Raw genomic sequence first — 72,089 nt, 5'->3', positions numbered from 1 at the left:
GATAAATTCGTGGTATATTGCATATTGACAGGATTCAACAATTTATAATTTCTCATAATTATACACTAAAAGTGAAGATTCGTTTTAATAATTCTATGAAATCTTCGGCAGTTTTAAAGAATTTCCTGCCTCAAATCCTTTAATAAAGTCATCCATTTTTTTTGCAGTATGGAAAGTTAATTCTAGCCTATTTTTTAAATTCGATTAAGATTTTTATTGTATTCCTAATTTTGACAATTAGAAATTGTGGTGAACTATGAATCAACGTGGTTGTATTTGCTTTAACATTAATTTTATTTGTTTTAACACTAGCGCATAACAATATTTTATGAATTTTACGAATAAATTACCTTAGAAAACAAAATTTTTGGAACAAACTGCAACATTGACAGCATACAAATTGCATTTTCAATTATTTTGGGTTTTAATCAAAATTTATTTTGTTAAACACATAGGTCTATGATAAACTTGACTTCAAAAATTTCATATACATTATTTCGTTATAACAATCGCATTCGAATATTTTATTTATTCTTATATCTGAATAAAATTCTATTGTATATATAATTTCTATAAATTTGACTGCAGAATATGTTATTAATGCTTAAGGTACATATACACACATAGTGTTATATCGAAAGTCAAAAAGGCTCAAAATCAAATTAACTTACTTGAAAATTATGTGTAAGTGAACCAAAACAAGAATTTCTTTTCCATATCCTTTATCCCTTATCACTCTATCTTCCTTTCTCTATATTTCTCTATATTTATGTATTTTACTATCCTGTCTGTATATTTATGAAATTTTCAGTAAATTTAAGTTGGAAAAAAAAATTTTTTTTTTCTTTTCACTTTCATCCATAATATTAAACTAATTCTATTTCATAAAAATTAGTATAAGAAATATAAGAAAACATTCATATAACTAAATCACAAATACATGCATACAAACACATTGATAACTATAAATTTCTAATGAAAAAACCAATGACTGCGAAAAATCTTATATATAATATAGTAAAAAAAATCTCCGTGTTCGTCTTCTCTATATTTTTGTTTTGTCTAGCAAATGTTATTAGTATATTGTGCTCCACAGAAATAACTATACAATTATAATACAAAATCGAGAAAAATACAAGTTCTTTTCATCTCATATCATCTCATCTCATATTTTGGAGAACAGACCCATTATATGTACATATATTATTATGTAAATGTAATTTTTTACACACCAGAAGAGCAAATTTAATAAAAGCCAGTATGCATTCTATAAAATACCTTATCTACTTAGAAATCGTAAATTTAATTTTGGATAAGATGCGATGTTGTATGGATAAGAAATACATTGGGAGTACGGGGACTATTTGTATATAGTGGGAAATTTGGAAATATGAATAATTGGGAGAGGGGGGAAATAACGAACCATATTTATATATGAAAACAAAGAAAATTTTCTATATCAAATATAAAAAGGACCCAAATTCAAAAAAAATAAAAATGTGAAAACTTTTATGTAAAAATAATTTAAGATTTTTATGTAATCAAATTATAGAAAATAATAAGAACAAGAATGAAAATTGGGGAGAAAGTTAAAGTTTTAATCTATTCCGAAAATTTTTGGAAAAAAAAATTTTTTTCTGTTTAAATAATTTTAAACTTAAATTCTATAATGACTTTAGTTTATTTAAAATTGAAGACAATAAATTATTTGAGATTAAGGTGAAAAATTTAAATAAAACTTTTGTTATATTAAAGAAAAAACTTATAATAAAATTAGCATTCAATTAAATTTTAAGCAAATCATGTAATTGACAAAAAAATTAAATAAATTTAAAATTTTACAAAAAGTCTGTATACTAAATCCGAAAATATATTATGGTTATTAGGTTTAGATTTAGGTTGAAGCGGCTAACCAAGGATGCACTTGGGCAAATTAGGCCCGTTGTGATACAAATGGATCTCCATATCCCCACCCTAACATAAACTAGCTCGAGTCTTTTCTAAACCTGTTTAAATCTCTGCCATTAACATTCGCCAGGTTATTAACTTGTAAAAAGAAATGCGGCCCAAGAAAACTCCCCCTTCCCCGTACCAAAGCTGTGCATTAGCAAAGAAAATGAGACACCACCTCCTCTACACCTTTTTGTCACAGCAGCTCCTGCAGAGATCGTTAGTGGGGCTTGTCGTGGTTTGTTCGCCAATCAGACAGCGCCCAGTTATAACTCCGAAAATAGTTCCGAGATCAGATTTGGCATAGCCGAAATTCCCAGGCTTAAATTGTCTTGTCGTCGGGTATGTCGTTCCATTTTCTCACCTGCTGTTGACTCCAGATTTATTGAGTTGAGATGCCTTGAAATAAGAGTTGAGATGCCAAATTTCATAGAATAATATTAGATTGAATTTTATGAAATTCGCATTAACAATACGATAAGGAACTATGTATACAAATTTAACAAAGCTTTTAGTCATGTACGAGATGAAAATAGGAAAAACAAAAGTTCCATTATTTAATAGTCTTCCGTTACTTGAAGAATTAAGATTTTTTAAAAATTTTAAGTTTCATAGTAAAAAATTTTCAAATGTGTGCTCAATAGTAAAAATCTAATTTTATTGTTAAATTAGAATATCAAATTTAATAAAGGTATTATTAAAAGAATAATAAAACAAGTGAGGTAAAGTTACACGATTCCGAATTTGATGACCGAATCTAATTGTTATTCTTATTTAGAAACTTCAAATCTGAAAAGGGAAATTTAGCTTTTGTTGTGAATTTCCCAATTCAACTTTAATATTGAAATTGAACACGACAGGAAACTCCAGAAATGGAAAATTTCCTATTGCTTATATCAAACACAGTTTTACTCAGTACGCTCATATTACAATAGTACTACTTTTCATAAAACTAATTTGATAACAATATTCTTGAATTGTTTGGAAAATTATGTATATATATAGAAATTTCTTGAACATTGTTATGCTGAGCAATCATAATCATATTAACTTTTCATTTTAGCAAAATTTCTTATTTATTAATATTATAAAATTAATTATTAACAATATTTATAAACAATTTTTTTAATATATAAATTAAAAGTACCTATAAAAAATTTTCTATCAAAATTTCTATATAAAAATAATTTGAAAACTCTTGAAAACAAATAAGTAAATAATTGATATTAGAAAACATTTTAAAAGTAAAAAGTAAATAAAAGAAATTTTTTAGAGTATAATAAGCAAAATTTTTGCCTTAATAATTTTATAATTTCCAAATTAAATGAAATTAATATGAATTCTTAATAAAGATAATGGGGGAAAAATCTATTCTTTTTTTAAGGATAATAAGAAAAAAAACTGATGATAATAGGAAAAATCTAATATTTACTCTTCAAATTCATTATAATTGGCAATAATGTTAAAATAAAAAATTCGATTCAATTTATTATTATTAAAATATTTATTAAACTTAATCAACTATGTAAGTAATTAATTTATAAAATATGATGAAATTGTTAAAGAAAATGGTTTATTACCATTTTAAATAAATAAGGAAAAAAAAATTTAGAAAATGTAAAGAAAATCTTTTGGTTAAAAATTTTCATATTTTGTAAACAAGAATTGTACGCAATATTGAAAAATATTTAATGAAGCGTTTTGTGTTTGATTAAAAATAGAGAAAGGGGTTTTCCTACAATAAGAAATTGCTGACTTTTTTTTAATAAGGTAAAATTTATTGACTTTATTGATTATAGGTCATTAAAACGCATATTTCAAAATGTAAATGAAATTTTCATACATCCATTCTCTTCTAGTTAATAAAATACAGGCAAATCTCGTTATATACATAATAAAATCTTCATGGAACGAAAATGTGTATTTAGAGAATAATTTTATTTTATTTAGAGATTATTGTGTTTTAAGCTTTCATTGATTATATTATGAAATCTCTAGGTATATTAATTATAGAAATTTTTTATGCATTCATTATACAGAGATTTCACTGTATGTATTTCAAATTTTTTGAAAACAATTTAATATATTACTGACGCACCAATAGAATAAAAATCAAACGACATAATATATTGCGATAAATACATTCATTATATTGCATAAATTCTAAAATTAAATATTAAAAATATATTTTTAACATACTTTGAGGAGTGCGATGGAAAAAACACCTTTTTATGAAGGCACCCGTTCGTGTTCCGCCAGTGAATGTCGTATTCCATCCCAAGCAGGCAAGCAAGCTTAACCCCCACAGCAGAAGATAGCAGTACACAGAAAGGCAGTGGCTGCTCAAAGGCAGCCCATTGGCAAGCTTGAGGCTACGGACTAATACTGCTTTAGTAAAATCTGTCACAATCATTTGCCACCAAATGTATGCTTGAATCAAGTTTTAGCTGCTATATATATTCTTAAAAAAAACTCGTACATTAAACTATTGTGATCGGAAACTCAATATAAAATTTTTAATATAAAAGCAACAATAATTTGCACTCAAAATTATATAGTAATTTTGCACTTAAATCATTAATGAATAAAAGAAATAATTCAATTTATCAAATTAACTTCTTAACTATTTAATCTTACAAAAAAAAATTATTTTAATTCAAATTTCTCTCAATTAAATTAAAAATTTCTTTTGTCACTTTATCATATTTAAAAAAAAATTCAACATAATTTTAAAGTACACACGGACATTATGTGATTAACTTAAAATTAATTATTGAATAATGATGAAAAAGTTACAAACTTTAACTTTATTTTTTTAAATGAATTCATTAATTATTTCAAGTCAATTAAAATTCTTTTTATAAAATTTTACTGAAATCTTATTAATTTTAAAACGATTAATTAAAAAGGTTTTCAATAAAAATATTGTCATATTAAAATAAAAAAATAATTTTTTTAATCCTGAATTCCTTTTACCTTGTATATAATTGTGACATGACACAGTTTGAGAGATTTACAAAAAAAGAGAAAAAACACAACATGCCAATAACAAAGCCTAAATTGAAAAATTATTATAAAAATTCGAGAAAAATCCTTTAAAAATGTCCTTGCTTTTTGCTGTGAATTCTTTGTCCTTTAATCCATTATTACTTTATGTAATCTCATGTTAAAATAAAAAAAAACATATTCAAAAATTTTCATTATTTTTACTCTCGTTTTGCCTTTTATACCATAATAAAAGTAACGTGACAGCAATATTCTTTGTATACAAATTGCGCTGTCGCATCAGTGTACAATCAAATGTCAAAATATTAATTAGGTTATAGTGGTGTTGGATATGATGCTGAAATATGGTGCTATATTTCATGTTATGCATACAACCATATGAATATTTTATTAATAATATATACATTATATATAAGATTCGGTTATATATAATATTTTTTAATAATATATATATTATATACGCATCGTATTCGAAAATTTAAATTTATATTCCTGGATAAAATAAATTTTTAATTTGGAAATTTTCAATATAAAATATATGAAAATTCCTACATTCACATTATTAATCTTTAAAATCAGGTAGGTAATAAACAAAAATTATATATACTATCTTGACAGTAAAGAGCACTTTAATGCCAATTATATTTGATTAATTGACGTGAAAGTATTATTCTTCTACCTTTTACTCTTATATTCAATTATTATCCTTTCATTTTATTGAAATTATATTAGTGTATGTGTTAAAATTATAAATACATATGCAAATTCATTATTTTGTGATATAAATTGTGTCAAATTATTTACATAATTATTAACATTTTTGTTATATAATATATCGATCACTTTCCAACTATATTTAAATTTTAATAAAATTTTAGTTAAAAAAATCAATGGCAAAACTTTTTACGTTAAAATTTAACAATTATGGCAATATTTCTTTTAACTGTTATACATGAAACTGTTATACTGAAACTGTTATACATGTAAGCAAACAATTAATAAATATTTACCTTCAGTTTATAAATATTTTTCTTCAGTTAAATTTTTATCCCTACGTATGTATTTAATATAGCATTTTGTCTACCGCAATATCTTAAGCATAAATGAAATTTTCATTGCAAATATTGCACCTTTACGGTGAATTAGCATAAAAATGCAGAGTAATTATTACGATTCTCAATTCAGGATTTTTCGTAATCTAAAAGCATTTTCAAAAACAATCTTTGTTATAATAGGAAATATAATAAATAAGCTGATCGTATACTATTTTCTAAATTAATTTAAAATAATTCTAAGAAATTATGACAATAAAATTTGAAATAAGTGGTTAACAATGAGTAGGAGCATTAAAAATTACTACACTTCATAACAGTTTTCATTTTACATCATTTCACCTCTCCAAAAAATCTCAGAATTGGTATAATAATTAAATGTGAAAAAGGAAGAAAAAACGAATAAAATTTCTTTACAATTTAAAAGTTTTATTGCCTGCAAATGGGTGGGTTTCTGTTTTTCATGCTTGAATTAAGTAAAAATAATTATTTGTATATCAATATAGAAGAAATTGCAAATTAAAATTGAAAGGTCTACAAAAATTTTTTAAGTTTTAAACACTCTTAATAATATACATAAATATTTACGAAATAAAAATATCATTTCGTGTCAAAATGAAAATATTATATTATAGAGTAACTAATGTATTCAAATCTATGTATGTGTGCATGTAAAAAAGAGCTATAAATTTCTGTGATGTATAAAGTGCCGGATCTATTATACATGCAATGTAAACATACACATATGCATAGAGGTATGGGAAACATGGGCGCCATTATTGTGCGCAATGTGCAATGTTTATTGCATATTTCTATTGCTTTGAAAGTGTAGTGCCGAACAAGTCAGAACTATTGGTCTGGACGTATATTCAAAAGTACTATGCTATGGTACGTGAAGTACTTAAAAGTTATTAAGCCGCTGTTTATACCATGAAAATTATTTAAATTTCACCGACCATATTGTTTTTTGTAAATTTTACCTATCGTTCAGATTTCTAAAAGATTAAGTTATATATTTAAACCTTGGCTGCCGGAACGCGACTATTTTCAATATTGTATGCGTTGAGCATAAAAATTGAATTTATTCTTCTCACACCATGTCTCCTCCAAATAAATTTTTGCTTTTGTAAAAGAGAGGGTGTGAATAGCATAAAAGAAGGGCTGCACATACGCTCAATGCATACGCAATAGAAATAGACTCAATATTTTGAATTTTTTAGGGGCTTATTGTCACTAAGGTAGTTGAAGAGTTAAAACGTGCACCTATTGAAATTAAATAGCGTAAAATATGGAATATTTGCACGAAAAAGCAGTTTAAAAATGTTCCACTACTTCCAGGTGAGGGCGTGGGGAAGCTACAACAAGTCGAGAATGGCTGCGGTGGCCCGTGAGTTACTCCTGCCCCACTCGGTTCCCTTAGAAATCTACAAATCTACAATCGAGCTATTAAAAATTAATAAACGGATGGTCACTCTATCGCATGAGAATGTTTTACACTGCTTTTTGCAAGATTTTATTGATTGTTTATTAAAATATATGCAATTTTGCTAAAAAATCTCAGAGTATTAAGAAAAAATATCAAATTTAATATTTTTTTTTATTTATTTATGGTTAACTTGGTTTTTTATTACAATTTTTAATTATTTTATTTAGGTAGGTAGCTAGGTATTTAATATGCTTAAAAAAAGCATTCATTTTTAATAAACAGATTTTTATATTCTCATGAATTCAATCTGGTGTGCTTTATGTGTATTTTTTGCATATTTAGCTTAAATTACAGACTTTTTTTTTTGTTTTAAAAGTTAAACAAGGGTGTTTACTGATAACAGACGACGATATACTGTATTGAACTTTAAATTCCCTTTAAACCATATTAAATATTTTAATGTTCTGCCCAAAACATATTTAAATATTGTGATTGGTCATTTAAAAAATCTTGAAAAAATAATTTATGGTACATAAACAAAACAACAATAACAATAATAATTAAAAAAAAAATAAACTTATATAAGTTATAATGCAAAAATTGTTCACTATTAAGTCATTCAGTAATTAGAAAATATTCAACAACGAAGCAGTTCTGACTCTTCTTAATATTTTAAATATTAAATTTTCTTAAACAAAAAAAAAAACTGAATTTGAAATTAATTTACAAATTACAAAAGAACAATTTAAAAAATTTAAAAATTTGCAAATTTGATATTTAATAGTCAGCAATAATAATAAATTGTTAAAAATAAAATAGAACAAAATTTTAGTGATGAAAAAGTGATAAATTATAGAGAAGCTTGCCAACGCATCACAAAAATTCGCTAAACATTTTTTAATTGATATACGAAGTAGCAAAATTTTGTATATTCAGAAAATTAATTAATACAAGTGTGTGTGAAATTTTCAGTTGTAAAACTTCAAAACTCATTTTGTATGATTAAAATTTTGAAAAAAATTTTTGATTTGAGAGTTCCTGAATAGGTATGATATAAAACATTTTTTTATAATATTTTAAAACTTACCATTTTCATAGAAATTCTTTTGCATTTTCATTTCATTGTGAATAAAATATTCTTAAATTTTAAACATTAAATAACAATTATTTCAAATCATTTTATAGAATTTTCTAAAAAACTACAAAACATGTCAGATATCAAACAATTCTCAACAGTTCTCAATTCAGACAGTAATCAATTCGATAACAATTCGACAAGATGTGAAATTATTTTCCGTCCAATACGATTACATCAAAATTGTTCTGAACAGCGAATAAGAATGATTAAACTAGTTTATCATCATCCACTGCATTCATCACGTTCGAATGAGGCAAAACACAAATTATAAACTGCACTTTAATATTTTATAAATTTTTTTACAATAAAATCAAAATTATTGGTAAATTTAACAGCAACTTTTCATAATTACCATTTTAAGCAATATTACAATGTAGCAGCAAATTTAAAAAAAAAAGAAAACAAATTTAAATAAAGATGAAAAAATAAATATTTTAAAAAATGTTGGGTATGATATCAAACCAATAAATTTAATAATATATTATAACAAGAAGATAACAATATTATTACAATTACCATTTCAATGCTTTTATAATCAATATCATGAAAATTATTGGTATCAAAACGTATTATGAATTAAATTATAATGATTTTAATAAGTATTTACAATAATTTTTCACATTATCATCATACAATTTCATATCAAAAGTATTACAACAATTTGTATTACATACAATGATTGCAACTAATAATAACAACAATAATATGTTTGAAAATCAAATTATACAAAATCAAAATAATGATATTGAATGTATGGCTGTTAATAATCAAATTAACAATAGAAATATTTTTAAAATTAATTCCAAAATATTGAATAGTACAAATAATCAATATTTTCATAATTATAATAGCAGTAATAATGATAATAATTTCATTGAAATGCTTGGTAATGATCCAACATTAGAAAATCTAATTTTATTATTAACACCATTTGATTGTACTTTATCAATATTAAATTTACCATTTACAAAATATTATAATATGATAAAAAAACGAAATTTTCCAGTTAAATTAAATAAAATTGATTTTAATAATTATTACGATAATCATAATTATTTTGAATTCGTACCATATAATTTGAATGATATTTTACCACTTTTAAAAAACAATAATTTTGTTAATAAGCAAATTCAGAATTCAAATTCATATTCATGTGTTAATAATTATGAATTTGTATTAGATTTAAGTAAATTATTAAAATTTCTAGATAAAACATTACATTCAAAAGAAATCAATATAAATGAATTAAAATGGGAAAAAATTAATAAAAATATTAAAATGAAAAATATAAAAAATTGTAAATTTTCACATATACAAATTGAAAATAAAAAAATATATCCATATTATGAAAATCATATAACAAATTCAATATTAATATATTTAAGAAATTATTTAAATCAACAATATAATGAAATTAATTCAATACCAGAATATATATTAAATTATCCATTACAAATATATTCTAAAATAAGAAAAAAATCAATAATATCATTAAATAATTATGAAAATTTTGAAAAATTTTCAAATGATATTGATTTTGATGATATTGATCGTAATAAATTCGCTTTTATATATGGTCTATTTAAAATAAATGAAAATGAAAATATACTTGGTATAATTGAAAAAGCATTTTCAATTGCAAATATTAATATTGAAACATGTATTAAAATTCGTCGATTTCCAATAAATAATATTAATCCAAATCGATCACAAATAATATCAATAGAATTTAAAAAACGTGAATATCGTACAAATTTTGTATATTCATTTAATTGTAAAAAAGTTACAATTAATGATTTTAAAAATGTTTTAAATTTAAATGAAAATATTTGTAATAATTTTATTAATAATAAAAATTATAATGATTTATTAAATGAACTTGTATATGCTAGAGAAAGTTTAACAATTAAAAATCGTGAATTATTTAATAAAGCAAAAACATTAAAACATTTAAAATTAATTGAAAATGCATATACATATGATGGTATCGTAAATATATATATGAAATATTCAATATCATTAAAAATAATTAATTTAATTGATTTAGAAAATGCTGTTATTAAACAACAAGAAAATATTTTATTATATAATAATAATAAAAATAATTATTATGAAAGAAATAATGAAAATATTGAATATTGGAAAAAATCTAAATTAACAAAAAATGAATTTGATAATTGGGTGAAAATACGTGATCAAATATATTTAGATATAATGTTATATTAAATTTCATATAACATTATATTTAAATATATTCAGATATAATGTATTAGTATATATAACTATGATAATTATATCTAAGTATATGTATGATTTTATTGCAATAATATTAAGTTACATTCCACATTTTAAAATATATTGTTATACTGTTAAACAATTTTATTATAATAATATTTTGTATGTCATTTAATAATAATATAATATTATAGTATATCAATTGTTATAATAGTATATTTTTCCGTCAGAACATATTCTGACAATATATTATTATATTTAAGAAAAACCCTATAATATAGAAGACATACTGTGTCTTATATAATATGTAAATTTAAAAATGCTTGTTCAAAAATTGTGATTATTTTTAAGATATATAAGAGAATAAAGGAGCTGAATAAAAAATATAATGTATTAATATGTTATATAACTGGAATAATAATTTTACGATTCTACAAAATATAATAAATGAAACTAGCTTGGTGTTACTAATTACATATTATATTATATTGTTTAAAAAAATATATATTTTTAACTTTCCACTAAATTGTTTAAATTTAAGTTTATTATAATAAAAAAATATTAATGATGTATAACATATTAACACTTCAACAATGAATGATATAGTTACACACGTGTAAATCAATCATTAATTAAATGTATAATAATGAATATGGTATAACAGCTTTAACTGTAATATAATATAGATTTTAAGTATGATCAACCAATAAGTTATTACTGGTACATATAAATTTTAATTTTAAACCGGCATAGTAATTTTTGTAATTTTCAACACTAATGAAAAATTAATTTTAAATATTTTATAATATATTTTTTTTGCACACATTATTAATTTTGTAATTACTGCACTTTTTTTAATAAAACTTAATTAATCAATTATAATAAAATTTTCTTCTTTTATTTAAAATAGTCAAAAAAAAATAAAAATTAATCCATTGCTTCTTTTATATTATAAATATTATTGTTCGCCTAAATATAGGCAATAATTATTTGATAAATTTTTTAATTTTTATTGTAGTTAACTACAATCAAATACAATTAATGTTTCCTATACAGGTTTTAGTATTTAATTTAAATGAGAAAAATTGTAAGGATTATCGAAATGAAGGTATGGCCAGGTATGGTATTGAAAGTGTAAGCACGTATTTTTTTTCAATTCCTGATATAGCAATATATAGATAATTCATGTCTATTTTTGTTGATATATTAACTCCGGAACGCAACAAGACTAACACCCAAATTTTCTTAGTTCACATTACTTGACATGATAGATTGTTATTCAAAAATTTTCTGAATAAAATCAATTTTGAAACTTGAAATTCTATATAATAAAAACAAAAATATTTTTTAAATAATATCCCATTACTTCAATGTAGGCAACAAATAGAATTTAGGTGTAATTTCTACTTCAGATAGATTCTATTATTGCAAATAGGTAAGGTGTGCTAATTATAAAAGATATATAATATAATGATACAAATATTTAGAAGGACTTCAATAAAAGTCTTGCAAATATTCTAAAATATTGATGAACTCTATACTGATGTTATATATGTAGTTCATCGAAAAAATCTCAAAGCCTCTTTGTGTCCAAAAATAATTTTCATTTTGAGAAATTATTCCAATAAGCTAAGCTCATTTATAATAATTAAGGCGGTTATTTCCACTTTAATTTAATTAACTATTTCTCAATAAATGATTTGTTTTTCTTAACATAAAAATATTTTGTATTTTAAGTCTAGTTTTCGGAACATCAACGACAAATACCCTTCATAATATTTTAGTCTTAATCAAATTAAATTCAAGCAAAATTCTAGGATTCTTCAGAGAATTGTTTGAATGATTTTTAAAATGAAAAGATTTTCTTAATTATATAAGCAACAATTATTTATGCTCTTAATGCGGAAATTGATTTCTGCCATTTATTTTAAATATTTTAATACCACTTTTGTATATTCAATAAAATGTGTTGATACATACTTGATTACGCTATCACCTGATCTACTCTATACCACTTCATTTTAAATACACCGTAATTGTTTTATTTACACCATCATTTTCTATATTATATTTATCCCATATTGCGGAAAGAAAAAATCCTCTTAAAATAATCCAGAAAAAAAAAATAAGTATTGAAAAATTTCATTTCAATTTCTGTTCCTTTTTGTATAATCCTTTGAACATTCTTCAATTTGATTCGAATATTTTTGTTTTTCCTTCTCAATTTAATCTTATACGTACATAAATCTCTTATATATATCGATTTTAATCAAAGACAGAAACAAACATTCATACGTAATAAATGCATTATCTGCACTTTCTCGAGAACACAATATTATTCTATATTATAGTGGAGTATATAGCGACAATCTTTTATTATACATAAGTAATATTCAAGTGCATTGAAGTTGTAAGATTAATTTGTGCGTTCTTATACATAATATAAGACTGTATATCATAATATTCATATTATATATAAAGGCAATATTTATATGAGTACCAATATATATATATAAGTAGCAAATTGATTTATAAAGTGGCTAATACAAAAATAATCTCCTATACATGTATGAATCGCATTCAATATTGAGTATCTTTCAAAGGTACAAATAGTTTTACTTAGTATATGAGAATTAATTTTTATTTTCATTCAAATCATTTTGAAGAGATTTTCAAATGATTAATTTGAGTGTTTTTCAATCAATTATTAAGTTCATATTGCGAGTGAATAATAGGAAGCTATAAATCATGACATTAATAGAATTACGCTGTCAAAGTATGAAATAAGAAAAAAGTAAGTGGTAGTATGCAATACTCTTATACATTTAATTTTGTTAGAGTTCCACTATAATTTTTATAATTTTCCTAGTTTGTCTTCAACTGGTTATTTTACGGAATTCGAGACACGTTCTATTTCCTAAAAAAAATCTTGCTTCATTTTAAGCCTGTGGTACTATGACCTACGTGTGTTACTTTAGTATATGACAATCTTTTCGCGAAAATCGTATTATATAGTAAAGCTCTAGTACTTTAAATATTTTTAATACGAAATAAATCGAAATATTTCTAAAGTTTTACTTTCTTAATTTAATATCAATAAAGGGAGGAACTCTATGAGTTCTCTCTAAACTTTATAATGCCATTTTAAACATATATATACACTAATGGAGCTAATATTTGTTCAAATATCAAAATATCAATTATATTATCAATCATTGTCGGACATTAATTTAAGAGAAGAGCTGAATTTTAGAAATAAAATTTTACAATGATTATTTTCTGTCTTTGATACAATGGTCATTCGAACTATGAAGTAATTTTAATTACATATTGATATACAAGCCTGCGATACTATATACAATTATATAACATACGTTCATATAAATATGTAGATACGAATATGGTTATATGGTATATGACCAAAATAAAAAAGAACAAATTCTAAGAAAAATAAAGTAATTAAAAAGAAGGTTTTTTTTCTTGTTTCGGGTTAAAATGATTTTATTAACACAAAATGTGCTTTTATATACATATATACATCATACTCGTATATAGTGCATTTGTTCATGTAATGGCTATGTCTGAAAATAGTTTGATTTTGTTTTCCCTTAAGCCATTTTCACTTATAAACGAATTGCATATTGTTATTTCAAATATTCATTATAGAAATTTCTATATGTACGAATATGTGTGTCCGTTTGTTTTCACTATTCTGATGAGTTGTTTTTACATTTTTATGTACATAACAATATTGTTTGGGTCACAAATTAAATGTTTTTAATTGTAAATGCCTCAATCCATAACATAATAATGTTATGGATTGAATTTTGTTTTATGCACTTAACTTGAGTCATATATGTATGTTTTAATCTTCTGCATAAAAAGTACATTGTCCCTTAAACAAACATATCCATAATATCACCAACCTATACGTAAAAAGCAGAGGCGAAGTTACGCACATTTTCTTCTGTTAGATTTTTTCAACATTTTCTTATGGAAACTAAATGCCAAATCTTCAATGTAGTTTAATTTTTACTAGCTTCTATATAACAAATTTAATGTTTGGGGTGTCATATTGCGGAAAACTCTATGGTTCCGATACCATTTTCATATCTTTTGAATGTCTTAATCTATGGAATAAATTCAAGACAAACATTTTCATTATTTCTTCAATTTATTAATATACAAATAGTTACCATAATCAGTTAACTTGCCAATTTCGGAAAAAGACTTCACTTTTTTTTGCATATTTCAAATTATTTATATGCAGTGCACCTATATATTTACATCATATTGCCGAATTGTAAGCTTTAAATGAGAAATTTTTAAAAACTTTTTTAAAAAATGTTAAATTTTGTAGAAAAAACTACTATCACTTAAGTTCACCAAGTTTCTACTATCTCATAAATTTCTCAATAATTCTCTACACTCTCATTGCTTTCAGTAAATTCAACTACTAATTTAGCTAATATCTAATTGAAAATTTCACTCCTAATTTAGCATAATATTGAATACTTTCGCGATTACCTCCTTAAGTGACCCAATATAGGACCAAAACTGCTGATGATTCAAAATTTCGTAAGATCTGGAATAAAGGCTCATTGTACACTGGTTTTAAAATTTTACTGTAGCAGCAAAATTCTGTAATTGTTTAATTCTTTAACAAAATGTTAGTTTCTTATATACTTACCTACCTATGTACGTTATATCCTTCAATTATATGCTACTGTTGTTATACAAGTAAAGTTACATCATTAATACCAATATTTGTATTTGTTTAAAATCTTGTGATTTTTTATACTTTTCTTTTCGGTCGAACAAATGAAATGAGTATTGTATGAAATTCAATACGATAGTTATTCGATATAAGACATACAAGTCACAAATATACAAAACTCTTCTCATGCTTATACATAGTACTCTTATTCTTGTATTTCCATGTTTTTTATTTGGAAACAAAGTGCACATCAAATGGACCGTGAATGTTACCATTTGATGGATGCAACAAGAAATTTAAACTGAAATTTTAGATTTACCAAATGTTAGTAAATTTTTATTTTTTTTTTTTTGTTTTTGGATTCGAAGGAAAAAAAGGGAAGGTTTATTGACCTTTTATAGTATAGTTTTTAATATTAATTAATGAGTAGAGGAGTAGAAGAAAACCAACAATTAAAAGTGAAATTAAAAGAAAAAAAATTATTTGATTACGAAAGTGAATTGTAAATTTTACACGCCTCATCATCTTCATCTCTTCTCATTTCATTTTCAATAAACAACAAAAAAAAAAAATTGAACTTTGGATAAAAACAAAGAAAGGACAAATAAAATTTCTTCTTAAAAATATTCTTAAACGCTAAAGAGAATTTTAGATTTTAAGACCCTTTATAAAAAGGGTCTTATTTGGTGTTATTTAAAACTTGTAAATAATTTTCTTTTAAGTGCGGATTTACGGTCTTTTTATGTGATTTTTATTACAATTGCAGCGAGTTTTAAATTACAAGTTCTGGTCATTTTATATGGACTTGATTTTAATTGATTTGGTCTTTTTTTTATTCGAATTCTAACCATAATCGCATTATTTTTAAGCATTTAAAACTTTTCAATGAACTTCATATTAAAATATAATAAAAAAATTTCGAAAATTAATTAAATTAATTTTGAATTCGAGAATAAATTAATTCGAATATTTTCAGTACGATTGAAAAATCTCCTGGCTATGTACGTAACTATAGCTAAAAAATATCAAACGAATGCTATGATTATTCTGGGGGCTTACTAAAAGTGTATGATCGTTGAACTGTGATTCGTCATAATACGCATATTTGTATGAAATAAATTTGAGACTGTATAAACAAAGCTGTTATACCTAAAAATCAAATGTTTCAAACTTTAATGGTAATTAGACTAGAATGATGATAGAAAAATTATGCAAAATTATTTAAAGAATTAGATTAATCGGCTGCATTGCATACAACAAGGGCAATATTATCGCATAGCGATTGAGCAAAATTCTTCATTACGATATTTAAAAGTAATTCAGTCCTCTTTGGCAGAAAAATGGAAAATGATAATTTTTCATCAGCATGTTTTATATATGTATACTGGATATTTCGGGACTTCTCAGTTTCGTCGAACAAATTTGCATTAAAAATTTATTTTTAAGTAAACCCTATTCTAAATTTTTGACCTCATCATTAATAAAATATTTTACTTCTATGAATTTCGATAATTTGATCCTGTTTGAAGAACAGGATCAAATGAACTTGAAGAACGTTAATTTCTGCCACTCTAATATATTATAGACCTTACATTCTAACGACATCCATTCTCTTGCCTAATCGTAACAAATTTTCTCAATTAATTAAAATAGTCGAAATTAATTAAACCGAAAATAATAAAATTATATTAATTTTATTTTCGAATGCACTTAAATTTCGATTTCATATAAACAAACAATTAAATAATTCATCATACTTTCAACATTCTTTCAGAACATTCAACTACATTTGAAATTAGTCTTGCGGGTTAAAAAATAGTACCCAAATATTTATAGGGTGAATGGCATATATATGTCATGGGGTAAGTATACAATATAATATTTAGTAAATATGGTTATATTTTATGAGTATAAAAAATCGAAAAATTGATTTCGTGCATTCCTTTCAAGCATGTAAGTCATATTATGTTTATACTGACATTAAAGAGATTCATAATAATTTACAACTATATGGTAAAAATATCATAAAATATCGCTACTATAGGTTATAAAGTTACAAAATATGTTAATTTTCATATTACCTTACAGGTATTCTCTATATGGATATAAAAAATATGCTTAAATATAGGGAATTGTATAAAAGTTAAATATGAAAATTTACATATTGTGAAACAGATTGAAAATTTATTGAAATCTATATATGGATAAAAGAATAAGAATAAAATGCTTCATTTGAAAATATTGCATAAAATTTTCTAACTTTTGGCGAAAAAAAATATTCCTTTAATTTCTTTTTGATTAATTTCCCGGTTATATTTTGGGAATCAGAATATTTTTTTGTATGACAATCTTAATCATTGAAAAATATGCTCGAAAGTCGAAATCATAGCTCTTAAATTCTGTTAATAAAGTTTAAATTGTATTTAAAAAAGGAAACGAAAAATTTTTGCAACGTTCTTCCATTTTACAAGCAAACATTGACTATTGCAGCAAAATTTGATTACCTTTTACGGAATTCATGTTGTTTATTATAAACTCAACACTTTGCACTAAATATTTAAGGTTACACGTACAATTTTCTTTTCCCCATTAAGCTCAATTACTTGTAACTGTTTGATTAGCTTTGTTAATTAATATAATATTAATTATATTATAATATAATAACATATTATAATATAATAATATGTGGAAGAGAGAGCGTGGCTTGAGGGCTTTCTTTTATGTGACCTGAGGGACCTGACCGGAGGTTTGCCAAGGAGGTTGGGTGGTTCGGATAATAGGAGTGGAGAAATGGATTGCACGGAGGTTGTGGGGTGTTGTTTTTGGGGGTTGCTGATGGACCTTTCTGTTGGCCTAGTGCACGGCCCCTAGAGTGGGGCCACGCTCTTTTACAACTAGTTCCAACTCAACTCAAAATATATTTTAACTAAAATAATGCTAAAGCAACATTCGAGAAAAGTACTCAACGTTGTTAATTTTGTTCTTTAGCTTCGTATATTTATTTGTATAATGTACTCAAACACGCAATATTTCATGCTTAAATAACGATTTTCTATATTGACATACTTGCAATATTTATACTTAGACTTAGTGAAATTTCAATAAGAGAAAATTAATTCAATATTATTTTGCTTCTATTCGAAAACAGTTAGTAATATCAAATTCAAATCCCGGAAGTAATAAAAGAAAACTTTTCTTAATATTACATGAGTTCTTTTCAAAACTTTGAGTATAGGAAATAGTTTTATATGATTACGGGCACCTACTTATTTATACGGTAAAAATAAATCAATATTATTTTCTGATTGAATTATTTCAAGAATTTATCATTTTAAGTAATAAAGTACGTATATGTTATTTTTTAATAGTGTATGTATAGTTCTATTTGCAGAAGGTTGACTTAAATTGTTTCTCTTTAATATTATTTATTGTTGTATTATTATATAAAAAGGAATTCAATTAATTTATTACATGCGCTTTTTCTTTACAGTTTATTAATAAAATATCCTTCAATTTTAACAGCATAGGAAATTTATGGAATCAGCTTAATCATATACAGATAGTCTGTTGAATTGGGAATGCATAAGAATATTGGAATTATTAATGGAATGATTGGCAATTTATAATAATATGAACCATTTTGACTTGTTTAGATAGTCAAAAGTACTGGGTTAAAGCTAAGATCTCATTTCTTTGTTGAGTTTAACTCAAAATATTTTTAATCGTTTACTAATTCTAATGGGTTTTGTACAAAATAATTTGATGTTTTCCGATGTCAGTAGTGATGTAAACATTTAAAAAATTTGTGGATTGACGAGCAAATAATATGAGTTGGTATTGGCATAACTACACCCATGTATTTGAGCCCATAAGTAGCCCATAAAAGAAGGTTACTAATTTGATAGATGAACACAGAAGAAAATAATTTCAGATTTCATATTATACAAAACATTCTCTTGTATAGCTTTGTAGTAAATCTAAATTTGATTGAGAATTTTAAAAGAGAAAATAACAAAATATTATACAGAAGTTTGCAGATTTTAATCAATGTTCCGATTAGAATAAATAACGAAGCCTTGTGAGTGAAGCAATTCAGGTCAGACATTGATTTGTGTATTTTTTGTATTGCTCGCTCCATTGAGATCCTTGAGAAAATTATTCGTGTTAAAGTAATTTAAAATTTTTTAATCAGTAATTTAATATAAAAAACATTGTGTTCATCTTTATTTTACTATAATGGAATTTTACTATAATTTTCTTTGACCTTTCTCCTATAGTCCACATAGTCAATAATAAATATAATTTCATATGTATATGTTTTTTTAATGCATGAATTCTCGTATGTCAATTTAAATTAGTTATACAAATTATAACCATAAAATATTTTCTAAATTCTTAGGAATTCAGCATTCATTACTACTAAATATCAAAGGAAAATTTTGGAATTTTTTTTTCAATCTCCATTGAAAATCACTTTAAAATAACTTAATAGATTTAATTTTTAAACACAACAATATTAAGCTCAAACCGTAGAGGTACCTATAAATTTTTGATTACGTTTTTTTTTTGTAATCGCACGCATCCATATAAAAATTCTTTTAATTTTTAATTCTTTTTTCAATTTAAAATATTATTTCAATTTTTCTCATACAACTGTAATGTAATCAATCTTCAATTTTTTTACTATAATATAATGACGTCAAAATACAATGGTACGATAATTCGAATTTTATTTTATAAGAATTATAAGAAGAAAATTGAAAATTTTTTCACCTAGTGATTCATCATTTCATTACAAATACAATTACTTATAAGGTATACATAAGAGGTATTACAAAATCAAATTCATCCATCCATGTCCATTATCAAACATTGTATAAGAATAAAATTATTATTTTCATTTGAAATCGAAACCACAAAACAATTTCGAATTAATTTTTATATACATATATAAGAATTATTGCGTTTACATGAAATGTTCTATAGAATTAGAAGAAAGGACATTTAAAAAGATGATTTCTTTAAAAATATGGGAAATTTATTAAAAATTATGTGATAAGCCGAAAAATTATGAAAAATATTTTGAATTGTAAGTTGTACTCATACTACTGTTTCATGATTGAGGAGTTTCCGGGAGTTATGGTTGATCTTTCTAAAATTTACTTTATATAAGCAATAATCATTTATATTACATTTGAATAACATCTTCTATAAAGTTGAATTAAAGGTCCTCATTCTTAATTTTTTTTTATTATTTGTTAACTAAATTTCTTCTTCGAATATCATTATTGTTCGATTAAATTTGAAAAAAGTTATCGAACCGTTTGATTATGATGAATATTCTTTCTATTTAAAATTCTTGAGAGTTTCTACAACATTCTCATTTATATTATAGCTAAGATGTGTGGAAATTGTCAAGCATAACTCATACATCAAACATTATTCATACATTTTGTTTGATTCCTTAAAAATTTAATGAAAGTTTGATGTATACAGTATACATATAATTTAAAACTATGGTTTTTACTTAATAAATATTAAAATTCGAATTTCAATTGTATTTTGTATAATTGAAATCTGATGAAATTTGGAACAAACATGTATGAATGCCTTCTTCATACGTAAAGCAGATCGAACAAATTTAAAAAAAAAAATCGTTTGGTACTAATTTTATGTCAGCAAATCAATGAAATTCCATACGGACAGACAAATTTTATATTTTTTAAATTTTATTCGTAATTTGAGTAGGGCCTAAAATGAATTATTTCCTTTTAAATATTTTCTTTAACATTTCGGAAAATAAACGCCTATTGATTCAAAAATAAAATTGTATGCACTAGCAAGAAACAAATAAAAAGCAAAAATTAATATTATTTCTCTCAAATCCATCTTCAATTATAAAGGAAGAGCAAAAAATAAAAAAAATTAAATGCAGTCGCAAGTCTACCTATCGCATGTAGTTAAATTATAAATAAACAGCAGGAATTTTAATTTATGATTGACACCCAAACAATCAGGAACCAACCACTAAAAATAACAATAAAAAAGTAACCTTAACTTCAAAATGAATTCGGGAATGCTGTTGGTATTAACCAAGAAATACAAAACGAAAAAAGAGTAAAAACTCACATGTAATCACACCTTTTTAAATTTTTCTCATTTTTTTTTTAACTTACTGACTCTCTTTTATAGTCTCGTTTCACTTTTATTTTATAATCCTTAAAAATTCAACAGTGTTTTATAAAAAATCATTTATTGTATTGGGTTACTTGTTCCGATACATTAACTTATGTTTATTTACATATGGTTGTGTATATGATTGTAAATGACGCTTTACATGCATTGTTTGTCAGTCTACAGTCTGTCCAGTCATCTATAAAAATCATCTATCTTATAAAAAATTTTTTTAAATATTCTAACTCTTATATTGTTGTTATTGTTGTATTTTTAAATCAGATTTTTTAATATTTATTTTTCTTATTTCTAAATTGTAGCAGACAAAATATGTGTTAGTTGATATGTAGAGCAGTTAAATATTTTGTATACAGTAAGTGACGGTTAATTGGAACAAGCGTTTAAGTGGATTGCACGAATAAATATTTCAATGCACTAAATTCTAAGTCTAAATTATTAGATTAGTTCGTCGAAATCCTTGATCTCTTGAGAGCTCAGCTACTCCTTTGATTCCCTGCTTACAAGTTATGACTGAAACTAAAAAATATATGCAAAATATTTTACAATTACATGAGACAGTTATTAGTTTCCGTCATTTTTGAAGGCGTAGAAACAACAAAATGTTCAATCAGCGCTGGAATTTAGAGTTCAAGAGTTCCTTAATGTGCATGCATATTATATTCAATTGCATTTAAGAGAATAAAATTATTATACACAAAATTTATTAGATTTCTTGCAACTATAGACGCTGCACCATACGCCGTAGAGATGAAAAATTAAATTTTTGTAAAAACATTCTTCTTAATAGAATAACTGCCTCTTAAGGAATAAATTATATTGAATTATCCCTTCGCTTCTTTAAAATTCCTGAAATGTCATATTTTTAGAGCATTTCACATTTTAACCCTAATATTTTTTATTCCATGAAATGTGATCAGATGGCGGTTAATAATTATTGTATTAAATTAGATTTTTAAGCCGGTATTTTAAGCCGACTTTTTTTTAGATCAAATTAGTGAAATATTGAAATTTTTTCGGGAGAAATTCATTATTTCCCAAACAATTGACTTAACTGACAGCCTCTTTTCTGTATGAACTCATTCATTATAACAAAAAATTATTTTGAGACCGAACTCGTATAGACTTATGAAAAGGTCCTACTTGATCGAGTTTCATTTATCTGTATTGTACTGTATTTATGTTGAAAAAGATTCATACTTTAATGAGTTTACAAAGGTCATTCATTATTAAAGAAATAAATGAATTTTACAAAATATAACTTACATGTACTTTGAAAAAAAAAAAACCAAAAAAAGAGAAGAAGCAAAGGAACTTAAGCAATAAACCTTAGGTAAATCAGCAGGTCAATTGAATTTTTTTTTTCTTTTTTTTTCATCTGTTTTATCTCTTTTAGGCATACATAGTTAAAGAACTAAGGTATACAAATACCAGAGATAGCCAGATAGGGTTATATCACTATACCTTTAAACTAAAAGGTAAAAAAAAAGGTAACCATTCTATATTTAAAAGATTTTGGGATGACTTTTTGTTACATTTAATAAAATTTTGTTTTTTTTATTATTTTTATTCTTTGTATAACCTACCTAAGACAACCAGAACAAATTTGTTGTACTCTCTCTCTCTCGCTATTCAAATTATTACTGCTTTGCTATTATTATTGTTGCTGTTAGTCTAATGATAGTGATGCTCGTACTCTTTTCAATGGTGTGGTGTGGTGTGATGTATGTTATTGTTGTTACTGTTTTTATTACATTAGATTGTTGTTGTTGTTGTCTGTTGTCGAACCCTTGTCAAATTATAGTTTAATTTTTTTTTTTGTTGTTTGCTATCGTTATGTTTTTTAATATTCTTGATCATTTTTTCAAAAATTCCGAGCGGAACACCTTTTTTTTGCCCTTCTTATTTTATTATCTTGAATTTTTTTTTGTTTTTTCTTATTGCCTATTTTCTGTGTACATTAGGTACCTTCTTTTTTGGTACAGGTAAGTACGTGTACCTTTACCTTTTTTTTTGTTTTTTGATTTGAAAGGATGTTGTTTTTGTTGTGTTATGTTATGTAGTTTTATATGTTGCACTCATATAAATTTTGTAAGGAGGAGGATAATAAAATGTATTTTAAAAGGTTAAATATCATTATTTTGAAAGGCCACAAAAATAAAGCATTTTTTTTTCGTCTTCTTCTGTTTGTTCTTCTTCTTCACTCTACAAAGAGTAAAATTTTCTTTAACTTTAGTCATTCAATCGTTCGGCGCTCTTCTTCTTTCTTCTTCGTGGTTGTTGTCGGACCCAATGTAAATATTATTAAAGAAAAAAATAAATGGAACAAAAGACAATGACCAACAAATAATTATTGTTGTAAAAATTGTAAGAAAAAAAAAACAAGTAAGTGCGTTCATTTTTGATCCTTAAAATGATAATCATTTTTCAAAACATATTTAATTATGACAATTTATGGTACAATATAAATATAAATAAATAATAAAAATAAATAAAAAATGATAATGAAAAAAAAGGATGAGATCTTTAAAGATAAAATTAATTATAATAAAAGATGAAATGAGAACCAAAACAAATACAATGAGATTTAGATATTAAAAGAAAATCTCCGTATAAAACTGTTGAATGTACATTATACGTACTCATAGTTGTGTTGAACATCTTTTTGATCTTAGATCTTGGTCGGAAGATATAGAGAAAAAAATATTGTCAAGGTATCCTTTTATACATTTTGTTGTTATTTGGAACAGTTTAAATGATTAAATTAGAGCAAATTATTAAATTTGTAGAGAAAATTAATTGAATTCATAATTCTCCTATCAAGATTATTATATGACCGACTGGAACCTCATTTAAATTTATGTACACACAGAAATCCATCACTTTTAATAGATCAGCACAACATGTTGTCTTATTAAATTTTTTTTTATATTATAAAATTAAATATTCGCCGGTGCCGGTGCCGGTGTCTATTTTGAGTGATAAATGATTTGATGACTTAGTATATTTGTCATAAAATTGTTTAATGTGTTTTTATAACTAATAACAATAATATTTATATAAGTGAATTGATAATGAATTTCACACGATCAAAATAATATTCCATATAAAAATACTCTGATGTAGGTATACATGGAATTGAAGGGAGGGATTTTTTAGTTAGTTTTTTTTAAAATAATTACCTTACAATGTATTTGAATATCAGTGTCGCCAATGTCATTTTTGTTTGAAAATGTAAAAAGAAAAATATGTGCGTGGGAAATATCTTTAAGTTTTATGACTTTAATCACTAACATTTTTTTAAGTGATAAGAAAATTATTTGATTTGAGAAAGATTGTATAAAATGCTTGTTACATTTTTTTAATATTTAAAATTCAATAGCTAAGCGTTGATCCATATTACTGAAATGGAAATTTAATGAAAATTTTTAATTTTAAGACACAACGTTTCTGTAATTATTCTAATGCAATTTGCTGCGAATTCATAATTCAATATGGCAGTATATCCAACTCTTTCTCTTACAATTTACCAGTCTTAGTTCACAAATTTCAATTTTTTCCCTTCTCAAACCTTATTTTTTCCACATAACTTGACTTTAAGAAATTTTTCATTTATACTCATAAATCTAGCATTGCAAGCATTTTACTTAAATAAAATCTGCTTTTATTCATTTAACAAAACAAAAATATTGTATTTATTCAATTGCATTACTTAATTAATAATGATTAATTAAACAGGTACTTTCAAATTGCAATATATGTAATACTATATCGGTTTAAGGGCTACAAAATAAGTAATAGAACTTATTATTTTTCTGCAAGTGAAATACATAAAATTACGACGGAATTTCCCAAGATTTTTGCCCATTTTATCTTCAAAACTTCAAAATTCCCTAAAAATGGGAAATTTTTCACAATTTTGCAACACTGGTACTAGGTATAGAACTAATAATAACAGGCAACATAGGTATTAATATTGAAAACTTTGGTATTATGCAAAAAAATCGTTTCGTTTACTCTCCATATTTCCCTAAAAATGGGAAATTTCTTACAATTTTGCAATACTGGTACTAGGTATAGAACTAATCGTAATGGCCAACGTAGGTATAAATATTTAAAGCTGTGGTTATGATACAAGTAGATTCATTCGTTTACTATCTATATTATTTACAACTAGCATTTAACGTATGTATTAATATATATTCATTAAAATAACTCCCGAACAAGACCATTAATAGGTTTTTTTTAAACAATTACCCCAAATTTTATGGTAATCGGATTAATAGTGTAGTAATCCTTAAATGGTGCACAATAGTATTCAAAAAGAGCCTGAATGAAGTAAATTTTTTTGTAAGAGCTGCTTGTATATAATTCGAGTCCGACCATACTTTTTACAATTAACTGGTACTTTCAAACAAGACAAAATTAATCTATTGAAACAAAAATTGTAATAACACTACATTGCTTACAAAAATATTTATTAAAACTCATACTAAATAGAAAATTTCCAATTTATTTGAAATAAAAATAAAGGAACGAAATTTCAGTATAATCTTTAATTTTAATTTTTAGTTAAAATATTCTCGTTCCATATTTATTTTTCCTCTTTAATCTTCTATTTTTCTTTATTTTAAGATTTATTTTTCATAAAATTTTTGTGAACTTGTTAAACATCAAATATACCATCGTAACGCGTAACAACACATTAAAATAATAGTTTCCCTTTTGAATTAAATAAAATGTAATTTTTACAACCAACAAATTTACAAACATACATACTCCGTATAACATATACGTAGCTTTGAATAATATATAATTTTAATTGAATCTTATTGTCACCAAATTTCTAAATGGAGAACATTTTTATTAATATAAAAGCACGTACATCAAAAAAATTATATGTACACATTCACATACATTTATATACTTAACATACATACATAATGTATCAATCGCACATATCATTTTGGACTAATTTTCATCCCTCATATCACCAATTTATATTACCATTTTTTATTTTTTTGCTTTTATCCATGAAACGTACAAATGTAGTCCTGTACATGTTGATGATAATTGTCCATTTCGTTAGCCCAATTGGGATTGAATATTATTGTTCCTGTAATAATATAGTTACATATAAGTACAAGTAATATTTTTATTTCAAATTTATGTAATGTACATATGATACCTTTATTTTTCAATCAAAGTTACATATAAATGTACTTTCAATGTTTCTATTATAAAAGTTACAATGTATTTATTACCCTTCTCCCTTTTTTATAATATTGTCTTTCTGTATATACACACTGTATACAGGGTTGCTTTGTATATTTTTCGAATTATAAGTGAATACATGTTTTATTTAACATAGAGTGTGTGTGTTTCTCTTTGAATAGAATGAGTTGTCACACCTGGGAAGAAGATACTTATTGTTATAACAGCACCAAATAAATTTGGTAACTGAACTTCGAACTTAATACATGTCCAAAATTAGTACTGACACTGAAAGCGTAAACTAGAACATTTTTGGTCTTCATGCTTTTGGTGTTTGAGAGCAAAATGCTGCATATTTTTTTGAAAGAATTTTTTCTTTGAAAGCTTCTTCCCTCTAATTGAAAAGTCTGTATGCCGGTCCAGATTTCAGATTTTCAAGTATTTCATAAAGTTTCGCTTTTAAGATGTTTTTAAAAAATATGAAAGCGAATAATTGTAATAAAAACTAATTGTAAAAACATAACCAAAGCGGTGAACGGCAACGGCGGACGATTTCTGTTGTAATACTTGTATTAACAGCGGCACGGCAAAATCAGCTGTAGAGTATTGAAAAATATAATGTCAAAAAAACTGCCGGCGGTAAAATAGGAATTTAGGCAAATATATAACTGTAGCGTATGTAACCGCCACCGATTAAGTTCGCGACAGCAATTTTGCTTGATTCTGGGCAGTCCCATTTAAATATGTATATTCTATATAAATTCTGGCAATTCGCTGCGGATAATTGCTCTGTTCTCAGCTTAAAGAACAATTTGAATTATACGCTAGAATTTAGCTAAATAATTATATTTAGCATTCAGAGAGTTGGAACAGAATGAAAACATTTACGATTCATTCTTACTTCCGGTCTCTATCACCGAATTTGATCGAATTACTTTTATAATTTAAAAATATTTTGTGAATTAAGATAGAGTATTATTATTGTGAAGGAAAAGGAATACATTCTCATTAGTTGGGTGCAGAGCTGAACTGATAGAGCTGAACAATTATGAACTAGACACTGCCTGTTCCTCTTGTCTGTCCCTCTAGCACTTCCCTTCCTTTTTAGGAAGACTTGTTCTTATAGTTTTAGCTAAATCACATTTTTTTTTCAATTTTTTTTGCATTATTCTGAATTATTTTCTTTTCTGTCTCATTTTTTTCTATTTATTTTCTTAGTTTTTATAATCACTTATTGCTTATTTTCATTCATTTCATTAACATTTTTCATTCATTTCCAATTTCTTTACACTTATGATATTCGAAAAATAATTGAAGATTTTATTAATGAATAGCATATAAGGAAAATATTGGATATCCCAGACACGTTCTTTTTTATACAGTGTTGACAATTTTTTTTGTTTTATTTTGTATTGTGAAAGAAAATAAAAGGGTCTGCATATTTACCAATGTATTATGGCTACTTTTACAGACCAAGAAAAACTCATAGAGAATATAAAAAAATTTCTTTATTTCAAATTAAATGAGTGTTTTTGTGTAAAAATATTTTTATAATTCTTTGTTTTTAAAAGGACTTTTCTATATTTAGATATTTTTAGTTATTCTTCAGTTTCTTATAATTACAATATACAAAAAATATTGATTACTCTTAAAGTAAAAGTGAAAAAAATATTCAACCTTTTATCAATATTATATTTGGAAATTAAAAAAAAGTTTCTCTTTGTTGGATTTATCAATTATCCTTGAAATATAAAAATTAAATTTATCAACGTAAAACTATATAAAAAATATGAAGAAAATAATTCTACATATATATAATAATGCTAGAAAGAAATATAAAAGTTTTACTGTAAAAGAGGATGGGCCGCTCCGCAAATGATCTCTGCAGGAGCTGCACCGACGAGGGAGAGGAGGAAATGTTGACCCACCTCCTTTGCTCATGTCCGATACTGGCGAACTCCAGGCAGATATTTCTTGGGCTATTTACTTTTTCGGCTATATTGCGGACTTAGGGGATATAAATGATAGCGATTTCGGCCGATTTGTGAGGAATTCCGACTAGTTCGAATGAGAAGCGGAAAAGGGGAAATCCGACGGTAGCACAACGGGTCTAGGTGGTCTATGCATACCCTTTCTGCGCATTCTTTATCCTTATCCTTTGCATTCTTTGAAATTTGCCCAAAATTCATGAAATTAAAACAATTGTTCTTAAAAAAAATCATGATAATGATCATGGAAACACCATAGTCTATGACAGAATCATGTCGGGCCCAGCTAAAGCGGCATCAATTTTTTTTTTTTAAAATTTCGTATTCATGCAATATTTAAATTGAGTCAACAAAAATACTAGTGACAAGGAAGAAACCCTCTTTCGATACCCTTGATACCGCCTTTTTCTTTTTAAAATAACTTAGAATTAAAAATTTTTTTTTATTATAAACTAAACTATACATTTCTTCAATTAATTTTGAAAAAATTCAAGCCCTACGAAATCTTCCTCTATTGTGGTAGTATTGCTTTTGAAATAAACATGAAAAGCAACAATCTACTGGTGGATGGAAGTGAATATAGTGTCCTTGAATGCAGAGTGATTACATACAATCATAGTCATTACGTTTCAAATTTCCAAATGTATGTATTTCAATATTTACTATACATAGCATTATGAATTCTCCTGGAAGCAATGAATATTTTTTCGTAAATGCTAAATTAGGATAATACAAAACTTATTAGAATAGATCATATGCAACTGCGATATTTCATTAAACTTTTCAAAATTTTCTAAAATTATCTCCAAAAATATTTTTATTAAATAATTTCATACAATATTTAATATTAAATATTAAATTTCATGTCAACAAAACACAAAATAAAATATTAAATTAGATAATTTTTTCAATTTAATTTCGGAAAATTATCCTTCAAGACATATTTTTTTTCTCATAAAATGTCCTTATTGAAATATCATTTTGTGTGTTTTAATATCAATTTTCACACTATTTTATAAATAATATGAATGACATGAAGCTTAAATATGTTTAAGAAGCAGAAATCTCTTAATAAAATAACGCCATTCCGTTCACGATTATTGTACATCGTGGAAAATTAAGAAATTTTTTTTTTTTTTTGGAAAAAATACTCCTGAGATCTCACAATATGTGTGCTGTGTGTACTTTTGTTATCCTTTGTGATTATATTTTTCTTGCATATTTTTTTGTTTTGGCTGATTTTGACCGTCTGACGCCCTTTCAGATCTTTTATTTTTCTTTTTAATTTTTCGTACTATTTATGTTTAGTTCTATTTTATCTAGTTATAATATCGAATGTCCTTGTTAAAATATTATATTATAAAAATAAATAAATTTCCTATATAAAATATACATTATATTGATATGTAAATATAATAATATATATTTATTTACTCATTGTAATTATAACATACAGAGTGTCCCGATAATAAATAAATGTTTATGTCAAGGAAAAATAATTGGAACAGTTTAAAGAAAAAGAGGAATCCAATAACGCCTGTGACTTGTTTTAGAATCAAAATTTCACACATTTTGGTTTATATAACAATACTGACGAGATTTTAAGAATTAATTTAATATTGGTCAATTAAAAGCTGAAATGTCTTAAGCCAAAAAAAACTACAGCTCTGTTGAAACTACAGTGGTTTTACGCCATTTGTGTGTGAAAATTTAATTGCATGTATTAAACCCTTAATGCAAAAATTGTTTCTGAAAATTTGTAATAAAATAAAATGACATTTCAGAATAGCAAAAAGACCACTTGAGCCTTTAAACCTTAAATATTATTTATTCAATTATGTAAAAAAAAACAAAGGCTATATCGTAGTCTCAAATAGAGGAAAACCTGATTATAAAAATGGGGAAGAGACAACCGACGATAGTTCCATTTAAGCCGTACATGAAGGAAAATGGTTGAGAGAAAAAGGTTTTTAAATTTAATTGCTTTAGACCACTCAATTTTCAAATAATACCATGTTATATCATTGTAGCCCAATACTCTAATTGAGTATTTAGATTCTCCATTCAATTACAGAAATAAAATCAATTTATTTACCTTACCGTGGGACAACCAGCGTAGTAACGTAGTTCTCGTTGTATACAACAAACTATAAGTAAGTGTATGTAGTTTGGAAATATTTTCTGAGTTGATTAAGTCCCGAAAATATGTGATCTACAGGCAGAATAACATGAATTTTTTATATATAAGAACTTCCCTCATAATTTGTTTATAATAATTTGAGAACAGGCACCAAATATAAGGATAAGGATACACTGTCATTTTTTTGTCTTTATATAATTTATTTGTTTTTTCTCTTTTAAGGGTAGAATGCATTTATTTATTAAAAGCAGATAGTAAGGACAAGTAAAAACTTACAAAAACACCATAATAATAGAACAAAAAAAAAATTTATTCAATCCCTTTCCCCAAGGATATTTCAAATAAGATGAACACAAAACAGATATCAGGAGAGTGGGAGTAAACAAAACAAAAAAATACCAAAGATGAAAGATTTTTTTTTTTCTACTCTTCTTTTGTTGTTTTATTTTTTCTTCTTTTCCTAGATATTTATAGAAAAAGTTTAATTTTTTTGCTAAACAAAAGACAAAACAAGCCAAAAACATCAAAACATTCCAAAAAAAAATAAGGAAAAATGAAAATTAAAAACCAAATATGAAATGAAATGCCCGCAATACTTTTTTCTTTTATATTATTATGATTTTTTTTTCTTTTGGCATTCTTAACACATGGGGCGTGAAATGACAACATACTTACTTATATTTTGTTGGTATTTTATTTTTTTTCTTCTTTACTATTTTTATATTATGCTTATTTTTTTTTAAATTATTTTTAGAATGACCAAACTATACTCGTATAACAATATTTGTGAGGTCAAATATAGAACAAAATAATAATAATTTTCTTGGTCCAATTTGTTTTCATATATGCAAGTGTTACCGTTTAAATAAAAATTTTCAAGGAGACAAGGGCTGACTCTGATGATTCTTCCACATTCACACAAATCTTATGCTCATTCAGTTGCATACATTCCCGTTTATTCACAATTAAATTAGTGTAATCCCCTTAAGTCGATGATAAAACTTAGTATTTCAACTGAAATTAGACGACAGATTGTAAATGTAGTAAAATACTATATTTAAAAAATATTAGGTTACACTATAATGTGTATAGAACAAATGTGTATAGAAACAATTGTTTTATCATTTTTATTATTTTTATAATTCAAAGGATGTTTTGTTTTTCCAGTTTAATTTATAAAACGGAATTTTGATAAAACTTTGTCTTATAAAATTTGTTGTTAAACATTAAATTTTGTATATCTGCACATTATGTTGTATAGATTTACGAATATCTACAATGAATTTATGAATTCAATATGTACATGTATGCAGAACAACTTGTAAAACATAATAATAAATAGAAATAAGAAATTTGTTTATAGTCAGAATGGTCATTTTCTGAAAATTCTTTGTTGAAGTTGCAATGAATTTTATTTTGCAAACATTTTAAATAAAAATATTTTGATAACAGCTTGTATATAACTACATGCAAAGCGATTTCTATTCAATTAAATGATATTCAGGATTAATTGAAAATTGAAGTATTAAAAGTAAATCTTCTGTAATTAATTCAAAAAGTAATTCCTTAGAGTCTATAGTAAGAAACAATTCTAAACATAAACTCAATATTCTATAAAATATACATGTAGTTTTCCGAGGTAATTTAAATATCTCTATTGCAATTGCTATATTGCTCTACTCTGTTGCTTTGTTAATACTCTGTTTTTATAGCTGTTGCAATTACTCAAATATATTTTGCTTTGAGTCCTAATACGTTTTACATTCAGATAGACTCCAGAATCACTCTGCATAATTTTTAATTTTAAAATGATTTAAAGACTTACGCTAACGTTTTCGAAGAAAAGACCAACAAACTCTGACAATTGCTTCTGGATTTAGATCTAGAGCCCATGGTAATTGAGATCAGAAACCATTTGTAAGCTTCAACATTTTTTTTAATCTTTAAAGTTTTTATTTGATCATAGTGCAGTGCAGGAATTCAGCTCGAAATTTGTAAATTTAGAATATGAGAGCTTTGTTTCGAATAAACACTTCTCAAAATTTTAAAAATTGAGTTATTCAAAAATTTATGCTTTAAGAACAGAGTTTTTGAAAAAGCCTTACATCGAAGTTATTAACCAAAAAAGCATATATGAAAGACTCATTAAAATCTGCATATTTTCGTTTTTAAAAATTTTCGAAGAATTTCAGAAAATAATTTCTTTAAACTACGAGAACTGCTCCAAGGATAACGTAATTTCAATTAATACCGAAACAACTAAACCCCTATATTACGAATCATATTAAATTTGTTAATTTCGAAAAAATTTCGAAAAGAATTTTTATAAAAAAAAAATTCAATATTAAAAACTTGAATGCTGCCAGTAATTTAAAGAAAAAAATTCAATTAAAATTACAAAATTCTTCATTTTTCTTGTATAGCTAGCATTGAGTTTTCTTTTTTAGAAATCAGTTCGAAAACCTAAATACCCAGAAAAATATATGTACCTTTTATCCTCTTCGAAAAGTAATCATTGAATTTTAAATTTTTTATGTATAACATCAAAATACTTGTATGTATGTGTAGTCATAAGTAGTTTCTTATTTTTAGAAAACACTTAACAAACTTTTTTATTAAAAGTCATTTGAGTCCTTTTTTTTTTTTGTTTTGGACTTTAAAACGTATAACCGTTGTCAATGATCTATTATAGGTACCAGCTATATACTTTTATATAATATCGTCCTTCATCAATAATAATGTACAAATGTATGTGTGTGTGTGTGTGTGTGCTGTACATTTGAGTTAAAACAATTCTAGTTTTCCAGTTCAATGAAACAATCTAGACAAATTTAATGAAATCTTTATCAATTTTACATCCTTACAAGTAGCACAGTAGATATTTATTGTAAAGTATACATAGGTACTACGATTTAATACTAAATATTGTGTATAGTGTGGGAAAAAAGTATAAAAAATTTTAAATCTCAACTTAATATAACAAAAGTGTACAGAAAATAATTTTCTAAATAACTTAGATCTTTTCTTATATCGGACGATTTTATACGTTTTATAACATAGTATACAAGTTAAACATACTAAATGCACACGTGTAATAATTATAACACACGTATAAATATATTAAATAAATGGCATTACCTTCTTGAAAACTACCCTGTGCTATAGTGGTCATTTTGACGTGGGAAAAAAAGGGGTGAATCTGGTTTGAAATAAATATTTTTAAAATACAAAAATTAACCGTGACGATTTTTATAATTACACGGAGGAGTGCATGAATTTAATCTCATTTATTAAATATTAAACCATTTTCACCATAGTTTGTATTAAAAATTTGGTTTAAATCTTATCTGTAATCTGGGAAATTTTCATATTGTACAACATGTACATACTGATTCTCTAGATAGTCTGACTCTATAGACTCAGACTTAAATTCTGTTTCAAGATTATCGCAAAAAATATAATATTAGTGATTCAAACTGTAAAAGGGACTAGTTGGAACCGCAGAGAATAGAACTTGGGACTTTCGAAGTTAAATTCTTGAACAATATTTAAAATTCGCTTACTTTGAAATCATTAGAACAGTTGCGGTCTTAAAATGGTTTAGAAGTTCAGAGGTAATTCATAAAGTGAAATTGTTGAAATTCACGTTGAATTTCGACGATATTTTTTACCAATTATTTGTAGACCAAAATTTTTTTTTTGAAAAACTTCAATATTATGTTGCAACAGCACCTTCTATGGTCCTTAATTTGGTATCGCGTTTTGGTTACATGCTTGTATAAAACGAATGTTAGGAAAACGAAACTCTTTGATAAATCATCAATAATAAATGTTATTTAAAGAGTGGCTACTGTGTAGCTATAATAAAAAGCAGCACTGCAACTTCTAATCTCAACTTTTCTAAAACACAAAATCAAATCTTCGTGTATAGTTTTGATTTGTAATCCTTAAACAGTTTTTGATTTCAGTGCACTTTTAACAATTTTATTTTTATTTCTTTTTTTTTTGATATTAACTTGTTTATTGCTTAGCCATTTTCCTTTACGTTCTGTTCAACATTACAATCCATTCTATATGGTATATTTGTGTTTTTCTATTATTAGTTCTAGATGATTTTTCCATATAAATGCATTTTATTTAAAACTGTCACGAAAATAAAAATTTTCTATTAAATTTATCCTGTATATAATGTATTGTAGATGCACAGGAGGAAAAAAAATCAAAATGGTGCTTATTACAATTCTGAAAATGCAAAAAATGATTTATAAGTGAACAATATATGAGCATAGGAGCAACGAAATTATTGTAGAAAGAGCAAAGATCATTCTGACACTTTACTTTGCAAATACATACAAAAATACATTTATGTATGTAGGGTAGGTGTTTCTTGCCACAGGGATAATTTCATATTGTGTCATATGTTAAGAAGTTTATGTTGTTTTTTTTGCTATACAACAACAATTTCTTTGTATAGTTTGTGAAAAATTTTAATCGGTTTTGATTTGGTTTTTTTTATCTCACAGTGTTTTAATTTTTTGTTATCAAAATGGAAATTTTTTTTTTATAAAAATAACATTCTTAGTATTCCATGAGATTAGGAAAAATTTCGAATTATATTATTTTTGCTTTTAAATCCTGTAAATATGAAAATTTTGTAAGTGAATTAGAAAATTTATATTTGTTTTTTTTTTAATCCAATCCAGCTTGTTCAGGGAATTTTCAACTTTTATCATATCAGAATTTCAAATTAAGATTCTTGAATAAAATTAGAGCTTTTTGACTTACAGGTCTTAGTCAAAGAGTTCTAATTCTTAGATTTTTATATTAATTTCTTAAAATTGTGAATTTTAATATAATCAACATTTTGATAGAAATGTTGAAATTTTTATAGAACTTTTAATTTCTTCCAATATTTTAGATATAGAAAATTTATTATAGACAAATTATTTAAGAATCTCGTCATTAATTTCTATTTTCTGTAATTAACTGCACAGCAATCATATCGCAGATTTGCAAAAACGGACAGGTAATTCAAAAGGCAACAAGCTATTTTAACAAATTTTGAATTTCGGAAAAAAATTTTGCGAAATCATACGCATTTCGAAATTTTTACACCAGCAAAGAACCAACGGAAAATATCCCATTAAAAAATGTAAATTTTTATGTTTACTAAACCAATTAATCACCGAATTTGGTTATTTTTTTTTAGTGCTTTTCTTGATTTGTGTATTTTGTTATCCTAAAAGTATGCAAAATTTATGACATTATTTTTATATTAAGAAAATAAAAATATATTGTACTTTTATTGTATTCTAATAATTTTTCGAATTTATATTAAAAAATGAATCATTAATAAAGTACAAAAAGTTAAACATAAAATGGTATTGTACTCCCTTGCTGAAAATAAAAGAAAATTTATGAAATTTGAACGAAAATTCGGTATTATTTTTGTCTGAATATTGCATGACCGTGTGAAGATTTCATGATACAGTAGAATAACAAAAAAGTTTTGTAAATAATAAATAAAAATTGGACATAAGAGTTTAACATGTTCTGAGCTTATATTATAGTTCATCTCTACTGCCACTCAGAAAATATAGTACAGTATTCAGAAATTCAATACATTCTCAATTACTTGCCATTAAAATTAACCGCATATTAAGCTTCTTCTTCTATATATTCATTTCTCTCCATTTTCTTTGTATATTCTCAATTTCAGAAATATAATGATGTGACATTTTTAATTCAAAACATATCATAAATATTCAATCTTATATATATATATATGACAAAAAAATGTCACTCAATTTTATCTCTCATTCTTTTTATAGTTTTCATTCTCTCCACATTATATTAAACGTCTTTTTACAGTTGAGTACTCATATCCTTTAAATATGCATATATTATATACAAATACTTGCATACTTGCATATACAAAAGGATTTGTATATATATAGATATATATATATATATATATATATACATATATAAACTGAGTACCAAGCACCAACACTGCAGAAAAGAAAATTACAAGAGAAATAAAATGAAAAACACTATAGTGAAACGCGTGAACTGCAAAAATATGGTTGCTAGCTATTTTGTACACATTCGTATATCTACATACACATATCCATGTACAAAGAAAAACTTTTTAGGGAGATTAAATTATCATAGTAAACAAATCCGAGAACTATAGAGTATAAAAATAACAAGAAAAATAAAAAGAAAATGATATGAGCATAACTTTACTTTTTGAAGTAAAAAAGTTTTCAATATACCTACTTATTTAACCCTTAATCGCACTATGGTACGTCTCACAGACGTAGATAAAAAAATATTAATAGTATCTTCCCTTTATTTTCCTTGAATTTTTTCCACAATTTCACTTGTTGACTTCAAAAACAAACGAACAAGTTGCTTGATATTTGATTTTTACTGTCTTATACGTGAATTCACTGATTTTTGGTCTTGAACGGTAAATTTATATTGTACTAACTGATTTTTTAAATGAATTTAATAATGATCTTGAGATAAAAAACAATGAATTAAGTCACACCTAGATATACACATCCCATTTAGCAAGAAACTTAAAAACCAAAGATTCAATTCCTTTGTAAAATTTGAGCTACTTTAGGACATCGATGGCAGAAACTACCCACATTGACAAGAACTAGGTATACGTTGACAATAACTGCAGGCAATTACGAACCAAAAACCTCTATAAAAAGCATTCAATAATATAGAGAAAAAGAAAAGAAGGCAGACTCCGTAACATATGACAATGATATGCGTAATAAAAAAGGCAGAATGAAATGGGAAATTTTGTTTCGAAATAAAGTCCGTTGTCCAAAATAGGAAACAAAGAATTTGTGGAAGCCCTATATTCCTACCTGGAATGAAATCTCCTAGTGTTTATACATACAATAGTGTTTATAAATTTTTTTAACCATAGTAATTAAGGGTTAACATTATAGGTATATGTATTGTAACATTGTATGAATATGTATATGTATATAGAATAATAGATATTGCATAAATCATGATGCAATTGTATGATGTAATATGCACACATAGTTACGCATATTATAAGGTATAAGGTACGTTATACGTACTTAAATTTCTTATAGTACTTTTTACAGTACAAATATTTATGTTGCATAACATTTATATCTGTTATACATATACGTATATGTATAACCGATGTATAGATTCAACCATATACGCTGCAATACTTGACTTACGTACATACTTACTCTTATTATTATATATTGGTATAATAAATTACAAATAAAATTGTAGTGAAAAGTGTAAGGATATTCACCTCTGTATTTACTTTCTTGGTTTTCTTGATTCATATGTTATATTATGTACCTATTATAACAAAGCAGCATAATAGTGGGTGTTATTAAAAAAAATAGTAGCATTTGGTAATATTATATATATATATATGTATATATACAGCATTCTATTATGATAAATATTAACATTAAAATTCAAAAAAAAAAAAGTTTTGTTTAAATAGATTCATCCTATTGAATACTGTAACTCCTCATACTTAAAGTATATGTTGCATGTAATGTGATCTCATTCATTTAATATCATACAATACAGGCTATAGAGAATGTGTTATATGCACATGTGGGGAGACAATATTAAGAAAAGGAATTAAAAGGACCTTTAAAACTATAAAGTAGGCGCAATTTAATATGCAATTTTATGTACCATAATATTATCCTTAATATGTTGCCAAAATGTATAACATTCTACTATGTATGTATTGTAAAAAAGTTTTTTGTTTGTGAATAATATGCGAGAGGGAAAATGTAGAGAAAATTGAAGTGAAGTGAAGAAATGTTTACACTTGTGCACTTTATTAAAACTTGTGCAAACTCTGATTCTTATTTTATTTTTTCTTGTTTTTTCACTTTTGTTTTATGTTTTTAAGCAAATTAAGTTTTTGATTGTCATAAAATGTAATAAAATTACTTTATAAATAAAAAAATTTTTTATGTATGAATAATTTTGTTGTAATCAAAAATGTTTGTCAAAATAGCAAGTTTCTATGAGCATTTCAATTCGTGAGGTTTTTCTAATAACGTACGTATAATTGGAATTTCCGAAATTAAAGGCTTATTCTTAAATTAAAAATGATAAGGCTCTTTAATGATTAGTTTTGGTGCAAGAATATATACATATAATTTCAGGCTCATTAACTTTATAATAATTATTTTAACGCCTTCATTATTATGTCCAAGAGCAGTTGATCGACAACTCGTCCGTAATCGACTGAATCTAGGCTGATTTTGAATTCTTAAACTTCAGTTGCATATTGAAGCTTTGAAGGAAACAATTTAAACCCATAGCAACATCAATCTTGCAATGGGTATAACTTATAATTTGGAGTTTTGAATAACTTAGATTTTTAATACAGTTTTAATTGCAGCTCTCGAAAAATTGCTGAAAGAAACCTTGCCAGACCTTAAAAAATTTAAACAAAGAAAGGTTTTATTATCATTATACCGTGCGTGTTAAGTTGATATAAGTTGATTTATATAAATAGTTCCACAGTTATAATATACTTCATATAAAAAATAGTATCTATTATGAGCCGGTTGCTTATCGTTCCATTGTTATCGGATCAATCGCATAAATGATAAAAGCCAATGAAAATGAAGCATCTTTAATTAAGTCAAAATAATTGATTAACAGTTTCTAGTTAAAAATATAATCACACATGCTCTCTATGTAGTTTAGGAAATTGGTGGAATGAAAGGTCAGGAATGTAGAAAAATTCCTTTGAGTGGTTTTTGCAATGAACGGAGAATATTGGATTTACTACATTGTTATGTGATTCAGCAACCATAAAATAAAAATTGCACAGTATATATTCAACTCAGCCACCAATTTGATTCTATTCTTATATCTTAAACAAGGTCTATTGAACCAAGCCTATTGAACCAAATTTATTGAACCACAATTCAAACTATGGTTCTTTATATACTTTACACCATAAAATTCAACTTTATATATCGTTATTTTTTGAAAGATCTTGTACAACACTCTTTTATAATGCTACGTGTACTCACCTATCCTAAAAATATGCAAAGAAGTGCAATGTATACCAAAAAATATATATGTACATATATATTTAATTTTTTTTCTGTTTTTGAATTTAAAAACTTCTTCTATGTTATTTAAATTAAGTGCATATGAATAAAAAATAAATAAAAAAAAAAAAACTTAAAAAGGATTCAGGCAGGATGTCAAAACAATGATGATGATAAAAGGAAGTGTATACTTTTTTAGTTTATAGTTTTTTTTTATGATTTTTTATGACTTTTTAAAAGAGTTTATTTTTATAATTTCTTAGTATTTTTGCACGTCCACTTCATAATAAATTGCAACTTTGCAGCCAACATGTTAAATTGGAATTGCTTTAAGTTCTTTTTTTTTTGTGTTTTAATGTTTTTCTTGCAATTTCACATACTTGCATACATGTATAAAAAATGTTTTATTATTTAGTTTGAATTTTGGTGTCCTGTCATATTCTATATTATACCTAGTTTTTTTTGGTGAGTTAGTATATATATTTTTACACACACACACACATATATCATGGATGATTAAGTGGTTTTAATTGCTTTATTTTAAGGCGTTATGCTCGTAAATTAAATTTGAGGGTTTCACGTCCAAGTATGTGACACTATTTTTGAGTTTTGTAGTTTTTCATCTTCTTATATTTTATATGATTCTTTTGATTTCTAAAATTTTTATGGCAAAAAATAAATTTTATTTTTGCCTTTGAGATTTTTAGAGAATTTGAAAACTAAAAAAGTCGTTTACATTTTTATAAATGCAGTGAAAACTCACTTTTAATTTGTAATTCCAGGCATGTCAGAACGAAGTTTTTAATTTTTAAAACAGTTTTAAAGTTAAAAATTTCGATATTTATTTAATTTGAAAAATATTAATTTGAAATTTTAATTGAGAGATCATAAACAAATTCAAAATTATCAAACTTTTATTAGTTTTAGAGACAATTTCTTGTTGCTTGGCTCTAATCAGTGTTAAATTTTTTGTAATTGTTGCAAATGAAACGTCAATAAAGTGAAGAGTGGTAACTTCCGTTATATCATTCCGTTCTCATTTTTTTAAAAAGTTTGTTCGCATTCAATTCATCAAATAGATTAATAGCTTTGTTAAGTGAACCAAGTTTTTGTTTTGAAAAAAAATATGCCTTTTAATGACAATATGTCTTTCCGCCTTTTTATCTTTGGAATATGTAAATGGAAGTTCATCCTCAAATAGATTTCATAATATAGTAAAAATATTATTTTATAGAAAAAAAATTACATATCTTCATAATTATAAACCTTTAAAATTGTAGAAATATAAGATTTTGACAATTAAACGTGTCCAAATCAAGGACGATTTATACATTTGCTGAAAACTCAGAAATACCGAAAAATTTGAAAAAAAAAATGCAAATTATAAAAAATTTTGAAAAATATTTTATTTTACTGGAACGAAATTTCTTTCAAGCCCTGCCTCTCATCTTCTTTCTCTTCGAGTTTATCAAATTTTGCAAAATTTAATTTTTCTATGGTATTTTTCTTCGATATTATAAACTCCATCTTCTTACTTACAAAAATATACCCGAATCCGTAAAGTTTTCGCTTAACTAATTGCATTAAAATTTAATTTTTCCGCTAGTAAAATTTTTTTGAGAATTTTCGTTTTAAATTTCTCCTAGATTTATGCAAAAAATTTTGAACTATATTATAGTATTATATTTTCATTACTTAGTGTTAGACTTACCCCAGATGCTCAATGAAAACGAAAACTACAATCCAATCAGTAGATGTCGGTGAAACAACGATTAATGGGAACGGCGATCTGTTTAAAATAAGAAAAGAATATATTGGTCAACAGTGATTTCACAATATGTCTGTTTTTGATTATTTATAAATTAAGAAACAGTTTCAGTTCCACTAAGTTCTACCTGTCAAATTTTCAACTACAACGACTAAATTAAAATTTCATTTAATTCAATTACACCAAAAATTTGCTTTTGGATTTATGTAATCGTTCTCATATTGAGCGTCGACGGTTAGATCAACTGACTATAGCTATATAAACACAAACTCTCTGCTCCTTGGTAAGAATTTCAAAATAAGTATTTAGTACTCCAGTTGTACGTAATAAAAAGTTTTTCATTAAGATTATAGGAGTTTTACATTTTACTACATTTCCAATAAAGAATTTAATGCAAGTTAATAAAATAACTTTATCAATAGCAATATTTTTACTTAATATAATCCACTGTAACAATTAGGTACGCACAAACAAGCATAATAATATTATTTTTTTTATATATACTTATTTTATCTATAAAATATTATTTAAATATTTTTAACATAAATAATTTTCCAATTAATTAACCTAATTGTTTGATAATAAATACCGCTATGACCAATAAATTTATCAACACAAATATTAATGTGCCCTCGACCAACACACAGAAAAGAACTTAATAAAAAAAAATTCTCTTTTCTCATCTTCTCCCTTGTAGATTTAATTTATGACCTTTGTTGTTTTTGATTTTTTTTATTGCTCTTCTATATTCTTATATTGTTTAAATTTAGAGATTCCCTTTGATGTCAGAAACGTTAAATCACCGAAAAATAAATGTGTACTCTTAGTGGACCCTTATCATTTTAAATATAAATTTAAGAATAAAATAAAAAACAATTTTTTCCATATTATATCAAAATAATTTCTAACCAAAAAGGTATAAAAAAGAAAATACCTGGTGTATGCCTCTACTCATTACATGGTATATAAACGAATGAGATTTGTTTGTATGTATGTAAATTTATTGCTTTATTTGTATGTATACATAAAAACAAAAACCGTTTTATCATTTAATGACCAAAAAATAACTTTTATTTATTCATTTTATTTTTCTCGAAACTAGATTAGAAAACTTGACAAAAATCCAACACAAAAAAAGATACGGGGACCAAAAAAACAATGTTGAACCTATTCAAATTCCTTATATAGTTCCACTATGTATGTTAGTATGTTATGTTAGTATTTTATAGAAATATATGATGTGGTGGACTAGATTTAAAAATTAACATAAATACCTACACTTACACACATTCATTCTTACATATTTGTAAAATAAGTTATTTAGAATATTTCTTTTCTTGCTTTAGGCAATAATTCTCATCTATCATTCTGCATTACATTAAAAAAAAACCGAACAGAGAATACAAAAAAAAAATTTTTTGCTCTTTAAATCCTTGAGGGGGCGTTATATTTTTTTTCTGCTCTTTTTTTTTTTTAACTTTCTACCTATATCCGATATGATAATCATGTATGGCACATAATATTATATACCTATATGTATATATTTAATAATAAAAGTTAACTAATATCTGTAACAATTACTTTTACATTAAATCCGGTCTGTTTGTTAATTAATCCCATGTAAAAATGCTAAAAAAAAAATAGACTATAACGCTTGATATCAAGATTATATTTTACAGGAGAATTTTACTAATTTTTAAGGTATTTGCAAAGAATGTCACCATTAACACTATTAATGTAGTTAAGATTGTATTCAATATTTGGTATTTATAAAGTTATGCAAACAAGAATTTTAGGTCCAGACGTTTACTGTGTATAATATAATATTATAATTGAGAAAATTATGTAATATTTATTATAAATATTAAGAAATATTATATTAATGGAAAAAAAGGAAAAGGAACGTTGATTTTTTTTTCCAATTTTTCCAAAAATTAATACGTACTTGTACCCTTATTAACACCCATTATTTTGATTCTGTATTTCTCACCCCTTTTTGCTTTAATTTGCGTTATTTTGGTGGCATTTATATAACTTTAAATGAAATTTGGCAAATAATAAGAAACACTATACGGGAGAAATGAATGAATTTTAAAAGAAGTCATGTGTGTATGGTACCGCTTATTTAGACCCAGGAATACTTTATTTTCCATATGAAAGCTACCATAATAAGTCTTGCCGTTGCCGTTAACTTGATTAGTGTGCTGCCTTTTATGTTGTTTTTGGTTAATGGCAACTTTCAAGATAATGCTTAGAATTCAGAGTTTTATTAAAAAATCTAAATGTGGTTGCAGATTTTTTTACTGACATTCTACAAATCTCAGAAAATTCTCACATTTGCTTGCACAGTAATGAAACGCTTGATTCTCAAAAATTATAACAGTTTATGAAGAAGAGTAAGAAATTTTTTTTGTATTATTTCTACTTTATTTTAATATACAACATATAATAAGATCTTATAGCTTACTGAAAGTAGAATTATTCCCGATTTTCTTTTGTATGAGTGAATTTAAAAGCAAAAGAAAAGCGAACTAAAATCAAATATCATTATGACTTTGAAATATTGTTAACAATTAGAATTCAAGACTTAATAACAAAATATTTATTATATTCATGATCCCTGTAATTGAGGCTATGTATATAGCGCCATAAAAATAGTCTATTAAAATAGAATTTGTTTACAAAATAATATTCACAACCCATAACCAACAATAAAATATTAAATCAAAAATAATTTATATATAGCATATGCACATTGGATTTCCATTTAAAAATAATTTACAAATAACATTTTTATGACCATTTATAACAATTTCAATGAAATATCTAAAATCCCATGAATTTTTGAATTTAAAATCGGACCAGCAAATTTTTTGAAAAAAAAAAACATGCCGTTTTTCGTCCTTCACCTTTATTCTTTCCCATATTTTACACTATATGTACAAATTTTAGTATATTAATATCAAATAGCATTCGAATCTTGCGTGTATATCTACATAAATGTACCCTTGCATGGACACATGTATGTATATACAAATTGTATTTATACAATAGGTTTTCTGAGTTCAATAAAAATCTCTGTTAATAATGAAAATTATCCGATATGTTAGACATATGTGCGTGTATCCTGAAAGAATGTTATTTTAATAAAAATATTTTTTTTTTTTTTGCAATTTTTATTTCCGAAAATTTACTTCAAAATTTTTTCTAAAATTAAAACTTATACCAACAACTATTCACACAAAATTTATATATGGCTTCAATAAAAATCGAAAAATATAATAAGTTAAAAATTGATTATTCTTGAAATTTTCTATATACAATTATTATTATCCTTATACATACATATATTTATATTACATTAACAGTAATGTACAAAATTTCACACTTTATTAAAAATATTATATGCTTACATACACAAAATACCTACCATAAAATTTAATAAAAATTTAGGCAAGAAAAAAAAAAATGTATCACATATTGTATAACAATATAATTATTTTTAATATTATATGTATATATATATATATATATAGATATGTATACAGATTAGATGACATATTTATACAATTTAGTCCTTTTTAAATTGTTTTTAACACCTCCGCATTGCAGTATTTGAATGTCACATATGTATAGGTATATAATGTATAAATGTACATATGTTAAGTAAATTAAAGGTCACATGGTGTTAATAGTTATTAAAATATATAGACATATATGGTATTTAATATTATTATATAGAAATATTATAATATACAAAATGTATGCATTTATTATTAGCATACATATTGTGCAGGGTGATCTGAATTTATGCAGATTGGCAAATTTTATTGATATTTGGCTTTTCGTGCTTTTACTTTTGATACTACAAATAATTTATTGATTCTTTACTGAGTTGTCAATTTCAAATCGACTAAGTGTGAATTATCTCATTTAATTGTGGGGAGTCTGCTTACTGGTAAATGTCTCTAAATTAATGAAATATGAAATATTTATTTATTAAGAATGCGTTCCATGAGCAATTGATTTTAATTTTTTAGCAAGTGAATTAATGAAAATCGGGATCATGCCATTTGACGCCTGTGGATTAGCATTTTTGGGGGTATGCGAAAATTATCATTCAATTATCGCTCTAGAAAGCCGTACTAAACATGTAACTTACAACATTAAGGCAAAAAATTTCTGAAACAGTAGCTCAACATCGGAATCTTTTGAAATGATCACCTATTAAACGCAATTATACCGTAAATTTTATACACCCTGTACAACCAAAAAAAAATCCTTATATAAGTAAAAATAACAAAACAAAAATTTATTTTATTTTTAATTTTTGTTATTTTTAAAAGTACATTGCATTATTACAGCACATAAAACTCAACATTATTTTTATAACCATTTTTGTTATATATATAAAATGAAAGTAATAAAAAAAAAATATTGCATTCAAGAAGTCAATGAAAAGAAAACCTTAATACAAATTTCAAAAAAAAAAAAACCAAGACGAAAGAAGGGAAACAACAGAGACAACTAAGTAAGTGTAAGTACAAAGAGAATTAAAGGACAATTTTTATATAGAGAGAGTAGTAAAACAAGAGTCAGGATGAAGGGACGAAATTAGATTAAAATAGAACGCAACCCTTAATAAAAATTTGCAGTATTATAAAACACAAATTTTCGCTTTTATTTTTGGTTACAAAAATAAAAAAATAAGAGCAAAAAGAACACAAAATGAAAAATTTCAATTGAAATTTTTCTTTTTTTGCTTTTTGATTCTAATACAGGATAATAAACTTTTTTTTTTGTTCTTTCCAAGAGACCACAACATAAATAGGATAACGAAATAAAAATAGAAAAAAAACTGAAATAAAAAGGATTCTTTTTAATAAATATGCAATCACCTTAGTAATAAATGCAGAATTTTTGAATTTGAATATTAAAATTAAAAACGAATATCTCCGTTTCCAGCTGTTTTTCAAATATTCTATAAATAATGTGGAATCAAACTGAAAAAAAAACACGAGTTTGCAAAACGGAGCACGTTCTTTAAAGAAAATTCGAATTATTAAAAATAATTTTTATTACAATATTTCTGCATACTTTCAGGATAAAAAAAATTCTAAAGTAATATTTAATAAAAACGGTTAGTTATGCTAGTTAAAGTAGATTGTTTTGATTAAGAATATTTACTACAAAAATTTAATGAAGCTTCCAGCTCTCAAAATTCCGACTCAAAAGAATTAATTTTCAAAATCTAAAAATTTGTAAGATGTCCATATGGTATTAAGAAGACTATAACTTGAATGTAGAGCGAAAATTTCTCTTATGAAATCAATAATGTTGTTTTGAATCTAAACATTTAAAAAATTTTAGCGTGACTTATTGGATTCTGATTAGAAATGCAATCAAAATAAAGAAAATATTTAAGTCTATATTAAGTTTAAGATTTATATAATTCTGACCAAAAATTGTTAAAGGTGTTTGAATTCAAATTTGTTTCAAAAAAATAAATTCGAAATTAGTTGATTATATTATTATGTCATGCGTACTTCAGAGAAACAAGATCTGAGCTAAGCAGAGAATTGCCAACTAGAGAAATCGCATATAAAGCACCCACATATGTACTTTAATTATTAAATTGCTTTGTTTTCCCAAACTAACATTCAATATTTAGTAACTTTAAAAGGAAATATTTCCAAATTAATAAAATTTTAAATGCAATAGCTTAAAACTCTATACGGTCCTGATTCCATATTGCTTAAAATTTCCTGATTTCCCGCATATATACCTTGTCTTCCATATTATAACAGTACAGTTTGTAAATTCGATTTATTGTTTACTTATGAATATTACAAAACTGAATTCGTGTATGGACAGGGTGAACAGCTATTGCCTCGAGAAAATCAAAAACACGTTTCGTTGAAATTATTTTAAAATGGACATAATAGTTTTTAATATTCTATACACATACACACATCATTTATTTATAGAATACAGAATCTTTTTATAGGTTATTAAATTTATTTTTAAATTCTCAAAAAAAAAAAAATAAAAATTAAAATCACAGTATTAAAAATTTATACATACACACACACATGCAAATATTTAAGACACTATACTGTATTGAATGTGTCATAAGTATTATATATAGATATAGATAGAGTAAGATTTAATGCAGATAAACGCAGTATGTGGTAAAAATTAAGTAACAATTTTCATAAGGATATTTTCAATTCTTATTTTCTTTGATCATTGAACTATTGTTATTTATGTACATATGCATATATCTACTCTAATAACATTCAATTATAACTAAAGAGATCAATATATACATATATTTTACTTGTTAATATAATAAGGATATTCAAAATATATATACATATTATAAAAAATGTCAATTGAAATCTTATATATGTCACATCATATCCATCATACCATCAAAATTAATTTATTTATGAAAAGAAATTCTAAACAATTATCTTTGATATCCTTGAAATTATACATACATATGAACATATATATATTATTATATTATAAAATAAATAAGGACTTTTCATAAAACATTTTATATATATACCAATATAATATAGATATATATAGGTTTATATAGTGGTATAATATCATAAATATTAGATGAAGAAAAGGAAAAAAAATTAAATAAGGAAGCTGCAAATGCATAAAGACGATAAACCGATTAACTAAAGATTAAAAATTAGCTAAAATATACATACATGGGTATATTTGCTATAAGTTATAGCTATTTTAACTATGTATGTGTGTACAACTAAATATTTGAACATACTAAATACAGCACAAAAATATTATAGACAATGTACAAAAATTGGTATAACATGTGGTATAAATATCCTTATGAAAAATATTGGAATATATGATGAAAAGTTAATCAGGATCAGAGCTATATAAGGCAAAAATAAGGCAAAAATTTCTCAATTTCCAAAAAATTATAGTAAAAATATGAACTCAAAAAATTTTCAATCAATAAAAATTCCTAATTGAACTAAAATAAAAATTTTACTTTATTGTTTTTTTATTTTGTTTTTTGGGTAACTACTTAGACTTAGACACTGTTACTGAGGTGATGAATAATTTTTTTTTTCTATTTTACCATAAATAGAATTTTAGTAATAATCAATTTTCTTATTTTTTCTAAGGATTATGATAAAACTATTGATTGAATGAGAGTAAAGAAAAGAATTTTTCTCAATTTTTCCTGTTTTCTTATTTATTTGGTTTCTTATTTTGCTTTTCAATTAGCGATTAAAATTTTATATTCTTATTTTTATACTTTTAATCTAGAAGATTTTATAGCCGACTTATAACATTCTTCTTGGGTATATGTATTTATAGAAGAAGAGATTAATTTAGGAAAATTAATTACATATACTGTGATATAATAATATTTCTGATACGGAGTCCCAATATCACAAAAAATGTTGATTTTATGAATTCTTCAGTTTAATAATCTTTTAGAGAAAATTCTGTAAATGTGTGCAAACTATAGGAGAGTTATTTAATTATAATTTTATTATTTAATTTTATAATCATCGTTCTTTAAATTTACTCCTAAATTTATGCAAAAATTTTTGATAATATGGGATTTATTTTAACAGAATGTCTTAATTCTTCACACGTCTAAAGGTACTATTGGCAATATAACATAAAAAATCTGCACGATATAAATTTTTAGATGAAATATAAACCTATTTGTTATATTAGAATTTTTTTAATACGATTTCAATAAATTAAAAACTTGTATAACGTTAGTGTAGAAATTCTAAGTATACAAAGGTTTTTGTAATATTTTTCGTTTCTCTATCAAATATTAGTTAACATTCGTGCAGCTATTTTACTCATTTTTTTTACTAATTTATTTCTGTCGTATAGAAAATTCAAATTTTTAATTTTAGCATTTAAATTTTTTATTTAAATTTTTTACTTACTACTAGCTACTAATCGAATACTGCTGTTTCAGTATCAATAAAAAATATATAGAAAGTTTTCTTTTATATTTTTTAGAATTTTGTAAAATTAATGAAAATTACATTTTTATATCAAAACTTATTTACACTTAAAAGTTTCACAACATCTTAAGAAATAGTTTTAAATTTTTAAAAATTCAGCCTTCAAAATTATTATCAAATGAAAGTAAAATTTTTCTTTCAATAAAAAATTCTAACATATTTTTTTATTTATAAATGCAACAAGTTGTTTCTACATACAAACGTTTACATATTTTTATTTCCCATTTCAATTTTGTAAATAAAAATAATAATATGAAAAAAAAAACAAAAAGAAAAATTTCCCTTTTTAAAATTTGAATAATTTTGTATTTTAATAATATTTCAACGTGTTCCCCTACTTTCTCTTTATATTTTTGGATTCTTTGTTTCACATAATTAAGAGAAGCAACATTTTAGTTATATTCATATATTGGAACATGAAGCAACATTCATGATTGTTAATAACAAATTTTATTCAATATGTATTGAAATTAGAACAATTTATTAGCAACTTTCCAAATGTTGACAAAGTGGTAAATATTGATGAATTTATTGCTCATATAGAACAAAATGAACAAACTCATAATATAAGTTAAAAGCAACATTGAATGCTATTAGAAATTCTGAGTTGCTTTATTTCAAGAAACAGTATTGTATGTATTACAGTATCAACATTTGCAACATTTAGCTCTTATAATAGAAATTCAACTAGTATGTGTATTTGACAAAAAAATAATTTTCTTGGTGGTTTGTTTTTTGTTTATTTGTTTATAAACATTTGTGCACTCTTTCACTTACATTGTAAATTTCTAATTAATATTCTGTAAACAAAATAGAAATAGGTACATAACGTATAAAATTTGCTTCCATGTAAACTCTAAGTACATTGACCTTCTTTCTAAATCAAAAGATATATCACAAAATTACATACATATATACATATTGTGTACAATATATAATATTATGATGTTGCAATATCCCAATGTATCAGGTGTATGTGCATGATCTTCTTAATAAGTTATAATGCAAGTATTTCCTATGTTTTAATATGAAACTAAAAAATTTAAAAATTATATTATTGAGTTCAAGATATTTGTAAATTAAAAATTAAGTAATCAGCACAATTTGAATTTAATAATTTACAGATATAATAACATAGACTAAAATAAATACCATTCATTGGAACTATACTTAGTAATGAAACCTTGATTCTTCATGTTTTTGAAAAATAATTATGTTTCATAATTTCTGGCGCCAATTAAAGTATAATTTACAGAAAGCAACAAATAATTTGAATTTTCAAGGGTTATTGATAGCATACTCGTATAAACGAACCGCAATGAAAATTAAATCAGTAATAAATTTAATGGGATAACAAAGGCATTCCGAAAAATTTACTGTTAAGAAAGGCTTCTGCTTCGCACATTCACAATAATATTGATATTACATTTATGATTTTTAAGTAGTAAAGTAGGTACTCAATTAACAAATGGAACGAGCAGACAAAGTTAAATCAATAAGTTCATTTTTTTCCAATATTTTTCAGGATCCACTATAAGAAGAAAAGAACAAATTATATTAAATATTATTCTTAATATTTAATATAATTTATAGTTTCAAATATTGTAAAAATATTTCCATAATAATCTTATTAAAAAAAATTATTTAATTAAAATCTGCCTACATAGTTTATTTTTATGTAAATATTATACAGTATACGCAGTGCTACTATGTAACATTTTAAGTTACTACAATCTGTATGTGAATAGAATTGAATTGCCAGCAATACATTGGAAACATTTTTCAATATATAAACTGTTTAAAATTTTTCCCACTTTCCATTTATCTTTTAACATTTTTCTTTTAACTCTATGTTAAGAATATTGAAATGCTTATAAGAAAAAAATATAATTTCCGTTTCTTTACAGTCAAACATTTTAATAATAATTTCCCTTTTCAAAAAACACAAACAAAAAAATTGCCAAAGGGGAAATTATGAATACTGTAGTAAAATAAAACACTACTTAAATTAATGTTGCTATGTAGTAATGTTATTTTCTTATTCATACTGTAATATTAAAATAACAGAACATAATGTTAATTTTAATGTTCGCTATTTAGTTTTTAAGCAAATTATAACATTGTATTCGAACATTTTGTGTTGAGGTATACCTTTTTTTCCAGCAACATTTTCCTTTTAGCTTCAAAACAATTTTCTTTGTCTCTTTCTTTCCTATTGTAACATATTATTTTTCAAGCAACAATTTTAATATTCATCAACTCCAAAAATAAAAATAACGTAACAGCAGCAACTAAAATTGAAACAAAAACAAAACAGCAACAAACAAACACAATGAATAAAATACATATTAAAAATTGTATATACGAAAAATATATAAAAACGGTAATAATATTGTGTATTGTGGCAAGGCAATAGTAAGTAGCATAGCATAGCCATTATACAGGTTTAGCATTGAAATATTTTACATTCACTCATCAGTAGTACTTGTAATTTGGTCGCGTTCTGTTCTATTTTGGAATTAACAACGGAACGTTATTAATATTTTTGAAAACAAAAATAAAAAAGAATATTATTATATACCGCTATATTTAGTACACAACACAAATATAAATTAATATATATGTAGTATATGCATTTCGTTTTTTGATTAATACCGTATATTGATTATAACACCTTTTATTATCAGTGAGATAAAGAAAATATTAAAAATACAATTTATAAAAAAAAACAAAATTAAACGAAATTTAAACCACCGTGTTTATTGAATAAAGAAAAAAAAATAAATTAAATTTTTTTTTTATTTTTAGCAAATAATTACGAATTTAAAAATAATATTTTAATTTTTACAATATTAATTTTATACTCATTTTACTTATAAATGATTCAGTATAATTAAATGTGAAGCCTCCTAGTTATGTGAATTTGATTGAATCAGCTCCATATTAAGTATTATTTAATATAGGAGCTATTTAAAATTAGCACATTATAAATATAAGTGAGTGAAAATATACAGTTAAAAAATTAAGTAAATTTTGCTATAATTCAAAAATTTTTTTTAATTAAAGTGTGTAAAATTTTGAAAACATTGGTCAATTTTTCAAAACTTAATCTCTTAAAATTTGAATATTAAAATTAAATTTTTTTTGGGAAAAATATATTGGAAAAAAAGTGTGAATAATTTAAAATATAAGAAATAAAATTAATTATAAATGAGTGCAAAACCGATTTTCAGTAAATTATTTTAAAATTTTAATTATTTTATATAAAAAGTGTATTACAATTTCTATTATATAAAATATTTAGTACAATTATTAATTAATTATTATAATATTAAATTAATTATTTTAATGAATATTAAGTACAGAAATATAATAATTGGCAACGATAAAATTATAGTATTTTAGTGTTACTAAAATTAATTTACTAAATTAAGTATACTTAGTTATTTTTGTGCTCAAATACACAATATATATGTATAACATAATAAATTTACTTTAATATAATATAGTAAAATTATATATAAATAAATCATAAGTAATTAAAAATAACACATTCCAAAAATAAATAAATAAATACTTAAATATTATTGAGAAAATAAACGAAAAAATTGATTTAACTTGAAATAGAAATTTTTATTATTATTATTATTAGTGAGAGAAAATAAATAAATAAATAAATAAATATTTATAAATAAAATTATAGGTACTACTTTCAAAAAAATTTATTATTAAATATAGCAAGTGAAATTTAATAAAATATACTTAAATCCAAAATTTGTGGATCGCGTTTTTAACGAATTATAAACTCCGCAGATTGCTTTCATCATTTTTAGAGTAACTTATTAAGATATTATATAAAAATATCGAATATAACACTATTATAATTAATCATAAATCGAATTTTAATAAAATTAATAACAAAAAAAACAGCATTTATTCAAAGAATTATAAGGAATTCCGCATTCTGCCGCAATTCTACAATTGGAATTTTATTGAAAACAAAAGAAATTAATTCTACTTATGAGATTTACTTAAAATGTAGGTAATTACTAATTTTTTTTCATAATTTTATTTTAAATATGCAATTATGTGAGTATATTTTTTACTATATAAGTATAGAAACTAGTAAATTTTTGTAATACTCGCACATATTTATTATTTAATCATTAAGAAAAACCAGTTATCAGATTTCGCGTTTTTTTTTTATTATTTTTTTATTATTTTCTGTTTATTTGTTTTTTCATATATTCAATAATTTTTTTGTGTTAAAATTTTTTTTTATAAATTTTTCGAATGTATGTAGAGCTTACATAGTTTTAGATCTACAATTTTATGTACTTACGTTATTTTTGAAAAATTCACGTTGTTTAAAGCTTATTTTTTTATTATCTAGTATTATTCATTGGTTTTTCTTCTTATTTTTACAACTTTGAATTTTTTATTGAAATATTTTCATTTGTATTACTAATACGCGCTTATTGTGAAGAAAACAAACTTAAACTTCAAAAGAGAGTTATAATACGTGTAAATGTATTCATAAATGTGCATATATATGTACATGTTGCATTAAGATACTGAAATTGAAATTATTTTATTAAAATACACATGTATACTAAATTTGTAAATATTTTAAGTAGTAAATTAATATACGGATTTATTTATTTACAACTTAAAGGTACTTGAATCCGAAATCCGAAAATTTAATAAAAAGAGCTGTACATAATATCAAACCGTACTGAGGCAATTTTCTTGGTAACCACAGAATTTGCAATGTATTTTACTCAGGAAAATTTTTTGCTAAATAAAGCTGTCTACATATTATACAAATCTATATTCTTAGTAATGAAAATTCGAATTAAATTTCGAAAATAGCGATAAGTAATAAGTACTTTGTAATTTTGCTTTTTTTTTTTTATACATATGTACTTTGTATTGCATGTGTACATATAACACAGATACGTACATGAACACAAAATATATTTGAGGGAAAATTTTATTTTATACTTAATCAAAATTATCTTATCATTACATAAATTTTTTGACTATAGATATGAATTGATTAAAACTTCATTCACCTGATTATAAGTAAGTGTACTACAACAATTTGTACTATGTGTGTTTGTGCGCTTATATGGAAATATACTTATATATTTCATTATCACTTTAAAAATCTTAATCAATTTTAGGAAATGTTTTTTTAATTAAATAATTCAATATTAATTTTTTACTAGCATAATTCAACAGCAAGTATATTATAATTAAATAGGAAATGACGCCAAAATGAGTACTTATTATTTATTATTATTATAAAGAATTGCTTATTAATAAGGTAAAGTAAGGTAATTTCGTCAGTGCATTTAATTTCGTCATAGGTCGCACTTCCTTCACATATTTGTCAAATATTAGGAAACCCCATCTATTTTCAATAAACTTTAAACATTTTTGTTTTTAAATATACTTGAAGTGAGAAGATCCGTTTTTAAATTTTAAAAAATTAGAATAAATTAATTTTAAAAGACATTCTTAATTACTGAAAAAAATACCGGGGCAAATTTTTGCTTTTTCTTAGTGTTTTCGTTAAGAAAAGTAGAAAGTTTCTTAAGGGTATATCTGTTGAAATATGTGTAATTTCTTACATATTTGCTTATATTTTGACAAATTAAACTTAAAAAAACATTATTAATAAGAAAAAAATTGAAAAAGTGAAATATTAAAAAATAAAAGTTAAGTGACGAAATTACCAACCAAATTTTTTGGAGTTGGAGATTATTTCGTCAGAATGACGAAATTGAGTGGTTTATTAAAACATTTTAAAATATGAATATTTACTTTTGAAACTTAAAATATTAAAAAAAATTGAATGCAGAACTTTTATTTACAGTGTTTCTAGCCAAAATATAAAATTTCGTCAGTTATATTTTATTCAGGTATTACCGGTACAATCTATTTTAATAGTAACGAAAAATGTAGAATGCCAAAGTTTTTCTACAAATAATGATAAAAACACGAGAAAAACAGAAATTGAAATGTTAAATTTGACAAATATAACAGTTCTGTACAATATCTAAAAAAACTATTAAATTTAAAACTAATTTTTACTAAAATTTTATTTACAATCATATTTTGTGAGGCGGCGGAATGTAATACTTAAATAGGGTGCTGACGAAATTAAAATTTTACATAGTTTTTGAATTGTTCAAATTTTGTCATGCTTTTTTTCAAAATTGTTGCCGGATAGTTATTAATAATGATATACACAGTTTAAATTTGCATTATTTTTTATTTTAGTCCAATGAACTGTATTAAAACCTAGTTTTTTTTTGCCATGACGAAATTAGCAACTCCACATGACGAAATTAAAAACTCAAAGTTTTTGCTGACGAAATTACATGACTTTTGGAGATATTTTAAAATTTAAAAAAATATAATAATTCACAAAGTAACTGTCTGAAAAAGTTAAAAATAATTTTGTCAACATTCCAAACTAACAAAAAATGATAGTTTTGTTGCACACACATTAACTCTTCGAAATACATCGTTAAAAAACCGAAAAAGTCCCTTAACATGACGAAATTACCTTACTTTACCTTAATGTATATTATTATAACAGTTATGTTCATCATTATTCGTATATTATATTCATTATTGTTATTCGTAATTATGATATGACTATTAATTAAACAATATTAACTGCAATATCGGAAATAATTACAATATTATATTTAAAGATTTAATTATAAAGTAATCATCAAAATTTTTCTCATAATTTTCATTATAAGTATATATACTTTTGTATTGTTGCAGTAAAAATTATAGAATTTTGCAATATTTTACTAAAAATATTAAACAGAGAAAAAACTTTCAAAACTTATTGCTATTTAGTATTTTTTTAAGCACAGCCATAAAGTGCTAATATAGCATTTAAATCATACAATTAATTAAATTAATTCTAACACATTCTTGATTTTGTTACAAATTTACTAAGCATTACATTCGTATTAGTAAAATTACATTTTATTGTTATACATATAATTTTAAATAAGTAACTTGAAAATTTTAAAAATTTTTGAAATAGTACAATCTTCTTTCCTACAGCTGATAGTGGGAAGTTATATGATATAGTATTTAATATTAATACAAAATTTTCAATATTAATACAAAGTACAAAATATCCGCAGGCTTTATATTATGTGTGATAAATTGTCAACTATTAATTTCATATTGAATACGAACTGGTATATAATAAATTTATTTAATTCTAGATCTAGATAATATCAAAATATATTTTTATCAAAAACTGAGTGTTCAACTTTGATAACAATAACTCATTGAATTCATAAAAAATTTATGCTGTTTCAATAATGAAAATGTTCATAAGTACTTAGTATACATACCTATAATAGCATTCGATTTTTAGCTTATATTGCCTCTATTTCAACTCCCACATAATATATGTATGTACATTATATGTAGATAGTTATACAAATATTTTGCAATATTAAAGAAACATTTTTTTAAAGATTTTTTTTTAAATTTTATTTGACCAATTTTTTTGGAATAATTATTCGCATTAAATATTTATTGAGTTCCGACTGTTCCGTATATAAATACCTAAATAACGTGTATATTTTTATATATGTATAAGTACATCGACTCAACTGTTACAAATAAATAAAATAATAAATATTCTGACTAATATCGTAAAAAATGCGCATCTATATTAAAAAAAGCAAAACGTGTTCGTCTCATAACAAAAATATAAACAAATTTCATTATTTTACTTTTATTTTTTGTTTATATTTCAAAATTTAACTGACCATGAAAGTAACCCAATTATATTTGTATATATATACACAATATATAAAGACAGTATTCTATATAGATTTAGAACAGTATGTAGACATAAAATAAGAACATAAATAAATGTTATTTATAACATAAACATAATATCTATCTAAATATAATGTAGTTTAAGTAAAATTAAAACTTTGGAGCAGAAGAAGAATGAATAAATTAAATTTTCAAACACACAAAAAATCAATTTAAAAACACTCTCATTTCGAAGATCGTTTTCAATATAACAGCAATTCATATAAAATCAAATAAAATGTTACTGTAGAAAATATAATATAACATTTTGGATACAATATTAATGTACACACAAACATATGTATGCATATTAGTCATTATACTAGTAAATATTTACGTGCACTCGTATGAGTACATATAACAATATAGACATACACATACGTACCTATTAAATCTGGTGAAACCAGCACAGGTAAAAAAAAAATAAGAAAAATGAAATTAAAACTTCATTGGAAATTCATTTTAAAATCATTAAAATTTTTACTTATAAGAATAAAATTTTTAAGCATATAACAGATATTGCTATACTGATATTTCATATTGTATTTGTAGTTAGTCACTCAATACATATAGACGCGAGCAATTATATAAAAATATTAACTCTCTTTTATAATTCTCTTTTAATATTCTCAAAGAGGTGACTAACATTTCTTCGCTACACTATACTATCTGTCGACACAATAGTTATATACAAAGAATTAAGAACTTAAGAACTTTTATATAATACTTATATTTAAATGTATATTTTTACCTATAGATCTCAATATATAAACTTGGAATTCACAATTTTATTCCAAGTATATGAAAGTAATTTTTGCTTTTTAAGACAACTTTATAGAAGATATAAAGCTATAGAATTCCAGTTTAAAATATTCGTGGTATAGTTATATATACCCACGAAATGCTATTTATATACCCATATATACCTATGGGTATATATCCATGAAATGCATAACCTGTAATTCATATTTATATAGCTACATACATACATAAAAAAATAAATTCTATCTAAAAGTGGTATATTTATAAACATTCTTATTTGTATACAAAAATTAAGAATAGAACAAGAATGTAAAGTAAAAATAAGAAAACAGTTAACTACCTTTTTAAAAAAAGAACAAAAACCAAATGAGGTGCTTGCTATTAATTATGGAAATGCTATACTTAGAGAGAAACAGAGAATGTTCTAAATCTAAGGTGAACTTCATGTATACACAACACAATCATCATAAATTTTTTGTGTATAGAATGTAGAATTATTTTATTTTGTTACATTAAAAATATGTTGAGTGAGGCTTGAGAGAAAAAAAAATTGTAAACTTAAAAATACATTTATGTACTGACATCTATTATCAACTTATTGTACTACACAAACATACACATACATATTTAAAACCTAATCAACAATATGTACATAAATCTTTTTGTAGTGTTAGTGGTGGCAGTTCAGGTGTATTAAAAGTCATTAACTGAGAACAATACAAAATTAAAAAGTGAATTGTTTATAAAGTGAATAATACTTTTATTTGATTGTGAATATTTTGAATGAATCGCCGTTCTCTTTTCATCTTTACTATATTCCACACAACATCAAACATTTTACATTATGCTTCCATACTGCCCCCTACACATGATTCTTATGACTGAATAAAAAGAAAAAAAAAGTGACAAAAAGTAACAAAAAAAAAAATATAAAAATTTAAAGTCAGGTTAAAATAAAGGTGCGATATAAGACGAGGTTTGGGGTTTTACAGGTAGATTAGAGCCAAATATACATGAAGTAAATTCAACATTTTTTGTTCATATTTACTTATTCTTCTTTTGTTATACTTACATTATTTATTATGGTTCCCATTGAATGCATTCGTCGTATTGCGTTAATGCTTATGTGTGTGTATGTGTGTAGAAACATATAAAAGTAAAAATAAACGTATGTTAATGTAATTCGAAATAGTACAATAATGTCATCAATCTGCATCATATGTCATTATTTTACGTATACTTATTGGAAATAATGTGTTACCTTTGGATGGGGATTGGGTATACATAAAGGTACATACATAATTTTTATTGATGTACATACTTAAATACCTGTGTGTGTATGTACTTATATATCATGTGTATATTTACTTACAAAATAATGTTTGTTATTATTAGAAATGCAAATAATAATATCGGTATTTGAATGAATTTGATGAGTTTTTTATAATTTATTTTTAAGTTGGGGTTAATTTTTTTTCTAATTTTTATTTATTACATTATAAAAATAAACTTATTTATTGTTATTATGTACATTATAAGTATATATTCAGTTTTTTCTCTTTCTCTATTTAATGTTTACCTTCACTAATCCATAATATCATAAAATGTACACAATTATATTTGTGTATATGAAATTATGAATAATTAATGCCGTTGTAATTTGAATTAAAATCACAGTATAACTTCGGCATACAGAACTAGTATAGTGTATTTATGACCAAAAATTGGTATTCTGCAAATTTTGAGAGTAAAAAACTGCTTCTCGTTAGAAGTTAGAAAACATTCTCTAACAAAATATATATATCGACATCAAAAAACTATTACAATGACTTTTATAAAATTTAGTGTGCATTTTCTTTGTATTTTCCCGAAAAATACGAAATTTCTCCGAAATTTTACGAAAAACCGGTTTGAAATAACATTTAATTTCATTCGTTCATAGCTTTTTACGATAGAAGAAGAAATTCCAAATCTTTTTACGTTTTCATTGAATTTACAAACTGCTTCAAATTAAGGTTACAATACTTTTTCGAAAATTCGCACGTAGAGAGCTATAGCTTCTTTAGGAGGAGGCCAAATACGTTGTTCTCCATATAAAATGGTCTTCCTGCAATCTATTTATTGCATATTATATTTAAGTCCAATTTGATCTCCATACTAAGTACTTATAAAGTTCTATTTTTTAAAGTATCGCTGTTAATTATTTAAATATTATTTTTATATCTTCTTAAATGTTTGTCAATTTTGAATTATATATTCACTATTTTTAATGTTTATTTTCAACAATATGAAAAAAAAATTATTAAAAGTCATTAATTTAAATTGAACACGTTTCAAAAAAAAAAAAAAAAAGAAAGTACTTAAAGTAAGGGGACGAATTTATAAATCGACATTTAAATGTACATTTTTAAGCATATTGATCTGCTCTATACTAGGATATAATGTAAAAATTGTTAAATTTTTTTTTGATAGTAGCAGCTGTTGATCTAATGTATTGATAACGCTACATAGCAATAAATAAGTTTTTTTTTCCCATATTTTTACCATTAACCATTTTTAATAGGCAGTTATGAGGGAATCGTTAATTGAATACAAATTATTGAAAGTGCTTTTAACACAAATATAAAATAATTTTTGTATCCTTTAATATAAAAGGAATACGTATACCTTTTTATAATTTTTAAGTGATCACCTGATATAAGTATTTTTTTATTTATTTACTTTGTATTTTTCTGTAATAAAAAGTAATTTGTCATTTACCAACGCAACAATGTTGATAGATTGGTCTTTTTGTGACTAAATGTTTAAGTATATTAAGTAAATTTTATTTTGGTAAGAATTGTTAGAAAATTTTTTAATTACTTTTAAATAAGATTTTAATGTGAGTATAAATTTTTTAACGAAATTAAATATACTTGCTATTGTACGGTTTAAACAAGGAACATAAGGAGACCACTCTCCGAATTAGGAACAGTGTTGTTATTTTCAATTGCAAAGAGCTCTAGGATAGTTATTTGCACTTGAATTAAAAAAAAGAAGTAAGGCATCCACATAAATGGACGCGTAGCGCGCAAAAATGTAGTAAAAATGGCTTTGCAGTAGTGTAGCTGTATAAAATGCCAAATTGTAGTAAAAAAGTAAAATTGTAGTAAAAATAACAACACTGATTTTGGAAATATGAATAAGTTTCTTTAAAAAGCAATACAAGCATATGTGTTGAGGAAGAGACAGAAATTATACTGGATTATATTTTAAACTTTAATTCTAAAATTAAAAAATTCTCTATTTTTGATTTTAATTGGAGAGTTCGGTTTATTTCCTTTGAGATTTATTTTATGTAGATTTATTTGGTATCTCATAAGAATAAATAGAATTTCATACAAAATGTAATAATTTTATTCTCACATAAGAATAAAATTAGTGACAAAGTTTTAATTTCAAAATGAAGTTTAAACTTTGTCATTTTAAGAAGCTTACTAAGTCTGAAAACCTTAATTTAAAAAAAATTAAGTTTAAAGTTGAAATTTTCACAGAACGGAAGTAAATGCAAATATAAAATAAAATGAACAAGTACTCAAAACCGGACTTAAGCAGTTTGTACAAACAATGATCGCAGAATTTTTTTAAAGGCAATTTTTCCAATAAATTGTTATGTAAATTGACGATATCAGATGGAATGAATGATTCCACTAAATAAAACCCACATATTATAATTATTTTAAATGTAAGTGTTTACTAAATTCAAAATTCTTAATAGAAAATTTAAGATTTTCAAAAGGAATCTAACATTAACATTCAAGTTAATCAATTTATTTTTCAAAATCATAAAAAATTTAATTTATTTAAATAATTTAATTTCCCATTTGGAAACTTATCTGCAAATTAGCAACTAAATTTTCTACGATTATAGGTTTTTAAACCCATATTCAAATCAGAAGAACGTTTCTCTTTTATTGAATAAGTAAGATAAAAAATAGATGAAGAGAACTAATAAAACCTAAAATATAAACTTCTTAAATAACAAAATTACTTAAGACCTAAAAGAAAAAGAATTAAGTAAGTAGTAAAATTTAAGCAGTTAAATTTTATTTGAAAGCGGCCATGTTATTCGTATATACACATTTTAATTAATTACTTACAATGTCAACTTATCTATATAACATATACACAATTAAAACCCAATTTCCCTATTTAAACGTTTTGAACTTTATATAATGTGCTATGAAAATGTTATAAAAATCATTTAAGATATTTTTTTTGTGAAACGATTGTGTTGTCTACTTCAGAAACTTAATGCTTATCATTAATTTTCTTTATATTTTATATTTTACTTTCTTTTATTTTAACAATCATCAACAAGTCATCAAGTGATTGTGAGAAAATTTTCAATTTTCTGTATTAAGTACAATTTCTGTATAAGCAAATTGACTACATAAATTCATTTTATTCAATTTTTTATTTAACAAGTATTTTCTTCTTCATTGTTTTGTTTAAGAGAATTTAATTAATAAAACGTTTTACTATATATATACATACAATATAAGTAAGAAGTATAAATCCCAAATAATAAATTTTAATTTTGAAAAAATAGACAAGAACTCCTATAGCAATAATTAATAAAGAACTTGGAAAAGTGGGAAAGGGAAAACTGAAAATCAAAATGAAAAACAAACCAAAAAAAAACTTAACCAAAGAATCTGGTTAATTCCTTTTGAAGGGAATTTCTATAGAATTTTTTATAAATAGTAGCCAACAAAATTTTAACCGGATGTTGTAAAAAATGATACAATGTGCTACTATTAATAACTAGCATAATATTGAATGCATTTTGAGAATTTTGTTTTAATTCAACATTAATAATTGAACTTTCTTTTTTTTGGAAGGCATTATAAATATTCAAAACTATTTATAACGTTAATTAAAAATGCATAAAATTTTAGATTGACTTAGAATTCTGATTCGCTATAGCTATTATAACAATATTAACCCTTTAATACATAACACCATTTTTAAGCGAATCTATTTTCATTGTGATAATATAAATGCCGTCATCAACAAATTAAAATCAATATTGTAAGTAATTAATATTTCTGACATAAACGAGTAATATCAGTTAATTTCAATTGAAAGTAAAATTTTGATATTTTTAAAATAGAACGTGTGCATTAGAGGGTTAATATTTAAGATAGGAATATTTCACTTTAACAATTTAATTTTTTATTTAAAGTTTAAGAAAATGTTTCATAACAGACAGCTTCTTTGAGTTTTATATTGTAGACAAAAATATTTATATTTTTTAAATTTGGTTTAGGAAAAGCGTGAGTTTAGCTTAAAAATAAGTCCCTTATTTGAATTTATGGAAACTCTGTAAAATATCGTTATGATTCTTTTAATTAATCATAAGTTGTACAAGCCTGTTATTGTTTCACAGGAATTATTAATTCTCTTTAGTCGCTTATTATTCGATTTTAGGTGTATAAATTATTTTGGAAATTGGAAGTTTGAGCTCACATGATAATTCTATTAACAATAAATCAATGATTGAAAGCAGACCTGCTGTACAACCCTAATAAATTATAGCTCATATTGGTTCCTTTTATTGTAAAGAGTTGTGATGAAATAATTCCTGTTGAACCTTAAACTTTTTGTATTACAGTTAAGTACTAACTATACCTTATAGAGTCGAAGAAAATAACTTTAAAAATGCATACTATTATTTCTTTACTGCCTTCTTATTTTAACTATGCTTTTTGACCATATTTTTTGTCTTTTTCTCAAATAATTATAAGGAAAATTTATAAAATACAATAAGAAAATAAAAAAGAGAAAAAAAAAAACAATTTCAAATAATTACTGGCGTCATTATTTTAATGTTAATTGGAAATTTATGTCTAGCATTTTTAATTATGTAGCTATCTTAGAAAAATTAAAAAAAAACATTCCTAGTGCATATTTTATCTATTCATTATTCTTGTATTTTATATACTTTTACTTTATGTACTTAAGTAAACATTATGTATTTTGAATTATAAAAAATGGAAAATAAAAATTAAAGAAAAAATGGCACTTCATTAATTACTTCCATTTGAGGGGCCAACGAAGGAAATTTGTTTTTCCTCTTGTATAAAGATTTTTTTGAGAAAAAATTTCGAAATTAATTTTTATACAATATTAAGCTTTTTATTTTTATATAATAAGTAAATAAGTTTATGATATTTTAGAGATGTTCATTAGTCGACGAAAGTATACTTAATTAGAATTCTATTAAGTTTTCATTCATAAAAAGTAATTAGTATTTTGATTAAGAAAATTATTTTCAAAGATGAAAATTTTAAGTAATTTTTATATCTTAGGTACTTTGTAAAAGTAGTTAAGTAAAATGTTTATTACTTTTAATAATTATATTTTTTTATTAAAAAGTAAATTAATATGACAAAATGTTGAAGTATTTAAAATTTTAATTAATATAAATTATTTGTTCCGGAAAAATTTTAATAAACTTTCCAAATACGCGATATGAGCAGAAGTAACTATTTTAATATTCAGTAAAACAAGTACTTTTGTTAGAATTGAAGAAAAATTGGAAGAGTATTACGGGTTTTCTTTTAAATTTTAGGTCAAATTTAATATATAGGCGAGATGATATAATAAAATATTGAAATTTGAATGTAGGCTCGGATTTTATAGCTTGTATAGCGTATAAGTATACCTAGTTCGTATACTATTATTCAATATCATGACTAGACTGTTAAAATGTTCTAATTAGAAAGTATTAAAAATGAAATTACTTACAAATTAATAATCTGTGCCGCATATTTAATGTCTTGCTCTACATGAAAAGAATCTAAACCTTACATATTTCATAGTGTCTCTTAGCATAAGAGATTTCTTAAATTCTTTTCCACTTTAATATTATTTAAAATTTATTATTTTAATCACATTGCCTTTTTATTATAAAAATTAAAAATTTAAAGTATGCCTTGCTATAATTTTTTATATGGAAAAAATTTTTTAAATAAAAAAAAACGAATTTTTTTTTTCGGGAAATTCAAAAATTAAAAAAATTTGTTTTAAAATCGTGTAAAATTAAAATTTATCAAAATCTGGAGGAATGGAGGACAAAAAAGTAAAAATTTCTTGTTCAATTGGATAGACAAAATTGGATTTTATTGCAGAGAAAAAACAATATGGTTTCGAAAAAAAAATTAAGGCTAAATCGATATCGGTACGTGGAGCTAAACCCGTAATAAAGAAATCCAATGTTATATTTTTGGGATCGTAAAAATTTATAAATTGAACTGCAATTTGTACATACCGTGAGTCTTATATCTATCCATAATGTGACCATATTGTATTTGATATAATTTGCTAAACTTATGGATGTACTGAATATTGATTTTGAATCACAAGAGTAAGATTGAACAAGAAGATCAAGTCAAATAAAATATAAAGATAACCTGGTCTCACTCCTCAAAGTTTCAATTTTTGTAAGTATTTATTTCCACATTATTCATTGACTTGATTTAAGTCAAGATTTATAAGTGTATACTTGGATAAACTTATATATTCATGGATCTAAGCACAGTTATTATTAGCTTATATTAATTAGCTCTTCAATTTTAGATTATTTACATATAAAAAATAAATTACCCTTATAGCGCGATTTTAAATGGCTCAAAGTAAGGAAATAGTATTAAAAATTTTAAGAGACTTAATAAATTGAATTGTTCTATACGACGAGTTGATTTTATACGAGGAATTACTGTATGGATTTTTATAGGCTTAAGAACAAACATTAAATTTCCAAATTTTTGAAAATTAAATTAAATATTAAACAAAAATTATATTATTCTATTTCGTGGAAAAATAGACCTACCATGGTAGAATAGTTTCAAGGTCTCAGACAATGTTTAATTGTCTCTTTTTTTCGTTCTTACGAATTCATGGAATTAAATATTAATTTCATTTGTTTCGGAGCTTTATTTTATTTAGTTTGTTTTCCAAACGCCTGTAGATACATAAATATAAACATTTGACATTAAAAAAATAATATTTGAATAACTTAAACAATTCATATTTTTTCTTATACTTAATAGAGATGAATTAATTTTATTGGTGAATATATATGAATACATTATAGCAAATATTGTTTCATCTGTGAAATTAATTAAAAAAACAAAAATATCTTAATATTTTAGTAAATATTTAATTACCATAAATATTTGAAATTAAGAACAGAAATTATAAAAGACAAGCTAAATACGTGCATTATACGATTATCACATGAGCTCTGTTATGATAATTAAAAATGAAAATTTGCAAAATTAATATACTTAAAATGAAAGAGTTTGTATTTTGATCCTATAATACTTTAGTTCAACATTAATGAATAAAAAATTTTTTATTTGAATTTGCTAAACAAGAAGAATTTTCTAATCATTAAGGGGCCAACTTTTGCCCCGACTATTTATGTATTTATTTTGCTTTATATAAACAAACAATACAATAAAAAATTTATAATTATTTTCTTAAAAATTTACAATATTTTTTTTATTATTTTCAAAAAGCACAGCTTATTTATAGGCAATATTGATAGGAAATGCAAGTCTGAATTTCGGATCAAAAATTTGACCATTAGAAATGATTAGAAAATTGTAGAAATTAAGTACAATACTAAACATTTTAGAAAATTACAAAGTCCGAAAATTTATAACCTCGAAAGGTCGTTTTTGGATCCCGAGACTAATTGATATTTTTATGGAATTCCTACTTTATATTAGTAAACAAGTACTTAAATACTTCATTTATTCAAACTGCAAAATTATACTTAAGGTACGTCGCGACTAAATTAGTAAGTATATTTTTTTTTAATATTTAATTAACAAATTTTGGCTTTTAATTACAAAAAGAAAAATTTACTAAATATTTTGTCTTAGTCAATGTTACGAAAGTAGCTGAAGCAGTAAAAATTAAATGTGAAATATTATTCAAATAGGTATAGGACTCTTGTATATTTGTATGTGAATATCAGTTCACAACATTATAAGCGAAAAAATTAATATATATAGATATTTTTTTACAGGTGTTAATTTAAATTATTTCTTAAAATAAGCAAGCTATATATAGGTGATAATTTTTTTCTTAATAAATTTTAAATGAATTTTACAAACTTGTTTCAATAATAATTAGAAACTCTTACTTAATATTATTATCAAACTGAAGTTTTGTGGCAGTTGTGTAAACACAATATGGCAACCAACTTAATGAACTTTGAAAACAAATTTGGCTTATTTTTACTTAACAGTTAAGCTAAAACAAGCCAAAATAAAACAACTGTTAAAATATTATAAAAAAAATTCGACAACTTATATTATAAAAATTTGAGTTCATTAACTAACATTTTCGATTTACTTGTTGTATTACTTATTCATAGCTAAATCTAAATTAATTTATTTAACTAAATTTTTTTTTTGCTACTAATACTTAATATTTATATTACGTTGATTCACGGAATTAATTGGTGACAATAATTTTAAGTATTCAAAACTATTTCCGTAATTATAATCTAATATGTTCTGGCTAACTGAAAATTATAACAATATTATTCTATGATTCACACAAATATCATATTGAATTAAACGTAATTTTGAAATAATAAGAAAATTTTCACAGAGACAGTTCTAGAATTTCTGGCGCCCCAATGCAACTATTGAAAATTAAAACTATCTAATGCAATATGTAAATCCGACTAGAGTTCACGAAAAATTTAGAAGAATTAAGAGATATTAAAAAAATATATAAACGATTTTGCGTAAAAAATTTTTCGTTTTTCGTAGAAATTTCAAAAGCTTTCATTTAATAAAATTTAAAGTAAAATGATACATACAGAAAATTTGATTTTACCATCTGTGCTTTGTCTTTTATTAAATCATTGATAGTCTTCATATTTATAGTTTATAGCAATAAGTCATAGTGGCCTACTTATTTAGTTTATAAATATGACTACAAGTCGTACTGGCCAGACATTCACTAAAATGAAGATCTAACATCAAATTGTCTTGTTTAGTCTTGTTGGCAACTCTACTGTTCGTTTATCTTTCGTTTAGTGTTCGTGTATCTTCCTTTCGAGAAGATTTAACATAAAATCGCTTTACTCATTTTATTTTATTTTATTTAATAAATATTAAATTAATGCCTAAGTATATATATATATATATATATTATGTACGTATATAAAACAAAAAAAAAATTTATATTTTTAAATGATTTTTTTACTTAATTCTCTTTATTTTTTCTTTATTGCAGAAACAAAAAAAAATAGGTATAATCGAAGAGATAAAAAAAATTTTGATTGAATTTTAATTTACCTTTTATGTCAAGAATAATAAAACGTAAAATAAAATAAAATAAATTAAAAAAAACATACACACAAGAAAAAAATAAATCGAGCGTAAATTATATAACGGTGAAAACAAAGTGAATATTTTAATAAAAAATATTATACATATGTACACATAATTACTGAACAAATATACATACTCACACTAACGGAAATATTTACGTATATATGTATATGCCAATAATTTATAAAGTGCGAAGAATTAAAAGGCAAGAAGAAACAACAACAAATTAATATTTTTCAGAAGTGAAAGAATTTCGTACTTTTTTTTTGCTGTGTATTTGATAAAAAATAAAAGAACCATTTCATTTGATTAAAATTATATCAAGGTGCGAAAAATAAAAACGCTATATATATATACTTACAAAGGATTATATACGTAGTTCAAAAGGAATAAAACGAACGAACAGAAAAGCTTACATTGAAATTTTAAAAAGGACACAAATTAAAATAAAAAAAAAACAAAAACACAATTTCAATTCTGGAAATATCGATAAAAATAAAGTGAGAAAAAATGGGAACGAGAGGAGATTTTAAATTAAATATGTCAGGATCAAGATTTTTATTATTAACAGTTTTATGCTTAAACAATTATTTAATAGGTAAGTGAGTAATAATTTTTTTTTTTTTAATTTTTTATATTTTAACATTTCTTTTAAAACAAAATTAATGAAAAAAAAATGATTTACAATTAAATCAATATGCAATCATATTATACATATAAAATGAATAAACTGAATGTACAAGATTTTCCTGGTCTTTCCGAATTTTAAATTTAATATTCAATGACAAATGAAATGATGTTATTGCGTTTTCACTTTTGACGAGAGCCTGTTTTAAACACAATTTTCTGTGCCATTTATTTGCGAGGTCTTTCAACTCAATCTTTATATACATATACATCATATATTTGTTAAAGTAGTGCCACAATTTGAGGCGACATACTTACTCTTAGTCAAATTCTTTTTTCGGAAAAATATTCGATTTAAAACTTTATAAATTAAATCCAGTCCCATATCAAAAATTCTTTGGTTTCTTCCTACAAATTTTAACTCAAGTTCAGTGCCGGAAACAATTGAAATTACTCAACTATAAACTATTTAAAACTATTTTTTTCTTTTATTCTATTTGAAATATTAAAAAATAACTAAAAATCAAAAATGATTTAATAAATTTTTTATAACCAAAATTAGTTAAATTTTAAATATTTAAAATATTTTATGTATATAGAACACATCAAACTTTCAAAATACTTAAATAAAACTTTAAGATTTTAAATTACCCTTAGCTATCTAACTATATAGAAAATAGAAAAGTTTTTAAAATTCCTAGAGATACTTAATGTTTTCACTTGGTTTTGATTTTTTAAGGAAATATTCCTGTAACTATTCAAGGATATATTTTTAGATCCTACTTATATAAGTATGGTTATTACTTAAAATATTTTCATAAATGTAAATAGTATAATTTAATTTAAAAATTTTTTAAAACTTAAATAATATTTGCATTTTTGAAATTATATAGGGAATATTGTCTTGTACACATATTCTGTTCATTTTAAATATTTTCGAATTTTCGTACATATATAGATAATTTTCATTCCAAAAGAATATTGCTTCTCTATGCTCAAACTTTGTAAAATATATTTAATCAACACATTTATAAATATTCTTACTAAAAATACATTTACGCACAAAAATTCCTTAAAGTTTTTATTTTTCTTTATAAATTTAATTGAATTTTTCAAAGTTATTCAATTAAATTTTTATCCTTTGGTAAAACAAAAAGAAAAAAACAAAATTTACAAATAATTAAAAAATTTTTACCCTTTCTTTATCAGTTTCTATCTCTTTTTTCTCCAACTATTTTCTATCTCTTTTCATGTTATTATACTTATGTATTTATAATATTTGTATGTATTTATATTCACCATAGAGAAGAGCATATTATCAAACATTATTGTGAACTTTTAGTAACAAAAATATAAAAAAAACACAGAAAAGTGAAAGTCACATTGGCATTCAAAAACTAATTTTCCTAAAAATGAAAAGCATAAAATGAAAATGAAATGAAAATTAGAAAAAATTACTTTAAAACATTTTCATTTTTTATTTTGTTCGGGTTATTTTTTTCTTATTTCACTTGATTTGGTAAGCAATTTTTGTTTTTCTCTCTGAGTATATCTTGTCTTCTCATATATTTAGTTTATTATAAAATGTTAATTGAATAATTTCGATTTTTTCTGTTATAAAAATATAAAATTGTTTATGTAGCTAGAAAGAGTGCAATATTTACAAATAAGCACAATATAAGCACGTATTTTTGTCTGTTTACTTATATATATGTATAGGTACATCATGCTTGATTAAGTATATTTTTAAGTATTTAATAGTATTATGCGAGTATATGACAACAGATTTGCTATTTTAATCGAAAATTTCTAATTTCTATTAATGTTTCTTGATTGGTCACCATTAAATACAATTCATAAGTTAGGACCCGCGTAACGTGACTCTAATTCTTAAGTTTTTTAAATAAATGCTTAATTGTATGAAATTTATGGGAACTCCTTCTTAATTAAGTTTTAAATGCGTGCTAGTAAAATGAAGTAAAGGTGATTTATTCAGAAACTGAAAAGTCTTACTTTAATAAATACAATTTTATATAATAACAGAATAAAATAAGAAATCAAACGTGTTAAGTACATTTACGGAAATAATTAAGTCCTCCACCAATACGAATTTCATTCGAACCAATAAGTATCCAGAAGGCTTACATAATATTTAAGTGCTGTTAATTAAGTTATACTTTAAATTTACTGTTCCACTCATATGGGTTGTACTTTATTAACGTTGCCATACTAGTGAGTAATACACTCTGTACGTACTATACAGCATAATATTTTAAAATAAATCATATGTAGTGCCCAATAGTTGCGAGTATACAATGTTACTCTAAATATTTACATATTTTATTTTCGAAATTTATTTAAGTATGTAAAAAATTTCGATTTCAATTCAATATAAGCTTATTTAATTATAATAAAATGAAACCCTTTAATTATAAAATCATTGAATTGAAATGAAA

Source organism: Condylostylus longicornis, unplaced genomic scaffold (assembly GCF_029603195.1).
Source record: "Condylostylus longicornis isolate FDR11 unplaced genomic scaffold, ASM2960319v2 ptg000049l, whole genome shotgun sequence".
NCBI classification, from domain to species: domain Eukaryota; kingdom Metazoa; phylum Arthropoda; class Insecta; order Diptera; family Dolichopodidae; genus Condylostylus; species Condylostylus longicornis.
Note: the sequence above shows the minus strand (reverse complement) of the source record.